General features: G+C 40.2%; 3 protein-coding genes across 3 annotated transcripts; all 3 read right to left on the minus strand.

Annotated features, from left to right (window-relative positions):
• Nucleotides 1-11,772: 11,772 nt before the first annotated feature.
• On the minus strand, nucleotides 11,773-14,183 carry LOC121641460 (urokinase plasminogen activator surface receptor-like). The gene is made up of 5 exons (XM_041987597.1): nucleotides 14,094-14,183; nucleotides 13,676-13,792; nucleotides 13,455-13,601; nucleotides 12,814-12,924; nucleotides 11,773-12,693 (listed from the first exon to the last, which is right to left on the minus strand). Exons 1-5 carry the CDS (start codon nucleotides 14,137-14,139, stop codon nucleotides 12,491-12,493), a joined length of 624 nt encoding a protein of 207 aa, XP_041843531.1. The 5' UTR covers nucleotides 14,140-14,183; the 3' UTR covers nucleotides 11,773-12,490.
• Nucleotides 14,184-29,889: 15,706 nt separating this feature from the next.
• On the minus strand, nucleotides 29,890-34,705 carry LOC121641447. The gene is made up of 2 exons (XM_041987567.1): nucleotides 30,406-34,705; nucleotides 29,890-30,085 (listed from the first exon to the last, which is right to left on the minus strand). Exon 1 carries the CDS (start codon nucleotides 34,591-34,593, stop codon nucleotides 30,622-30,624), a length of 3,972 nt encoding a protein of 1,323 aa, XP_041843501.1. The 5' UTR covers nucleotides 34,594-34,705; the 3' UTR covers nucleotides 29,890-30,085; nucleotides 30,406-30,621.
• An 8,656-nt stretch (nucleotides 34,706-43,361) lies between these two features.
• On the minus strand, nucleotides 43,362-45,993 carry LOC121641459 (urokinase plasminogen activator surface receptor-like). Its single transcript, XM_041987596.1, has 5 exons — nucleotides 45,941-45,993; nucleotides 45,481-45,600; nucleotides 45,260-45,406; nucleotides 44,622-44,732; nucleotides 43,362-44,501 (listed from the first exon to the last, which is right to left on the minus strand). Exons 1-5 carry the CDS (start codon nucleotides 45,984-45,986, stop codon nucleotides 44,299-44,301), a joined length of 627 nt encoding a protein of 208 aa, XP_041843530.1. The 5' UTR covers nucleotides 45,987-45,993; the 3' UTR covers nucleotides 43,362-44,298.
• Nucleotides 45,994-72,089: the final 26,096 nt, after the last annotated feature.

Genomic DNA, 72,089 nt, shown 5'->3' on the forward strand with positions numbered 1-72,089 from the left:
AAATAAAAAAAACACCACTGCTGTGGGTTCCCTGCCCCACGGGAGTCAGGCCGTGGTGGTCGTGGCCCTCAGGCGCTGTGGTTGGCGTCGCTTATTTTCACTTCTGAAAGTTATCAACCCTAGCCAGCAGAAACCTAGACTTATCCCAAACACACATGTGAACATTACACTTCTTTACTGCAATAATTTATCAATCATTGTTACTTACCAGTACAATATATCATGACTTAGGGTATCACATCTACGCAAAAACTTTGTTCATGGCATGAAGGGGTAAGACCCCCAAAACTTATTTTGCTTAGGGCCCACTGAAGGCTAGAGCCGGCTCTGGAAAGAGGAGAGGAGGAGGAGGTGCTGCTAGGGAGGAGACAGACGTTACACCGAGTCCTTTGGTGCTGCAGGCAGGTACTATCAGGTACTATCAGGTACTATCAGAGGGATAAAATGTAGAGCTGGTGGATCCTCTGTGTAGCAGTATCACTGGTTTTTGGGGCAGTGATTCTGCCTGTTGCTACATTTAAGTTTGTGTTGATGTTTAAACAACAGGAATCCCTGCAATATTAAAACTGAGACTTCCTGTTTAGTTTAGATGTGCAGTAATAAATATCTGCCAGTCCGACATTGCTGACAGCTGAGATTATTCTGGATCTATCTGTTGAGCCTGAAAACGATTTTCGTGATCAATAAGTTATGCCTACAGAGACTGAGGGCAGGGGTGTTGCTAGACATAGGGCTCTACAGAAGCCTGGGTCCCCCATTACTTATATATATGAGCGTTATAGAATTAACAGTGTTATGTTACATCTGCTTCCCTTTGCTAATCTGACTGTTACTGTTGCTCCCAAACCCCTGCTACTGAAACAACAACAACAACAACTGTTGAAATAGACTTTCTGAAAAGTCTAAGTTAGAAAATACTTCCAAGTGAATATCAGATTTTTGTGATAAATGTAGTCAGCTGACATTATTTTGTACTCCAACATATATGTTTAAACATTTATGTTGAAATTTATTCTCCAATAAATGTCACTGAGTCATGTTTTTTATTGAACCTGCTGTCTGACTGAAAACTGTCTGACTGGGAACTGTCTGACTGAAAACTGTCTGACTGGGAACTGCCTGGCTGGAAACTGTCTGACTGGGAACTGCCTGACTGGGAACTGCCTGATTGGGAAAGGAATAAAATATCAACACAAAGCTGAACTGTTTTTTAACGCGACATCTCAGTCTCAAATGATTAGCGGTAACAGCTTTGATGAATTTCTGATCGTAATTAATCAGTGTTGTCCCTAAATGCAGTGGCGTTGGACTCGGGGATTAATCTATACCATTTACCCAGGGCCCACTGCAGGGTGGAGACCCTTGAAAATCTGGATTAAAAAGGTATTTTATGTTCCATTTTAAAACATTTAATTGTGATTTTAAAAGTCAGTTTGCCTGAATTAAGGCGCAGACAGACTGAATTTTGCATTATAATAATGATGGGGGCTCTTATAGGCCCTATCACACCTCTAAAAGTAAGACAGAAGGTACAATAAAAAACATGACATAACGCGTTAATCGCGCGTTAACGCAGCGCTTAATTAACGCAGCGCTTAATTAACGCAACGCTTAATTAATGCCGTTAATTTTTTTAATCGCGAGTTATTTTTTTATTTTTTTCTGGCCACTGGTTTTGATGACAGAAACATGGTGTCCATGTCTCCCTTCCCTGCTGCAGCGGTGCGTCTGATGTAATCAGGAGAGAGCGGGTTTATTAAAATGAAGAGACGTTTTCTGTCTGGAACTTAAGAAAGAAGAAGAAGAACCGACTTTTCTCTTTGTCAAAATACATGCAGATGGACAGAACATTGTGATTTTTGGACGGGAAACTTTTTTATGTATTATTATTTTTTTTAATAAATGCGGTTTTAATTTATGCAAGACAGCAAAGGTTAGACATGCTTTCTGACTTTTCCAAGCATGCAGCATAAATCACGTCTTCTCCTGCCTCTGGTTCGGTGAATCTTGGTCATAGCGAGATGAAACTTCATCTGTGGAATCTGTGAGATGTGAGCTTTTAGTAGAGAAGTCGTTTGTTCGTGTTCATGCCGTGGGGTGGACACGGGGAGACATATTTTGTGTTTACATATTTTTGGGACTTTGTGCAGCTGCTATTTAAATTGTTTGTTGTCCTAACTGTGTTTGTTGGTGATAGAAATGGTTTTACTGAGCTGGTAGCTGAGATTCTGGACTTTCTGTGGATACCACACATGTTTATAGTTACATCTACAGACCTGACGCTACACCTGGAGCGAGATGTTAACCCCTTAACTCCTGGTAGCGGAGGCTGCAGGTGCAGTCAAACAAAAAATGAAAGTTTAGAGAATTTATATGCCAGAAATCTGGATAATGAAGCACTGAAGGTGCATGGATGGAAGTTATTGTGCATATTGTGAATATTTCTCTCACCATCTAGAAGCTGTGAGATTCTAATCCTGCTTTCTGTCTGTTCACCTGATGCTGATATTCATCACATATTGTTCCTTCTGTGTTTAGAAGGAAGCAGCTTCACAGCTTTGGTTTTATAAATATATATGAAGAAATATTTTAACTGTTGCTGTTTAAAGAGAAAATTGCTGCTAAACCTGTTTATGTGTTTAGTTCAGAGGTCTGCAGCCTTTCCAATCCAAAGAGCCATTTTTCCCTCAGCCAGCTAAATAAAACTCCTTTAGAGACGCAAATGTTATGAGACTTTTCAAAAAGTCAGCTTAATATATATTTTTAATAAAGAGCCACCAAAGGATGTTTGTCATTTTTGAAGAACCACATTTTTAATTTCAATTTTTAAGGTTTTAAAATAAAGGAAACACAGAAAACCGTTATAAATAGAGGATAGACAGACTTTCTTCTAAGGGATGTAGATATTTGTGGAAAATGCTGTAAAAGAAAAAAAAGTCCCTGGTTTCCAACCTAATGACAAGAAAGATAGATTTAAAAAAAATATTTTAGCCACTATTTAGAGGCATTGTGGAAGGTCCAGAGTCGCAGGTTAAACACCCCTGATGTGTGTTAGTAAACCAAAATTTACTGCATTTTCTTTACATAGCTGTAGGCCTTCTTTTAAAGGAAAGAGACATTTTGTGCGTAACGATGCGATTAATCGCTATTAAAAATTTTAATCGTTGCCCAGCACTAATATATATATATATATATATATATAATATATATGTCAAGTAACCAAAGAGACAGCTCCAATTTACAGCCTTCAGTGCTAAAAACACTTCTATTAAGAATCAGCAGCCAACTGAAATTAAAGTACCTTTATATTAAATTAAATGCTCCTAAAGCAAAATAAATTAAAAATACTTTTCAATGACCATAACAAAAATAGACTTTAATGTTCTGCTGATGGTGACCTCTTAACCCAGTATGAATCTACCAGGACCCTCATGTCATCTACTGTAGATCCAGTTTCTTATCAGTTCCCAGAGTCAGAATCAGACATGGAGAAGCTGCATTTAGCTTCCATGCTCCACATGTCTGGAACAAACTCCCAGAAAGCCTCAGATCAGCTGAAACACGTAGTTTACTTAAATCCAAGTTAAAGACCTGTTCTTGGCTGCATTTCAATAGTTTTTATTTAGAAGTTGAATCTTTAAACTTGATCATGTTTAAATACTGTCTTTCCCCACACTGGAACTTTATTTCTTGCATTTTCTCTATTTTATTTTACCTTTTTATTTCTGTTTTTATTTCTTTTAATCTTTTTTTAAATGCACTTATATTGCTTTCTGCACCCTTCTGTAAAGTTTTATGTAAAGCACTTTGAATGGTCTTGTACATGAAATGTGCTATACAAATAAATTAGCTTTGCCTTGCCTTGCATATGAAGGGATGTGAACTTATCTGGTGTAGAGTTTCTAGTTTCCAACTTCTATTCTTTCGCAGTTGACGTTACCTGTAGGATTCTGAAGAGCAAAAGTGAAGCTCGTTGGGCGTTCCCACCATTTACCATCTTGGTAACCAAACTAACCCTGAGAAACTTTAGCTAACCAGCTAATGGAGGTAGGTGGGCTAATGCTAAGGCATGCTGTTAGCCAGCTAAAAACCGTGGTTGTGCTACAGTCTCCCTTCTTCCCACACATATTGGATACATGTCAATCAAAAGGACACACCCCTAATTATGCCGAATTTCAAGATTAAATAGAATCATAAAGGTAAACTTGACCTAATAATCCTAAAATGGATGTTTGTACCAGGCTTTAAATATGTTTATTTCTGCTGTGAAGTTAGTCTTTTTAACATGGGAGTCCAAAAGGACTGATTCTGTTTTGGAGCCAGTCCCTAGCGGATGAGGGGTGAACTGCAATTTTTTTGCACTTCCGCATAGGCATCACATTTTACAGGCGGAAGTTGCCGCTTGATCCGTACCCACCCACTCTCCGCTCGCTGATCACCGCTCACCTCCCACCCCAACCCTTGCAGTTTAGGGCATTTTTCCAATTTCGCAGTGGGTGGAGTTTCACAAAAATTGTGTAATTACACTTTAAGTGTGAACAGTACTTGGCCCTAAAGTGACACTCATTCATAGCGACAAATGCATTTTCTTTAGATAAATTCTGTGTATTGATGTGATTTGAAGCACTTGTACAGTTTCAGTTCTTCTCTTTTCTGCAGTTTACTTGGAATAGAGATGTGGATAAAGAGATGTGATGTTTCACAGAATAAAGGACATGATTGCAACGGTAAATGGTCTGTACTTATATAGCGCTTTTATCCAAAGTGCTTTACATGTACGTCACATTCACCCATTCACACACACATTGATGGCAGAACCACCAACCACGACACATCAGGTGTCTTGCTCAGGGACACCTTAACATGAGCTCAACCAGGCCGGGATCGAACTTAGAAAATGCTTTGGACAAAGTATGTGTGTAATTATGAGTCATGATGGCTTAGTTGGTATCATTTTCCTCATGAGTCCATTTGTGTGCCTGTGAGGTTGAGTGTGTGTGGTTTTTATCAGAACTAGTTCAATATATTTTTGTGTTTCTCTCTTTGTAGTCATGTGGATTTTTGTTCACTGTTCTATTGATGTGAATTAAATTTTTTGAGTAGAAGGTCCCCCATTTTATTACTTTATTTCAGGGGTGTCCAGCTCTGGTCCTCAAAACCCACAGACCTGCAAGTTTTAGTTTCCCTGTCCCAACATACATTATTAAAATTAAGTGGTTCTCCTCAACAGCTTGTTAAGTACTCCCCAAACATGTCAATATTTTAATCTGATTCAGTTGTGCTGCAGCAGAAACATCCAAAGGCTGCAGGACGCTCCCTTTTGGGCACTGATTTTGGCCACCCCTGCTTTACTTGATCTGAACCTAAATTAAAAGATAGAATATACATACATTGCAGTGTAACTATATTTATTGCTAGTGGGTTTTATAATTACCATCTTAGATTGTAATGCTGATCTTGTTTGTACCTTGGATTTTTTTATGGTGTAAAACTAACTGAAGTGAGAGCAGCCACACAGTTGGTTTTAAGTACATTGCAGGTGTTTAAATAACCTGTCTATTTGTAGAGACAGTTAATCAACTCAGGTGTCTTTCTAGTGTAGGATGTGTGTGATGAAAATTAACATGCATGAAGCTGAACTCAAAATCAAGGTTTTGAAGGTGGATGTGGTCCTCTACTTGGAACATCTGTGTGTTGAAAGACATCATGATTAATGTGACACAAACACACACACGATGTGAAAATGATACCATGTCAGCAATCGTGGCTCATAATTGAAAAGTGAATAATTTCCAAACTAGTTAAATATATTTATATAGCACTTTTTATATATGAAGTAGCACAGTGCTTTTGCATAAAAACAACTATTTATGCATATCAAAAACACAAGTCTTCTTTATTATTCTTTATTATTATTTTATCTTTTTCTTTTAACTTGTCCTGTCCACCATCATAGCAAATAGAATAGTGGTCTGGCTGCGTTGTGCCAAACAAATTTGCTTTACCAAGAAGAGCTTTATGGATATAAGGCCCCTCTTAATAATTAAGTATTACACTTTATTTTTAAATTAGTCTATTGCTGAATTTACACACCAATGCTGGATATGAAAAGAAGGGTGGGGGAAAAAGAAAGAATGGAGCAAACAGAAAAGAAAAGAGAGCAAAGAGAAGAAAAAGGAGACAAGGACACACCAGATAGAAAACAACAGCATCAGCTCTTCAGTCCAAGCTGGAAAAAAACAACCAGCCCATGCACCTGAGAGGAAACAGAAAACCACTGCAAGAAAAATAAAGCTGATATTCACTGGGAGCATGTATAATAAAGACAGAAAAGCCGGGGGAAAAGAAAACAAAAAAAAAAAAAAAAGAAAAAACATGAATCATCAGTAACACAAAAAACATTAACATGACTGAGAAATATGATCCTATGTTCTGTCTCTCACACTTACATACATACACACTGCCCATATCCTATTCTACAAACAACAAAATCTAGCCTCTAGTTTTTGTCTCCTAACTGAATATAAATGAACATCTTCATGGTGCTGCTGAACCAGGGGAGGAAACAAAATCTTGGGTATCTATTCACACCAGGAGATCACCCCACCATTGACCAGAGGCAGGGCCGGCTCTAGGCTGGCAGGTGCCCTATGCAAAACAAGAGTTTTGTCCCCCACCCCACAAGGTAGAATGCTTACCGACAATACTGCTTTGCAAATACAATTATAAAAAAGTGTTGTATCAAACCTTTACTTTATGTCATTTTGACATTATGACATGCATGCTTTTTATTGCATAATATAGGTGGTACCTTAATCATGTTGTTCAGACATTGTTACAGTACAATAACGCCTATCTTAGTGTTAGCCCACTGTCATTGTCAAAATGATAAGTTAACACACACTGCCTTAATGTTCAGTAACTCAGACGTACCTCTACTTTGGGCTCGTTTTCCCTCCTCCTCCTTCCTACATTTTCTGTAAGCAGTACCTGACGGCTTGGATTGTCTTTTCATTATAAACTTTTTTAATGATTTTTTTTGTTGGCAACACATAATAAGGTGATGTCGTCCATCAGTATTATCATTATGAACAAGGATGTGCCGCTCCCCTCCCTCCACTCTCTCACCTGCCAGCCCGCAACAGCAGGAACAGCAGGTCAGGCAAAGAGGTCGTCATCACAGAATATTGTAGCTTTTTTCATTTTTAGAATTTGATTGGTCTAGTTATTATTTATGAGGTAATGGATTGAAAATCAAATGAGCGTAAAACAAAACAAAATAAAAAAAAAAGTAATCATCTAATGTAAAAAAGTGAAGAAAAACTTCCCAATGATGTATTTTATCAGCAGGTGTTTACTTTGGATGATGCTGCGGTAGGACTTTTATCACTGCTGCACAAACACTCACACTTCAATGATAAAAGGAAAAAGCAGTTTTCATCCAGATCAGTTTTATCATTTATTTCTTCATCATTGTTGGCTGTTTAACTTCAGTCACTACATCTGCGGATTTTTTTTTTAATAATTTTTTTTTTTTAAATTCAGAATTATGATCTAGAACATGGTAGAGATGTTTTAGAACAGCATATAGAAGTACATTACATGATGTGTTTACTGACCATTGGAAGTCTGACGTTTACCCAAGAGAAAAACAGGCTAATTTCAGACATAGAATGGTGACTAATCATGATTAATTTATTTAAAAGCTGTGATTAATCAGATAAAAAAATGTTTGACAGCCCTAATATATATATATATATATATATATATATATATATATATATATATATACACACACACACACATACATATAAACACATGTACATGTACATACACATACATGCACATCTACATAAATATACACATACATACACATACATACTGCAGGTAACACAGATAAATAAGTACAATATTTACAGCTATATGTATATATAAATATGAATTGTTTCATGTATTATAGACCACATATTGCACAGCAGTGCATGAGGTAGTGTTAGAAGTGGGTGGTGTGATGGAGGCCACAGCTCTGGGAAAAAGCAGTTTCTCAGTCTGCTTGTCTATGTTTTTATTGTCCAATAGCGCCTTCCTGAGGCGAGGGGAACAAACAGGTAGTGTCAGGGGTGAGTGATCTGTCCATGCTGATGAGCTTAAAATTCCCAGCATCCAGGTCCGGGAGCGCTGCTCAGGGCTGGCTCCAGGCCGGCAGGTGCCCTGGGCAAAACAGGAGTTTTGCTCCCCACCCTTCGCAGCAAAATGTTTACCGAAACTGAAACTACATAAGTCAGTCGCACACATTTTGTAACTAATGTACAAATTCTTGTCTGTTTATTAACACGGTGCAATTAAAAAACACACATTAAACTATAAAAACTGCTACATTTATAAAAAAAAATCAAGCAATCAAATAAAATTTTTGAAGCATATTTCATATGTAAGTTGTAACACAAAGTGGTTTAGTTAGTAAGATAATTCCCTCATGCCCTTTCAGCCACTCAGAGACACTGTGTTCAGTCATCTTTATGACATTTCTGCATTGTGCATTCAGTGTTCTTCATTTTGATCTGCTTGCTACAGATCCAAATATTATTTAATAATTGTTAGATAAAAAAAAATGATAAAACGTAATAGTACTGCAGTCATTATTCTTTGCTGAATGAACTTATATTCTTCACTGAGAGCTTCTGGTGAAGACAATTAGGCTGAGGCCTCCTCTCTAGCAGAATCTACAGGTGCCTGTTGAGGCTGCAAAAATTTTCTCAGCTCATCTGGGCAAATACAAATTTAACACGTTACTTTAAATTTTATAGCAGTAACATTAAATAGCTGTAGCCTACCCTTACAATAAACAGACAAACAGTTTGAAAAATTTTATGTCGTATCAAACCTTTACTTGATGTCATTTTGACATTATGACATGCATGCTTTTTTATAATTTTTATTGGTGTTTAGAGACCAAGTGATATGAAGTTCCAGGAATTTGATGTTGTCTGTGATAAGTTGTAATTTGGCCTCTTACTGAGGAGGTGCGATATTGTTTATTTGTGTTGGGGAAAAATGTAAAAATGATTCATTCATTATGTAGAGTGAAAACTGAGCTAAAACAGTTAAGTAATTTGTTTATACAATCCCATTCAATCTAAGATTGTTTAAGCTGTGTTTCCCCAGCGATCCGTTACCCATGGATTGATTGTCTCGCTGCGCATGCTCACAAGGGGATTTAACGGAGGTTTCTCATTCGAGTAAACCTGTTCATGAGGAAACATCACTGAGTCTCCCTTGTGGTCATTTATATCTTTTTACTAGGTAATGTGTAAATAACACTAAACATAACTGTGATAATTGTTAGTTTGTTTTTCTTATGTTCTAAGTAAGTTGGAGTACCATTACTACAATGTGTGTCGGAAAATGAATGTTAGCTTGGTTAAATCAGTGTGTTAGCATAGGTCTCATGGATTAGCCTCATGAGTTAGCCACGCTAGTTTGAGTACACAATGGTTATATTATTAGTAAGCATTTGTGTTAATAGATGGTGTGTCTGACATTTCTTTATACATTAAGTGATTTATTTTATGTGTTTTACAATGTTTGTTATAATTTTGTGTGTTGTAATAGTTGATACTTATATTGGAACTATTACCAGAAGCCATATGTATGCTACAAGGGTATGTATTCTACTACTGCAAGCCTTGCATTTCATTAGGTTGTTCATTATCATTCGAGTAAACCTGTTCATGAGGAAACATCACTGAGTCTCCCTTGTGGTCATTTATATCTTTTTACCAGCCACCCCCCACAACCAGGGATGCAACATGTCCACCACATCCACCTCCTCATTGTTGATAGAAAGTTGGAATGGTGTTGTCCTCCTGACGTCCATGATGATCTCCTTAGCTTTGGTGGTGTTCAGAACCAAGCTGTGAGCACCATGATGTGATGAGTCCCACTACAGTAGTGTCGCAGATTAATTTCACTATGATGTTGGAGAGGTGGGTACAGGCTGAGAACACAGTTCATGAAGAGGTTGGGTGATGTGTGTTGGCCTATTCTGACATTTTGGGGTCTGCCGTTTAGAAAGTCCATGATCCAGGCACAGAGTGAAGTGGTCAGTCCAAGGCTGTGGACTATGTGAACCAGTTTGTGGGGATTGACCACAGTTGGAGCTGAAGTTGATGAAGAGCATCCGGGTGTACATGTCGGCAAACTGGTAGCTGTCCAGATCTGCTGAGATGAGGTCTCTGAGGTGGGAGAGAATTTTGAAGCACTTCATTAGAGACCAGGGTCAGAGCAGCCAGGCGGTAAAACTTGAGGCAACTTACAGATGACTTCTTGGGTACTGGTATGATGGTTGTGGATTTGAGGCAGGTGGGGACAACAGCTAGATGCAGGGAGAGGTTGGATTTTTGGTGAATACTCCTGTTAGCTGGTCAGCACATGACTATAATGTGCGGCCTGGCACCCCATCTGGTCATGCTGCAGTTTGGAGACTTTATTTTACTTAGAGCCAATCTCACTCGATGGTTCTAGGGAATGAGAGTTGGTTCTTCCTTGTGAGGGGAAATCTGGGGACCTCGTCTATTGCTCTGTGTTTCAAAGTGAGCAACCAACCAGTTCACTTTGCTGTCATGGCTGATCTGTGAGCTGACATGTTTGGTTACAGTGTTCAAAGTGCTCTTCAATCTGTTGTTTGTACCTCTGCTTGGCCTTTCTGATGCCCTTTTTTCTCCTGCCTTCACTGTGTTGACGGAAACAGTAGGCGGGTGCCTCCAAAATGGCAGAGAAAGCTGTGGTGATATCACATGTGAATTCTCTATATGCTGTTTCTGAGCCCCAGGATGCTGCTGGGCAGCAATGACTCCACAAATGCACATCATAGATGTTACTGTGGCATCAAACGAGTCTGGAACAAGGTGTTTTAAGGTTGGAAAGTTATTTAATGCCTCTTTAAAGCCAAGGCCAATTACGTAAAAAAGAAATTGCACAAGAAATAAATAACAAAACAAATTTTTGGTTTTTGGATTATGTCTTCTTCCAGACATAAAACATTGATTCATTACTGCTGTATTAAAGCCAGCAACTAAAAAAAATAGAAGATAAAAGAATTGTGTGAATTAATAATTATTTGTAGAGGACAAAATTTCTCCAATTTGTGAGATTCAATGTTGTTTTTAATTTAATTTTTTCTGGGCAAGAAGGAAGTTGCAAAACCATCTGATAAGTGGATGAAGTGTGAATACCTACAGCTGGTTCGTTCACTTGGCAGGGCATCCATGCTTACGCAAGACCCTTAACGTTACTGCCTTACCACTGTAAGTTGCTTTCAAGAAAAGTGTCTGCTAACTTACTGTAATGTAATGAATACACTTCTTGTTGCAGAAATTCTCCACTAGATGGAGGAATGGTTGCTTTTTGGTTACTCTGAAATTCTTTTCTCTCTCCACTGAAAGAGTTGAAGTGACTGTATGCAAATTTACACTGTCTTCAATCTCTAAAGCTGTTTTTGTGGATTTGTTTATTTGTTTTGGCATACACTTTTTCAATAAAAATAAGGAGATATTAAATGGGGAAGTAAGTTGTCAAAATAAATAAATAAAATGAAAAATCTGGCAGCTGTTGTTATTTTACTCATCTGATTGTGGCAGCTTTTAGCATGCATTACAGATTTCTGCACAGTGTCTGTTTTATTTATTTGTTTTCCTTCAAATGCATAAAGTATTCATATTTCATAGACTTACTAAAAAGAGTATATGCTGTCAAATTCAAATGCTTTGGCAGCACAATTAAATGTTTATTTATTCTGATATTCATTTGCACCTCTGAATCTTCACTGTGCACCTCAAAATCCATACAGATAAAGATTGTAAATCCAGTTTTGTAAATCAGAATACACTGCAAGAAAAAACATTTAAACAAGTTGAACTGGTAACCATGTTATGATTGGTGGAGCATAGTGTCCATTATTCATGCACATATACCGTAGTACACGCTTTGACACATACAAACCTCATGCTGCTTAGATTTAAGGATCAGACAGAACACTCTGTTTTCTGATTTTAAAAGTTTTATGACGGTAATATAGTTTATTATTTAATACAGTCACAGAAATTTCTAGACTCTCTCCTCCACTCTCTAACCTGTTGTTTATCTCTGGATTTTGCAATTTCCTGATTCAGTGTCAACTGACTGCAGCTCAACACTATTTCCCTGTAAGGCCATTATCTGACTCCTACTTGTTAAAACATTGAATAACATTGAAATATTTTTTATGTAAAAACAGACACATCTGGTTTCTAAAGTCACACAAACACACACACTAAAAAAAAGCAACCGAAAGAAGCAGAAAACATTTTGCCTTTCCTTTACATCGTATCTTACTAAAATGTTTTTACCAATGTCACACACGCATGTAATGAAAGAAGAACAGGGGTGTTAACTCTTTAATTAAACCAATATGATAAGAAAAACTGGACAATGATGCTGCTGTCTTCATCAGCTAAGAGAACAAGACCAAAGAAATAAGTGGCCCCACCAACAGCAGCAGGCCAGCGCTTGCACTGCTGGCACTGTTGCAGAAGTCACCCTGACAGCAGTTAATTTCTGCTCCAACAACTCCTGAAAGCTGCGGATTTGAAGCAGTTGTGCAAATCGTCTTGGAGGCACAGCCCTTTACTGTCATCTTATTTCCTCCTACAGCCACTGAGAGAATAAAAACAATGTTATAACTTTAGATTCACTGTTTAATATTAGAACTACTTAACATTGTTCAGAGCAGAGAAGAGATGTAGAGGAGGATAGAGGAAGCAGCAGGTCTCTTACCTGTTGTTTTGATGCAGTGATCCTCAGTCCCTTCGCAGTTTACAGTTTTAGTGCATGTTTCTCCTTCACAGGTGAAGCACTTTTTGCCATTTGGAAAGGATTGGCTGGCATCTGCAAAATAAAACATCAGTTATTAGAGAAATAAAAGGGTGATGAAGCAATAAAAAGTAATGTTTCCTTTTTAATGTGTGATTTAACTGTTTGAAAACCTAGAAGTTTAATTATTGTGTAAAAATTATCCTGTAAGTTTCTCTCAGTTACAAATACTAATTAAAAACTAGCAAATGAAAACTTTCATAACCTTAAATAGAAATTGTGGCATGAATCTTTTCTGAGGCAACGGATCATGATGAAGAATATTTATTACCATTATTATTGTTATTATTAGTAGTAGTAGTTGTTGTTGTAGTGACCGTAGTATTTGTGTTAAAACCACAAGATAACAAATGACATGTATAAACTAGTAAATGAAGCTATACTTCAGAGTCAGGCTCTGAAGTAGCAAACAAATTATCTTTTTTAGCACTTAACATGTTTTTTTGGCCTGATATTACTGCAATCTTTTTACACACAGTATAAATTCAACAAACTATAGTTAGAACAACATGGCACAACTTTAAATGAACAAGAATGGAAATTACCAGGAGCAGGTTGGCTGTTGCAACGGTCAGAGTTGCAGCACTTGCTGGTCAGCATGGTTTTGAGAACTCCATAGTTGACTGAACCAGTAATACATTCTTGAGCCAAAATACAAGTATTTCCTTGAATATCAGAAAGTTTTGAAACTCCTGCAACCAAACAATTGTAGACTGAGTCAGTGCGAAGAAGGGGATCAATGACCAGTGCATATCCCAAAACATACCTGCATATGTTAAAACTCTCATTGCTCCACACTGATGATCTGCTGTGGGACATTGTTTGATTGTCATGCAACTTCCAGAGAGTCCCGGTACACACTCATAACATGTCAGGGTGTCGACTGATAAAAAAAATAAGCATAAGGAGCATTTACTGTCAACAAAGTAGCAACAATACTGCGTTACCACATTAATCCTGAAGGAAATTATTCAGAACTATGAACAATGGTGCCACTTAATATTTTTTAAAAAGGGCAATATGGAAAATACCTAAAACACAGGCAAAAACTGAAAAAAAGAGGGACATAAAATCAAAAACATGATTACAGATAATTAACTAGATTACAGTTTTTTTTTTGTTTGTTTGTTTGTTTTAGAAGAGATAAGTAATATTACAACAATAATGAACAGAAGAAAGCTTACCTTTTGGAAGAAGCCAGATCCCAAGGACCAGAGTAAAGAGATGCATTGTGTTGTTGGGAAACAAGTGGGTTTCACTTTGCTCTGTTCTGGTTTTAAGTAGGTCCTAGGAAGGCTCCTCCCTCCAGTGTCTGTTAACTCACCCTCAATAAATATTGAATTCACATAAAACTTATTATCTTTTGTTTTGTTTTGTTTTTTTAAGGTGTGCAATTTTTAATTCAGTTTTCACCCTGAATTCATCAGAAATTCCACACTATTCTTTATATAAATCATTTCTCACATTAGTTTGGTGCTGATATTTTCATCAATGTTGGTAAAATTGTCCATCATATGGTTCTGCTCTTTTTCAGAGAGTTTAAAAATGAGAGAGGGACATGGTGCAACATGTCCAACTAGACTGAGTGTTTCCATGATAAATGGTTAAAATAGCAAAGGTCAATAACGAATTGATGAAAAAACTGAGCACTTTTGTATTCGTAGCTTATGTAATGCGTTGACTCTTCTAGGCCAATGTACAGGCCAAATAAGCATTAACTTTATTACCTATTTCATTTGAATATTTAAAAATTGCTCTTTAATTTGGCTCCATTTATCAGGTCTGCTTGGAAAAATAAACGTATTCACAAGTGTTATAATTTAACTGCAATTTTAAAGGGTTAAGAAACAGCTACAGCACATATAGTTAAATATGTATATATTTTAGAACTGACAAAATAAAAACATTTAATTAGATTAAGCACAGTTTACAAATTAATTAATCATGATTATTCACCATTCGCAACTATACCTGAAATATACCCATTTTTACTGTATGGTGTCAACAGAAAGAGCCAACAACTGCTTACATTTAGTGTTAGCTGACCCCTACTTGGGTTTTTCTTACTTTTTTACTATAGATGATCACATTATTGGTAATGATCAGTTCAATATTACATATAATCAAAACACTGAATAAACATTGAAAAGAAAAACAGTTCATTTGTGCCCCCCTTTTTCTGGTCAGTGCCCCTGCCTGGCCCCCCATCACAACTTTTCTAGACCCACCCCTGCAGAAATTTAAATACTTTCTACCACCTGACAATGACTTTGTTAGTGAATGGTTTTGCTCTTATTTGTATCTCAAAATCACGGTTCTGGGATGCACTTGCATCGTTACCTTGCATCAACGTGGCCTACGTGCCAAATGAATGCTAGGAACGCATGGAGGCCATGACACTTACGTGGAGCGGTGCTAACAGCAAGGTTTTTTTTTATATTAAAAAATTAATTAGATTAATTAATGCCAGTACAATTTTAATATTAGTATATTATTTATTAATTAATATACTTTATTTAAGACATAGGTCAATTATATGACAGGGTTCAAATAATAAAACTGAACATGGGGGCCCAAAACAATCAACATCACAAGATTAAATAGATGAGCATAAACACAAAATAAAATACCTGACAGGAATAAGAATTTTACAAAACAAAATTAAAAGATAAATAACATAAAAATATAAATATAGAAAAATTTCCAATGACATACATTATATTTCTCAAATAAGTTCAAAGTCCTTAAAGCTTTAGAATTTTTGGGATATTTAATAAACAAAAAAAAATTTTAATGAAAAATTAACATCAGAAAACATGGTTTACTATTCATACATCTACATTTTCTTTTCTTTCTTTCTTTTTTTTTTTGCCTCAAACAGGGTTTGCATCGGGTGCTAAGTGTTAGTAAATCTGGGCCTGAGTCTGCTAGAGATGTCTTGGAGCACCAAGCAGCCGTTTTTGGTTTTACATTTCAAAGCTCTTTATCAAGTTTACATTCTACAATTTATCATTTATACAGTTGACAGTTTTAAACTCTCTTTAAGCATCAACACAAACGTTTGAAAATCAAAAACATTATTACCTCCACCAAAGTAGCAATGTAGTTTTTAAAGTTACTGTTTATCTATTTTTACAGAGGAACTGACCAGTGATTCAAATCCAATAAATCTGTTACAGTGCCTTAATTCTATGATCTTTATTCACCAAAGGTGTTGCAACATTGTTTTTAACATTTTCAGGTTTCTTGTTTTTATATTCTTGTTAAATCCTGAATAAATGATTAAGTTCAAAAGCTAACAGACTTTTGCATATAAGAAACATTTCCAAGAAACTTCTTATTACATCCACTTTTAATTACTGATTATCTATTTTAAATCCAGTTCACCCTATTCTCTTGGTAACTTTGCATGTTTAAGCTGCCTGCTTATTGTGTCGTATGGAAACATTTGTGGTTTTTCAGAGCCGTTTTGCAGAAACCATTTGTTTCACTTCTCTATACCTCCTCTATATATACACATCTCAGTATGGTTGTAGCAACAAATGAAAAGTTAGTCTAAAAGAAAACTGTGCCATCATTTACAAGAAAACGAAAGCTACAGACAGTCGTTGCTGCTGCAGATTTATCATACTATTGCATGTTCTGTCATGCCAAGTAAGTCAACAGGTAAATTTCTCTTTATGTTATCCATTATTCAGATATAAAACCTTTTTTGTATAAGCAGTGGAGGCAGCTGTATTCAGAGAGCTGAAGACAAAGTGAAACCAGAAAAAACAGAGAAATGAGGACAGGAAATAAAGTAAAGTAAAGAGGGCGAGGCGCTCTGCAGGTTGTTGCTTTCTCATGGACAGTTGAAGAACTGAGTAACTGTTATTTGGAGTGAAATTTCATCACTTGTTAAAAATATCCTGCTCAACAAGAATTTAAAGATTGGAGAAAGGAATGGGTTTTGAGCAGTGTTTTAAAATTATGAACACAGATGTTTGTTGGTTGTCACCACTGTTTTCAATCCAACATGTAACCCAATGTGACAAATCTTTACATTCTTAATCATTCCAGAAAATGTGAGTATAAACCGGTGTTACGCCACTGCATCTTTGCTTGTACACTCTGGGACAGCACAGGTGCAAATGTGGATGATGACCCTGCTGAGTCCATCGTCATACATCAGTAATTTAACAACTTAATGCAAAGAAAAAAACATGAAGAGTTGCTAAGGAATCTAGTGCAGTAGATATACCATGACTTCCAGTTCTAGTTTCCATGTCATCCCAGACTGAACAAATTAAAAATCGCTTGAAAGCACATGTAACAAGGACACGTGCAAAAACAGAGACATTTATGTTCCCAGCTGTTGGTGGTCTTGCATTTGCAACAAGTTTCTCTTGGTGACGATACGTGTTTAAACTGCTTGGTTACTCTGTCTTTTGGTGTGGTTATTTTGTGTGTGTTTTTTTCCAGCCACAGCTAAGTTTCACTAGTTTGTGTTTGACATTCAGATCAGGCTGGTTAAAGGTACACTAAAAAAAAAGGCTGGGTCTATAAAATGTTAACAATTAAAAGAAATGAAAAATTAGTCTAAAACAAAACTGTACCATCATTTACAAGAAAATAAAAACTACAGATAATCTTTGCTGCTGCAGATTTATCATGTTATTGCATGTTCTGTCATGTCAACAAATTCAACAGTGGTGACTAAAGTTTTTCACTTCAAGTTCTTTCATTCCTGTGTAAATTACAAAAGCCTTGCTTTTAAAATGGAAATAACTAAAAAAGGTCCACTTTTATTTAAGAAAATATGTGCCTGTTCCACAAAACTTCAGCCACAGATGATCAGTAAGAGCTTGCAAAAGAAGATATATTTTACACAGGTCTGGTTTTTATACTTTTTTTTATCCTATTACTACATTTATCATCATGCAACTATGTCTACAGGTATTACATTTCCTCAGGTCAGGAATAAGCAACTTATTAAGCAATTTAAAATTGAAGACTTTTATCATTCTGTACTTTGTATTTGAGGTGAGAATGGGCCATTAGTTTATCCACCACCATGTGCATGTTCATCAGATTACTTGGACAGAAATCTTCCCGCCTGGCCTTATTCTGGAGGAACACTGCATGAGAGGGAGAAACTCACATTTTTAACATGATTTAAGTCTAGTTAGTATGTGGGCTTGTCTGCATTGACCAGCTACCTATGTGAGGGTAGTATTCTGCTCCATCATCACTGCCAGAGGAGCCAGTGCTGTCGTGGCTTGCAGACGGAGTGGAAGGTTTCAGCAACTCTGCAGTTTAAAGAAACCTGGCACGACAGTAATAAATATTGCTAACTGTAAAATAAACACCTGCAACCACAAACAACAGCTGCAAGTCATGGAAAAAAAAAACTTCTTCTAGAATTTGAGGGTTTTAGTAAAACAAATTTCTAATGCAAATAATATGAATGCCAGTTGACATAACTGCTTTAGGGATGTGGCTTTTTAAGATTATATACACCTGAATAATTAGCTGAGCATGAGTGTACATCTTCCACAGCATAACTGTAATATGCTCTAAAAATGTGGGATGTGTAGGAATGTTTAATAGTCTAGCTGGGACATGAAATATAATAATGTAATTTTAATTTTAAAGAATTTGTCAAATGTGCTTGTGCTTTGTAAAAGCTCTACTGCATGCAAATACTAAGCAAGTTTAACATGTTTCATGCTACGGTATTCAGGATATTCATTTATACGGCTAATATGTTTTTGAAATTATTTTTTTGAACATTCAAACTGTTCCTCCAGGCTGTAGCGGCTGCAGTGAACGTCCTTGCTGAAGTGAATTTAATGTGAGTGACGTAGGAGGAAATCCTTGTCCATTTTGTTCATTTGCATTTTAGCTCTACCAGTACTCTGTGTTTTACTTCATCTGCGTCCACAGAAAAACCAGTAATGTTTATGGTTCCAACTGCTAGTTCAGCTGTAACTGTCTCATGTTCTGTAAGTCACACATGTGCCCCACATCATGGAGTGTACCTAATATCACCAGGAGACAGTTAGAACCCGCCTCTTTTATTGGAAGCTGGAGAACAAAAAGACAAAAGTAAATCTTTTGATAATTCAGCAAAAATTTATTCTAGTTGTCACAGGTAAAGCGATGCAGCGCTGGGCTCAGAGGATTGGTCATCCTGCTGAGCCCCAAACAATGGATGTGATCACACTGTGTCTTCTTAGGCTGGGAGACTGCCTCGTACAATGGGATGGCTTGACACGCAACCGGCCAGTTATCATAGACGTAAGCAGGCTTAGGATGTGCTGTACAATGTGTGTGAATGTTGAATTTAGGCATGTATCTAATGCAACAGACCTGGCTGATAACTTAGTTACATCTGGTTCTTGCTTATGTCATTCTATGTATATCTAAATGATGGTTTGTAGTTGCATCACAGTCTTGCTTATCTGTCACCATGTGCTGGATGTTCTTAGCTGAAAGACACACTGAGTCAGATGAGTTCTATTAAAACACAATAAACATTTGTATCAGAGCTAAAATAGTTCAGAATGTAACCAACTATTAGAAGACAGAGCCCAGAGCCTCACCTCTACTGTCATCTTCTGGTGTGAGAAGCAACAAGCAGCACATCCACACTAACTTTGAGTGTTCAGTTCATCTGCCCTGTTTGTCATGCAAGTATTTTACATATTGAATTGGGGAGTTTCTCACTGTTTACAAAACCTTCTGCACCATCAAGAACAATGATGTACCAGTTTAGGAACTCTGCTCCAGTTGTCTTGCAAATGTGCAAAATCGTATGACTAATAAACTACCTTCTAAGAGTCAAGTTAATTTATGACTTAACTAAGTCATGTAATACATCTGTTCATAGTAAACAGTAAAAGTGATTAATATGTCAGAGCCACTATAAATGCAAATTATCTTGAGTTGCCTTTTTCCCTGGTGGTGTGTATATTCCAATACATTTCTTTCAAATGATCTCTTAGAGCTTTATCTAAACTCCACTTCAACCAAGAAAACTAATATTTTAAAGTTTTGATGGAGCAGCATGTTGGATAAAGGACATCTAGTGGTAAAGATACAAAATGGAAACAACTGAAAGGTGTTCTTGTTTACAAGGCACAAAACGTCTTTGGTCCAAAATATATATCAGATCTGCTGACGCCATCTGAGTAATCAATATGTTTAAGATCATCTGCGTCTAGTTTGCTTTCCAACCCAAGAGTTAACATTTTAGAGGACACTCACTGAAATACTTGGAAATTCACAGTTTCGTCCACAGCATAGAATATTTTAGATAATTTTTTATATTACTAGACTTAAAACTTGGTTTCTTTTTTCTAATGTAACAAATGTTTTAATGGTCAGCAGTAAAAGGTTTTTTGTCATTGTTGTTGTTAATCAAACTTAATGGAATCTCTGTGACATAGATTGTTCTTTAATAACTGGCTGGGAGCTTTTCTGATCATAAAGTAGGATTGGGGGGTATTTATATGAGAAATAGAGGTCTTTCCTGAATAAAAGATACAAAATTAACAAGTTGAATCTGCGTTTAGGTTTTATGCTCCCAATATCTCAAAATACTTCCAGAAAACCTGAAGTCTGCTCCAAACTTTCATTTGTTTGAAATAAGTCCAAATTTTTTTTATATTTTTGCCATAGCTTTTAATTATGATAGGAAGTTTTCTCTTTATCTTTTTTAATATATGCTCTTGCATATGTAAACTGACAGTGATCGTGGTGATGGTGGTGATAATGATGAAGATGATGTATTTCCTGTTTTTTGTTGTTGTTACATTGTAATTGAACTTTTTTGCAAAGCAAAGAAATACTAACAGGAAACACCTAGGAACAAATACCAACTGGCAAGTCTAGCAAATCAAACCGAACTACAACTGCTCACCCTTTTTGATGCACAGACTTTCAAATATTTAAAAAATGGATCCCAGGTACGATAGAATAAAAACGTTTATCCTTTAAGGTCATGGAGTAAGCCTGAAAAGGGATGATGTGTGTCAAGGGAAAGTTCACTTCAAAAAGTTAGCAGTAAAGTAACTATGGGTTAAATCTGTCATAAAAACTGATAAAGTTTATGTGATTTCAAGTGCTTGTCAAGGTTAGATGAACAGAACACAGTAATGCTGCTATCTACATCAGCTAAGAGAACAAGACAAAAGAAAAAAGCTGCACCACTGACAACAGCAGACCAGCTCCTGCACTGCTGTTACTGTTCCAGCAGGTGTCCTGACAGCAACTCATATCTGCTCTGACAGCTCCTGAAATGCTCCTGTGCACATTGACTTGAAGGAGCAGCACCCCTTCTCTTACATGTTGGGCGTAGTCCTCACAATGTTTCAGCTAAAACACATTTCACCATTTGGAGAGGACTGGCTAGCATCTGTAAGTTGAAATATCCACTATAAGAGAGAAATGAGTGACGTAGCACAAAATAAACTTTTTTTTAAACAGACATTTCAAAAAGTCCCCCAAACACTCTTCTTCGCAGCAAAAGCACATTTTGTCATTTGAAGAGGATAAGTTAGCTTCTCAGCTTCTGAAGATGTGTTAGTGTTGGCAGATCCGAACTGCACAACGGTTACATGTTGAGTCAGAAAAAAAGGTAAAAAAAAAAAAACTTGCGTAAAGCACAGTAACTACCTTTCCCAACCATTTTTATACGAAAAAAAAAAAAAAAAACACGCACGGGAGACAGAAACTGCTTCTTAGTCGCTCAGCTCACAAAATCCGAACAGCTGTGAGTGAACGGCTCTTTATTGAACACACCCACAATTAGTCTGGTCACACACACCTGGACCAGTAACTCTTCAAATTACGAGGTGAGAATACAATTTCACAAATCAACAGAAACAACAACATAAAACATGAATGATCGCATGTTTACAAAACAGAAACAATATTTGGGTGCATCTGTCAACCGTTCTGCAGGCTCTTCCTGCAGGACGTGGAGCAGATGCCGAACCACACGTTGATGCCGCTGGTCAGGATGCCCTCAATGGTGTCTTTGTAGAAGGTGCACATGATGGGGGCCGGGTCTCTAGCTTTCCTCAGTTTATGGAGGAAACAGAGGCGATGGTTGGCTTTCTTGGCCAGTGATGTGGTGTTGATGGTCCAGGAGAGGTCCTCTGTGACATGCACACCCAGGAACTTGGTGCTGTTACTCTCTCCACCGTAGCACCATTGATAGTGCTACGGTGGAGAGATAGTGGGTGAAGAGTGTGAACCTGACAGCATGCTGAGGGCATGCACCTCTGACCTCCTGAAGTCCACAACAATCTGCCTTGTGTTCTCCCATTCAGAGAGAAATTGTGACCACCTCGCTACTGTAGTCTGTCTCATCGTCGTTGCTGAACTTGAACCTGATGAGACCCATTACAGTTGTGTCATCTGCAAACTTTATGAGTAGGTTGGTGTGATGGGGGCCACGGCTCTGGGGATAAAGCTGTTTTTCAGTCTGTTTGCCCATTTTTTTATTGTCCGGAAGTGCTTCCCTGATGGGGAACAAACAGACAGTTTCAGGGGTGAGTTCTGTCTATGCTGATGAGCTTAAAATTCCCAGCATCCAGGTCTGGGAGCGCTGCTCCAGTGATTCTCCGGGACAAGTCCTTCTTGTTCTGTGCTGTGCAGCTGACGTACCACACAGTGACACATTGACCGAGGATCCTCTTTATAGTGTTCCTATAAAAATTCATGAGGAGCTTAGAGGAGAGATCAGCCCTCTTGAGCTTCCTGAGGAAGAATAGCCTTTGCTTGCCTTTTCCTCTGTAGCGTTTAGCGTCATTAAACATTAAAGATGTTTAATAAAATTATTAATTTTAATAATTTCTTGGAATTATTTATTAATTTCCTCGTAGGGGCACCACCACACAGATAGCTTTATCCTAACCTAATGGCTGTGTGGACACCATTAGAGAACTAAATTAATTAATTTAATAAATTAATTAATTCAAGCTAAAAATCAATCAGTTATCAATCAATCAGTCTTAGGACGCTAATAACGTGAATTCTTATGTCGAAGGGACCCATAACATGGTTCAAAGGAGAAGTTCACAATAACCAGACCAGTTTAGGAAAAATATGAAATATTTATTACTAAACTAATAATGCATAAATTTAAAGGAAATATTTACAAAGGACTTCGCATGGAAAAATGAATCAAACATTGGTAAATGCAGAATATGGAGTTCAAGCCAAAATCTTATTTCAATGTGTCAGAATGAATGAAATGTATGAATAAAATGAACAAAAGTTAATTAACCTGCGGTGTTAATTAAACTAAGATTAAGGACTGAAAAAGATCTCTAAATCCTAAAAGGAAAAAGGGAAAACTGAATCTCATCTGTTTAAACTGGAAGTTTAACTAAGATGTAGAACTACTAAGGTCACTGTCAGACAACCAACCATTCGGGGAGCAGATAAGCAGAGAATTGATCCGAGCAGGACTCGTCCGGTTCTGTTTGGATCGAGCCGACTTACGACCGTTGTGGTGACTCTGATGGCAAGTGAGGAAGTTGGCGCAGGTGGTTTGGATCCCGAGCGACTTCCAGAAGGCCAGAAGATGTGTCACGTGGTGGTTCGAAGGTTTGGATCAGGCAGCTCTGCGGATGCGGACTCTCCCGCGGCTTGGCTGGTGGTATCGATGATGGACAGTGAATGACTTGCGGTGATATGGCAAAGCTGAAAAGGTCCAGCTTTAGGTCAGTCCAAAAAAAGAAGAAACTCTGTAGGATCTATTTAGGATCTATATTAAAAGTCCAAAAGATAAAAACATAGCTAAAGAAAAGCGAAGTATTAGCTGGAAAAAGGAATGAACTAACGGAGTCCAGAAAGAGCCAAAAATTGTCAATCATGCATCTGGTATGCAGGCACAAACTTTAGTATCGGTAGTGATGTTCTTCACATCACTGCAAACTTAATTCTCTGGCAGCATCTCTCTCTCTTGCGTTCAGGCGAAGTCCTAACTCTGGAAGAGAGTCATGTCTGGAGAGGATGGGTTGAAGGGAACTTGAAGTCCACTTAAGGAAGAGATCAACGGAGGAAGAAAGAGAAGAAACAACTAAACTCTTTGTTCTGAGTTTAAAAGTGTTAGTTTGGAGACCCACCCCATTGAAAGGATGGGACCATTATCTTGACCAATAACAGTCTTGTGGGCTGGTTTTGGGTCAGATAGCAGATCCAGAGGGGCTGGTCTGATCATGTTGTAAAGACTTATCAAATTAAACATTTTGTGAATATATCTATATATCCAAGTTATTAAAGCCTTAAATGAAACATCATTAAAATCCATCAGTGAATCATCGAAAAGACAAGAAAATAGTAAAAAGGTTATATCTCACACAACCACAGTAATAAAGTTTCAGGTCACCAATTAATCAAGCTTGTTGATTAAACCTTGTACAAAATGATAATGATTATATGCATGTGCATGGTATCAAGATAAAACACACATATATATGTATCTATTTAAATGAACATTTTAGACTAGTAAAATATCATTTTTAAGACAAAGTCTTTGTCTTCTCTGTCCGGGGACACAGAGAAACATTAAGACACTTTATTACCCTCTGGAATGTTAAGATAAACGTTTCTTGGTGTGTCCAGGTGTCCTGTTTCCAGTTAAGACTGCCTGAAAAAGGGGGTTTTTCTTTATCAGTTGAAGCAAAACACAAGTTTAGGAAAGAGACAGTTTCAAAGTGGGCATTGGGATGAAGAGTTGCATCTGGGACCCTTTGGTTGTTAACTAAAAAGCAAATTTATGTTGCAGAAGATTAAAGTTCAGAAATTTCCCAGGTCTCGTAAATAACCTAATGAAGTCCTTTCCAGTCCATGTTGGGGAGAGTCGACCTTTGTTGACCTGTGGAGCTGGAAACCAAGTCATAAATTTGAGTCAGACCCCCACTTTGGGAGTGAGACCGTTAGTCTGTAAGGAGAGAAAATCCTCAAAAGATGTTTAATTCAGTCACGATTAAACAAAAGTTCCAATCTTTATTTTGAAGACGCTGGAAGGTGTTTAGAAACCAAGTAATATGAAGTTCCAGGAATTTGATGTTGTCCACCACATCCACCTTCTCACTGTTGATAGAAAGTGAGAATGGTGTGGTCTTCCTGAAGTCCACAATGATCTCCTTAGTTTTGGTGGTGTTCAGAACCATGCTGCTATCTGAACACAACTCAGCCAGATATAGGACCTCCTCTCTAGAGGTCTCCTCACTGTCTGTGATAAGTCCCACTACAATGGGTCAGTGAATAATGATGTGGTGGGTAGGGGCACAGTCCTGGGTGAAGAATGTGAACCTGACTGGGCTGAGCACACAGCCTTGTGACACACCAGTGTTCATGATGATGTGGCGTTCTGGTCGTGCAAGGGTCAGACAATGCCACCTCGGGACTTTCACCAAGGGAAATCCACCAAGGTGGTGAACTTACCACCAGGCACCCAGGTTCAATATGCACGAGGCAGAGACAGCAGTTCCAATAAACAGATGAATTTATTTAAACAAAAGATATGAATTAAAATAACCAATAAAAACAAGGGAGTAAATCAGGGCTGAGACCTACTTGGTTGGGGAGGGTCCAGACAAAATGAAAAGAAGGGGGTCCCAGGAACACCACAAGTGATGTTAAACAAATAAAACCAACTTAAATCCACATGACACACAGAGGGGGCACCACCAACACCACTAGAGACACAAATCCACCACCAAAGGCTCAGCAACTGATAAAAGAAAGAAAACAGAATTATAAAATACTCTCAATGAAACAAAGTCACTAAAAACTTGGTAAAAGATCCAAAGACCTGCCTCTACTCTAAAACAGGCACGCACACACGTGCACACTAGCACACTAAACCGGCTAATGGCCGTCAATGGTAGAAATCATTCAAAATGGTCAGGTGATGCATCAGTGTCCACAAAGTAGTCAACAGCTCCAGAAAAAGCAAGACTTAGCCCCAGCGCGTCCTCCTGATGAAGATCCTCCAAGATGACCGCGCCCAAGCAAAGCGAAGCAAAATGAAGCGCAGCAAAGCAAAGCAAAGCAGCGGTCCCCAACAGACGTGATCCGGCGCTGCACGACCACTCCACAGCTCAAATCAGGTGTTGCACAGCGTATCACATAGCATTCACCGACTGGCCCTCGTCCTCTGCAGCGTGGCATCAGACGCTGTGTATAACCCACAATCCAGGGCTGCGTGTGAGGCGAAGAAATCCACAACAAGTTATGCAGCATCAGCCTAAAGGATCCGTGAGCTCGATGATGAGTGCACAGCCTGCAGCAATACCCAATGAGTCTCTGAAACAATAACCAGAGTGAGCAGCACTAGATGGACAAACAGTTTGCAGCGACAGCTGCTAGCCTACCTGCACCATCCAGGAGGGGAAGTTCCTGATGGCAGGAAATGACGTAAGCCCACCCAACAGCAAGACAGAGGCAGCCTGTATGCCCTGCTTGCCTTTTATATATTCGTTCCCTCCAGTAATTGGCTGACCAAAACATATGGCAATCAATAACACACGTAACACACGTAACACATGTGTGTCCTGCTACAATGAGGTTGGGTGATGTGTGTTTGCCTATTCTGACATTCTGGGGTCCGCCATTTAGAAATTCCATGATCCAGGCACAGAGTGAAGTGATCAGTCCAAGGCTGTGGAGTTTGTGAACCAATTTGTGAGGACTGCCTAAAGGCGGAGCTGAAGTTGATGAAGAGCATCCGGGTGTACGTGTTTGGGTGCTCCAGGTGGACCAAAGCTGAATGAAGTGCTAAAGAAGCTCCGTCCTCCGTGGATCTGTTCCACCTGTCGGCAAACTGGTGGCTGTCCAGATCTGCTGAGATGAGGTCTCTGATGCAAGGTTATTATCGTTAACGAAAACTAACGAAAAAACGAAAACTAAAATTAAAAAAACATTCTTGTTAACTGAAATAAAAATAAAAATGGGAGTTTTAAAAAAAACGAAAACTAAGTGAAACTGTATTGTGTGTTTACAAAACAAACTAAAACTAACTAAAATGAAAGCAAAAATGTCCTTCGTTTTCTTTTTTGTAAATTTATTTCATACATAAACCCTCGAGGTTGATATGAAATCTATTTACTTCGCTCTGCCGGATTTACACCAGGTGTCTGCATCGCACAGCACCTGAAGGTCTGTGACGTCATGTGTCAACAGCGTGTCCGCCCGCGCTGGCTAGCGTGATGCTACGGAGAAAGTTAAGAGAAAGGGGGAAGAGGCCTATTTGGGATTTCTTTTATTATGACCATGCCAACGATAAAAGTGTCTTGTAGAAGAAGCAGGTGGTACAATATGTGGAAGGAAAAACCATAAATCTTAAAGTCCATTTGAAAAGCTGCACAACAAGAAGGCTAACCAGGAGCAGGTAGCCTCTCTGCCCTCCTACCTGGAAAGATAAGCTTCAGCCAGGCGGAGCAGCATGGGGAGGGAACGTGAGTCACAGACACGCTGTCACACACACACACACACACACACACACACACACACACACACACAGTTGCACTCAAAATCTTGAAAAGCTGAATTTGAGAGGCTTAAATCAGTTTTTGTTTACAATATTGGACAGCAGGTTATGTATGTTTAGCATAGAAGGCAAGGCAGTTTATTTGTACAACACATTTCATGTACAGGACAATTCAAAGTGCTTTACATAAAACAACAACATTACAGATATTAGGAAATAGTAAAAGGCAGCAACACACAACACAACACAAGAATCACAATAAAATCATAAATTACATTAAAATGGTTAAAAGCAAGATAAGTTAAAAAGTTAAAGTGCAGATTAAATGCATAGACACATGAGAAAATAAATGTTTTTAACCTGGATTTAAAAATGTCGACTTTTGGTAAAAGTTTAATCTCTACTGGCAGTTTGTTCCACGTGTTTGCAGCATAACAACTAAATGCTGCTTCTCCATGTTTAGTCTGGACTCTGGTCTGGACTCAGGTCTGGACTCAGGTCTGGACTAGTTGACCAGAGTCTTTGGATCTAAGAGCTCGGCTAGGTTTATATTCTCTGAACATATCACAGATGGATTCTGGGCCTAAACCGTTCTGGGACGTAAACGATCAGAAGGGTTTTAAAATCTGTTCTGTGACTGACCCCCAATTTTAACCCTCTTTTTTTAATTGCAAACAGCACATAATATATTCCATCACTAGTGGGGGAGGGAGGGGGGATGGGGTCTTCAAGCGCCCCTGTCTCCATGGATGGCCCGGGGGCGGGGCGGGCCGGGTGGCCTGTCGCGTTGGCCCGGGGCGTAGGCGGGCTGTCCCGGGGGGTTTTGGCTGCTGGCCCTGGGGGGAAGGTGCTGTTTTGGGGGTGGGGAGTGGGGGGGCGGGGTGGGGGGTTGGGGGCCTGGCTCGTGTCTCCTCGCCTCCTGGCTGGGGCTGTCCCCCCGTGGCGTGGGGTGGCGGGAGGATGGTGGTGGGGGGATGGTGTTTGTGTGTGTGTGTGTGTGTTGGGGGGGGGGTGTGGGTGGGAGAGTGGTGTGGGGGGATGGGTGGTGGAGGGATGGTGTGTGGGAGGGTGGGGTGTGTGGAGGTGGATGCGTGGTGTGTGGGAGGGGGGGTGGTGTGGGTGTGGGAGGATGAATGGTGGAGGGATGATGTATGTGTGGGAGGATGGGGTATGTGTGGGAGAATGTATGGTGCAGGGATGGGGGAGTGTGTGGGAGGATGGATGGTGGAAGGATGGTGTGTGTGCGGGAGGATGGATGGTGTATGGGAGGGAGGATGGTGTGTGTGTGGGGGAGTGGTGTATGTTTGGGAGAGTGGGTGATGGAGGGGTGGTGTGTGTGTGTGGGAGGATGGGGTACGTGAAGGTGGATGTTTGGTGTAGGAGAATGATGTATGTGTGGGAGGATGGGTAGTGGAAGGAAGGTGTGTGTGTGTGTATGGGAGGTGTGAAGGTGGATGAATGGTGTGTGAGAGGGAGGATGGTGTATGTGTGGGAGGATGAGTGGTGGAGGGATGATGTGTGTGTGGGAGGATGGGATAGGTGTGGGAGAGTGTATGGTGGAAGGATGGTGAGTGTGTGGGAGGAAGGATGGTGTGTGTGTGGAAGGATGGATGGTGGAAGGATGGTGTGTGTGTGTGGGAGGACAGAGTATGTGAGGGTTGAATGGTGTATGCGTGGGAGGATAAATGGAGGAGTGGAAGGAGAGTGTGTGTGTTTGTGTGTTGGTCTGGGGGGGGGCAGGACTGGTTCTCGGGGTGTGCGGCTGGGCGCTGGGGTGTGGGGCTGGCCTCTGGTGGTGGCCGTCTGGGCGGGCCGGGTCCCCCCGGGTGGCGTGCTGGCCCTCGGCCTGTGGGGGAGGGGGGTGTCCCTGCGCTCCTGGGCCCGGGCCCTCTGCCCCGTCTGTCCCGGGCGGCCGGTGCCCGGGGGGGTCGGGGACTGCTGGCCTCGGCCCGCCGGGGCCGGTGCCCTGGGTCCGCGGGGCGGCTCCTGCTGGGGTCTCCTGCTGCTGCCTTCCTGGGCGGGCGAGTGGTCGTCTCTGTGGACCGGTCGGGATCTGTTGCCTGCGGGGGGGCTGGTGGCCTGGGTCTCGGGACCGCTGGCCTGACTCTGGCCTCTGTTCAAGTGAGGTGGCATCTGCATGATCACTCTGCATGGTCACTCCTTCCTGAACGTCTCCACACAGTCTTTGCGTCGCCGTGTGGCCGAGTTCTCCAACACATCCACACAGGTTTCTCTGCGCGTGTTCTTGAATACAGCAGTTTCACTTATATCTATTATCATATTTTGTTTCTTTTTTAAATTATTTCTGTTCTTATTATTATTATTACTCTTACTCTTATTATTATTATTGGTACTATTATCAACTAGTTGTGTAATGACCTACTGGCTAGGATGATCGTAGCTATATATGTTGTAAGTAGTATGGATTACATGGTCTTCTGTATGATGTTTCAAGTCCCCACCCGCACTCCCCACACCCTTTCTGAAGCGGTGGCACTTTATTTATAGTGCCCGCTACTGTATTTCACTGGTTTGAGGCGGTACAGTATGGCTTAATTCCGGTTAGAGAATTAGGACTGGAGAAGGAGGCCTTTAAGATTCTTTATTGAACATGCTGGGGTTTATAGCTGAATATGTGTTGTGTGGGTTCATGTGGTCGTGTGTGTTCGTGTGATGTTTCCGTGGCTGTAATGACAAACAGAGTAAACAATAATGAATATGTGTACATAGTTGTTGTAAACAATTACAATAAACAGGTACGTATTTAGCAGTCATATGTAAACACACAGACATATGGTATATGCAACAATACTGCTGTTCGGCTACATAAAGCGTATCAAGAGCACAAAACAATAAAGAGCACAAATATAAATTGGCTCGGCAAGTATATGAGGTCTACTATGCGGCGACCGAAACACGTGCAAAAACGTAGCAATAAACACATTATAATTAGCAAATACAACAGCATAATATAAGTAGAGCACACTCGGGAACATATCACTCACTTTATCGTCCTTTACGCACGGAAAACATGTTCATTCGGCTTTAATGCTCCGCTCCGCTGAAGCACCGAGCTGTCATGCACGCACCGCGTGCTCACGTGGGGGAGAAAGGAAAAAGGAGCTGGCGGTATGGAGCAACAGAAAGCCGGTCGCTGGCGGGCGCCTTCTGCTTGGCTTTCTTACACAGCCGCCCCCGAATGTCAGATGTGACATTTGTAATCAGTTAGAAAGGCCAGCAGAAGAGTCCTGATCCTCTTCAGTGCACTTGGGGAGCGGGATCAGCCGGGCAACAGGACGGATGTAGGTCTTACCTTTGACCTTTATGGCCGCAGTGCGAACACGTCCGTCTGGTCCTTTAAAGGTCTCCATAACAGTGCCCACAGGCCAGAGGGCCCGTGGCAGCTGAGGGTCCACAATGAGCACGACTTGCTCTGTGTCGAGTTCCTTGCCATCAGTCCGCCACTTTTGGCGCTCCTGGAGACTGGGCAGGTACTGTCGGATAAAGGTGGTCCAAAAGTTGTCGGCTAAGATCTGACTATGTCTCCATCTCCTCCTTCCCAGCAGGTTATGCGAGTCGTAATACACCTGGGGTAGTGAAGAGTCCCTACGTCCCATAAGAAGGAGATTCGGTGTTATGGGGTCAGGGTCGGCGATGTCCGAAGAAACATAACCAAGTGGCTTAGCATTCAGTATCCCTTCAGTTTCCACAAGGAGGGTGTGAAGGACAGGTTCTGGCACAGACCGCTCTTTCAGAATTACTTTTAGGGCTGTCTTCACGGATTTCACCTCTCGCTCCCACGTTCCTCCGAAGTGAGGGGCGCTAGGTGGATTGAATCGGAAGTGGATCCTTTGGCTAGCCAACTGCTCCTGTAACTGCGGGCCCATGTCGGAAAAGGCTTCTTGCAACTCCCGATCGGCTCCGACAAAATTAGTGCCGTTGTCACAAAGCAGCTCGTATGGTTTGCCTCGTCTTGAGATGAAGCGTCGGACAGATAATAAGAAGGCATCCGAATCTAGGCTTTCCAGAAGATCTAAATGCACGCACCTGGTGGTCATACACTTGTACAATATCCCCCATCTTTTCTCCTGTCTGCGTCCAACCTTGACCAGGAATGGGCCGAAACAGTCTACGCCAGTAGAATAGAATGGAGGCTTGTAAAGGCGTAATCGGCTGGGCGGTAGGTCGGCCATCTTGGGAATATTGGGCTTGGCCCGCCAAAGTTGGCAGTCTCGGCAGTTGTGCTGGAGCTTCTTGATAGCCTCTCGTCCGCGAAGCACCCAGTACTGGCGTCGCATCTCGGCCAGAACACGTTCAGGACCTGGGTGGAGAAGCTGTTGGTCAAATTTCTGAATGAGTAGACGTGTAGCTGGATGACCCGGGTCCAGAACAATGGGGTAAATGGCCTCAGGCTCAAGATTTTCTGCTCGTCGTAGTCTGCCACCAACTCTTACCAGACCTGTGACCTCATCAAACTCTGGGGCAAGGGATGCTAAGCGACTGTCAGCAGGAATGCGCTTGCCTGCTTTGAGTGCTTTGGTCTCGGCTGGAAACGATTCTAGCTGTGACTGGGCTAGAACTGACTTCTCTGCAGCTATAACATCTGCTGCATCATAGGGACTGTCGGTACTTGCGTCGGCCGCCCCATTAAGGCCCCTGATAGTGGCGGTGACGAGGTCTTGCCAGGACTGGAATTGAGAGGCGTCTGGGAGCTGAGCGTTGGCATTGACTGTAGTAACTCCAATGAATGCTGATTTCTTCAGCTCACAGGTATCAGGCTCTCCTAATGGGACCACAGGTACTGGCCATTCATCAGGTTGCTGATATAGAAAGGTCGGACCAGAGCTCCATCGATGTGGTTGTGTCAGGGCTGCTAGGTTCAGACCCCGAGTAAGGTCGTCAGCTGGGTTTTGATTAGTGTCCACGTACCTCCAGTCGGTCACATTCGTCAGGCTCTGAATCTCTGCTACTCTAGTTCCGACAAAAACCTTGTAACGGCAAGATTCAGATAGTAGCCAGTGCAGTACAGTTGTGGAGTCTGACCACAGGAAGACCTTACTGAAGAGTATGGTTAACTCTGTTTGGATCGCTTTGGCCATCTGAGCGCCAGTGAGGGCTGCGCTTAATTCTAAGCGGGGTACTGACAGCTTCTTGCGTGGTGCCACCCGGGACCTGGCCCAAACAAAGGCAACGTAGATCTTTCCTGTCTCATCAATGGTGCGAATGTAGGCCACTGCCCCGTACGCCCTCTCCGATGCATCACTGAAGATGTGTAGTTCCCTAGTGGAAGATGGCGTATCGGCGCAGGCAGGGGAGTAGGGTCGTGGAAAGTACAGGTTTGGGAGATTAGACAGTTCCTCTTCCCACGACAGCCATTCCTCACGCAGATGTTCAGGTTCGATTGGATCATCCCAGCCAATGTCCTGTTTCCAAAGATCTTGAATGAGGACCTTAGCACGGGTTGTAAATGGGATCATGAAGCCCAGCGGGTCGTATTGGCTGGCTAACTTCCTGTACAGAGTGCGAAGCGTGGGGGGCATAGGTTCAGTGGAGCGGTGTTTGAATCCCAAAGTATCTGTGAGACAGTTCCACTGCATGCCGAGTGTCAGCTCTTGAAGGTCAGAACTGCTCTTTGACAACCAGAGCTCGCTGGCTGTTGACCTGGCTTCAGGAGGAAGATGCTCAATAACAGCTGGGAGATTGCATGCCCACTGCCTTAACTCAAATCCTCCTTCTGCAAGCATTCGGCAAAGGCTGTCCACTAAGGTTTTTGCCTCGTCTGGAGTAGAGGTGCTGTGGAGACAGTTGTCCACGTAGAAGGACTGTTCTATAGTCTCGGACACTGGGTGACCTTTGCTAATGCTCTCTTTGATTTGGCGCTGAAGCGCGTAGACAGCACAGCACGGACTGCATGTAGTTCCGAAGGGCAGGACCTGCCACTGAAAGATGGATGGTTCTTCCTCTCTGTGCATATCTCTCCACAAGAAACGTAGCAGTGGTTGGTCAGATGGCAAGAGGCGCACTTGGTGAAACATTCCTTTAATGTCCCCACTCACTGCTACAGTGTGCTGGCGAAATCTTAGCAGGACACCTAGGAGGGATGGCCCGAGTGTAGGCCCTGGCAGCAACTGATCATTTAGGGACTGTCCTTGGTGCTGAAATGAACAGTTAAAGACTATCCTGTCTTTACCGTTATGGTGTACCATATGGTGTGGAATAAACCACGATTCTTCAGACATGTCAGCTTGTTCTGCAGTGATTCGAGCCACATAGCCTGCCTTCTCAAGCTTGCGGATCTCGTTACAGTAGGACTCGGCTCTCTTGGGGTCTCTAATGAGTCTGCGCTCTGTGTTACGCAGGTTAGGCAGCACTGCCTCCTTTTGGGCATGAAGCTTAACTACGGGAGTGCGACGTAGTAATGGTGTAGCGTAGCGTTGTACCCCCTGTACCTTGACTCTTGTAGTAGCGGACTGCAACAGGTCGTAGGCTTGTTGGTCTTGCTTGGACCTGGTGTACACTTTCTCGCTCTGGGGCAGGCTGTCTAGTTGCCATAAGCGCTCTACATGACGAACGAGCTCATGGCGATCCTCCACAGTGGCGAGGTGCAAACACTGTTGTTCACGCTGAGGGCCTTGAAAAGGACTCATTGGGCCCTGCAGGGTCCATCCGAGCAATGTGCATACAGCGATTGGTCCACCGTTTGGTCCTTGACGTATTGGCTGAATAGGGGTTAATAAGTGAGGTGCATCTGATCCGATCAGAAGCAACGGCTGCACATGACTCAGCGGGTGTAGAGGGAGCCCTTTAAGGTGCTGATAACGCTGCTGCAGAGCTTGGACGGGGTATGTAACTTCGGAGAGGCTGAGCTCCTTAGCAGTGAAAGCGTTACTAATGCGGTACCTCTCTGATGGCTTCTCTGTGGTTGAGATGTCAAAGGAAACAGATGAGCCGGCGAGGTGCTTCACGCTTTGGTGCACTGTGCGTAGGGCTAAATTCTCTGAGCTACCTTTAATCTCCAGGTGTTGTACCACTGGGGGGAGGACGACCGTTCTTTCCGAACCATCGTCGAGAACAGCGTACGCTTCCATTGACTGGTCACCGTTGTGTATTAGGACACGGACCACTTTCAACATAATTCTCTGGGATCTGTTTGGGCGATCGAAATAGACCTGTGTTGAGGGGATGTTGACCATGAGAACAGCTCCGGATGTGGCCTGGACTGAGTCGTGAAGAACAGTGAGGTGTGTCTCCTTGCAGACCTTACATGTGCGCTTCAAGTTGCAGGTGGCTGCTGCATGATCACGTCCGCATCTCCAACATCTTTTTCCACTCTGTATCCAGGCTATTATCTGGTTTGTGCTGAGTTTCTTGAACTCATTGCAGGAGTTGAGATAATGGTCTGTGTTGTTACAGTGTGGGCAGTAGGGCTTGGGCTTAGCATTAGCCCTAGGTGGAGTGGTTGGTGGTGGCTTACCACTGAGTGTCAGCAGAACCGGTGTGGACTTGTCTTTAGGTTGTCCGGTCCTGTTTGTCTTCGTGGGCTTGCAGGATTCAGCATAGAATAGTGTGGCAGCGCGGCTGGAGATTCGCTTTGCCTGTGACTTAACTTGTAGCCACGACGCTAGGTCTGGAAGCGTATATGTCCTGTCTGTACCGGTCTGCAGTATGCCACGACTTAGACAATGTTCAACAAAGCTGTCACGTAGGTGTGACGGCATCTTGCTGAGGAGGCGGTCTACGTGTGAGCCGCACATTAGTTCGTAGCCGTTTTGACCCTCAAGTGTCCTCAGCATGCCCACTAGTGTCTGAACGGCGAGAGCAAAGGCATCGAATGCAGCGGCGTCTCCTGGCTTGAATGCTGGCATGCTTAAGATGGCGCCGAGTTCAGACTGGACTAGCTGTCTTGACTGACCGTACTTGTCTTGGAGTGCCCGAAGTGCAGCAGTGTAGGGCTGAGGATGATACATGTGTGCTTTGGCTAATTGCATAGCGCTAGGAAGCTTTAGCTGGCCGAGCAACACCTGGTACTTGTACTGCTCACTGAGATGACTGTGGCTACTCAGGAGGTTGTCGAGAGCCATCTTAAGTAAAGCAAAGTCACTCTCACGTCCACTTTCGAATAAAGGCAATGAGGGTCTGGGAATGCCGTATGCTGAGGCAATCAGTAGATCAGCTCCGGGTGGTGGTACTGGACCAGGCTGGGGAACTGTATGTACTGTGGCCGCTGGATACGACGAAGGGGGGTAAACCTGCGATGCATAATTAGTTTCGGGTGGAGCTTGGACTGGGTATGTCTGCAGTTCGGAGGTTGCTAGCGGCTGGACTGGCCAAGTGGTGCTGGAGACGCTTGCTGTCATTACCGGGGGTGGTATCACCCTTGGCTGTGTAGCTATGACTGCAGCTGGCGCTGGAGCAGGCTGATAGGTGTAATGAGGCTGTCCATATGGTACATAGGCCCCAGATACTGTGATAAAGGAGGGGGAGTCCTTTAACATCCGGGACACTTGGAGAAGACTCGGTGTTGCCAAGGCAGCAGATGAAGTTATTGGAGGGGTAGGAGGTTGAGCAGCAACATTGGCGGTGGACGTGTTAGGTACAGTGGCCCGCTGCATATTAATACTAGGTTGTTGAGTGGACGCTGGTGGGTTACTCACTCCTGGTTGAGGTGGTGGGATGTAGCTGTCAGGAGTCAACAGTGGCTCGGGTGCAGCTCTGTCCACATCAGTAGTAAGCAGTGAGGTCACCAGTTTAGCCATCTTTAGTTTTTTCTCTGCTTCCTTTAAACGCCGGCTCCTGTCCTGCTGTTTAGATAAAGCCTCTTTAGCCTGGAGTGCTTCCTCTTGTGCACGCTGAGCTTCCTTAACTTTAATCTGCAGACATTGATATTCCAAATCAGCTGTGGTGTCCTCGGCTAATTGCTGCTTGAGGTCGTCTAGCTCAATTTGCCTTATCCCTTCCTCCAGAAGAGCAGCCTGCACACTGTCGAGAGCTTCATCAGGATAGTGGCCGATAGAAGAAACTGTCGCCCTCTTGCTAGATTTAGATGTGGAGCTAGCTTTACTACTGACTGTTTTCCTAGCTTGGCTTCGACGATGGCTGCTGGAGCGGGATGAAGCGGCTGTAGGATGAGGCAGTAGTGGTCTATATCCAACATCATATTCTTCTAGGTATGAAGGCAGGCGGCGGTCTCTGCGTGGCCTTTCCTGGGGCTCGGATATGTCGTCTGCTGCTTCTGCCATGCTGTATACTGGGGAGCTCTCAATCCGGCTCGAAGGACCAAATGAAGCGGTGGCACTTTATTTATAGTGCCCGCTACTGTATTTCACTGGTTTGAGGCGGTACAGTATGGCTTAATTCCGGTTAGAGAATTAGGACTGGAGAAGGAGGCCTTTAAGATTCTTTATTGAACATGCTGGGGTTTATAGCTGAATATGTGTTGTGTGGGTTCATGTGGTCGTGTGTGTTCGTGTGATGTTTCCGTGGCTGTAATGACAAACAGAGTAAACAATAATGAATATGTGTACATAGTTGTTGTAAACAATTACAATAAACAGGTACGTATTTAGCAGTCATATGTAAACACACAGACATATGGTATATGCAACAATACTGCTGTTCGGCTACATAAAGCGTATCAAGAGCACAAAACAATAAAGAGCACAAATATAAATTGGCTCGGCAAGTATATGAGGTCTACTATGCGGCGACCGAAACACGTGCAAAAACGTAGCAATAAACACATTATAATTAGCAAATACAACAGCATAATATAAGTAGAGCACACTCGGGAACATATCACTCACTTTATCGTCCTTTACGCACGGAAAACATGTTCATTCGGCTTTAATGCTCCGCTCCGCTGAAGCACCGAGCTGTCATGCACGCACCGCGTGCTCACGTGGGGGAGAAAGGAAAAAGGAGCTGGCGGTATGGAGCAACAGAAAGCCGGTCGCTGGCGGGCGCCTTCTGCTTGGCTTTCTTACACTTTCTGTCCCTCTCTCTCCCCTCCCTCTTCTCTCTACTTTCTTTTCTCTCTCTCTCTCTCTGTCCCCTCCGGTCGAGTCCAGCATTAAGAGTCTGATTTAATAAAGTTTTTCATCAAGAGGGACTTTATACATGTAGTATAAATCCCTGCTTGATAGAGTAAAATTGCCCAGCACCAGACAGCAGCCAGACAATCATTCTGTTTGCAACGATGCTGGACAAGACAGGTTAAAAAATAAAAAATAAAAATAAAAAAAAAAAGAAACCAGTGTAAAGATTTCAAAACTGGTGTGATGTGTTCAGATCTTTTAGTCCTGGTTAAAACTCTAGCAGCAGCATTTTGGATGAGAAAGGCCAAGCACAGGTTTGTACTAAAGTTGCTGCAACTCTAGTGCAATTCTGTGTGTAGTTAAATATGAATTGTTTCATCTGAATGAATTAAACCTCTGGTCTAGAGTTTGTTGGGTTGTTGAGGTTGTTCGTGATTAGTCAGATTGAGCTCCTTTAGACTCCTGGCTGCCAAGGACTGTGAACTGTCTCTTGAATGGATTCATGTTATGTTGATGCGTGTCTTTAGTATGTTGGTTATGTTGATTTTTACCTAGCACACAATAGGCTCTTTCCGACTGTAGGAACCTTTTGCAGTTCCTATAACCTTTTCAGGAACCAGGCCGTTTTTTCGCGCATTTCGACATATAGGAACTAGGGACCAAAGCCCCCAGTTCCTATAACCATTTTAGCTCCTGCTCCGAGGCAGGGTCTGAACGGGGTTCTATAGGAACCCTCATGACGTAGGTGTTTCGTGACTGGTAGCTACGCCCCTTGCCAGATTTCCGCATTTTGTGTCCCCGCCACATTTAAAAAACACGGTTGCACATACGGACAAAAACAACAACAGAGCAATGGACCGACGAGGAGGTCGAAGCTCTTCTGACCGTCTACGCCACAGGGGATTTTCTGAGAGGTTTTGAAGGTTCGCAGCGAAATATAAAAATATTCCTGACGATCAGCTCTCAGTCAGAGAACGCGGGATAACGCGAAGCAGCGCACGTAGAAAACTCACACAAGACTACAAATAAATGGAGGACCACAACAACCGGAGTGGGACGAACCGAAAAACCAGTAAATTGGACAGCTTGTACCACCGACATGTTTACTCCGTCAACGCCGCAGCAAATGACTCCTGCGTGCGGCAGGAAAAGCCAGTGTGATATGCAGAGCATATACACACATGTAAATAGTTATTTTTGCTCTGCTGTATTCATTATAAAAAAATAAATGACTTTGTAAAGAGTCTGAAGTATTCAGTTTGTGTCTGTTAGATGGGCTTTGGCCACATCTATAAAATATTAGCTAATAAAAATATTGAGTAATTATTAACTTATCACAGCTATGAAATATTAAATAATCCATCTTTGGTCGCTACATTTTAAGTCTTATCCCTGGGTGTAAATTACGTTAGTTTATCAACTTTATAATATGCTCCATATCACAGAACGAAGTTTATCATGTTTAACCAAGATCTGACACAAATTACACACCTGTAAACATTTCACCACCTCTTTTTATATTTTTACCTTCATCTAAGCTAAATCTGTGTGACTATGTTCTCATAATTCTAGACCATAAGTCAGTCACAACCAACCTTCAGTGACAGATTTCTCCTTCACCTTTCTACTGATGATTCCATAAAACACACAAAGCTTAATAGCAGATGATGAGATCTTTATTTTGCACATAACAAAAAAAAAAAGAAAAAAAATTAAATGAAATGATGCTTTTTCTATGGAACATTTTCTCTTTAAATGTGTACATCATGTATACATGTATGTTCTGTCTGTGGAACTTCCAGAACATGATGCTTATTATGAAGAGGTGTGTAGTGATTAGCTGGTAGGCAGGAGGTGAAGCATCCAGGCTGCTCTCCATCTCCTTCAGTATCTGCAGCAGGTGGTTGTGTCCATCCTCTCCAGTGCAGCTTCAGGCGGCCACAGATGTATTGAAATGTCTCCCTGGACATACAGAAATGCTCTATCTACTGCTCATCGGTAAAATTGAGAACAACCTTTTCCCACTAGTTATCAGCTTTGCTCCGGACCAGGCGGACAGTGAGGAGGTTCAATGAGCTGCAGCAACGTCTGAAACGCAGAACACGAGTTACAATAAACCCGCCGTCTGAAATGTTTACTCATAAGACACGTATACAATCGGCGCATGTTTAATAAGTTAAACTTACACGTCGTCTCCTTTGTCTGCGGCGTATCTCCTGCCGCTGGATTCTTCATCTTCTGACTTTCAGGAGCCTTCCAGCCTCGACGTGAGACGCCTGATTTTATAGTCCATCAGTAACATCTCCATCAAGCAGAGCATGAACACTACGATGTCTTCCTTCTCCATATTAGCTTGCCATGTTGTTTTGTTTTTAGCGGGTTTTGTTTTGTTGTTATGTGGCGCTAAAGTCACACGCCACTGTCGCAGACGTATGCGTCACATCGGTCCCGCTACCGCCCCCAACTCATGTGCGAATGCGACATGAAACAGTTCCCCTGGAGAAGGGCCGTTCTTAGAACTAGGACAGTTATTAGAACTGCGTTCTTAGAACTTCTCTGTCGGAATGCGCCTTATCTCAGAAGCAGCAGTGCACACTTTTTTTTTTTACTTAAGGCTGCTATCTTTTGGGCTGTTGTATTTGATTTGTCATTCGGCTGTTCATGTTTCCTCCTAATACAGTTTTTAAAATTTGTATCTTGTTAAGTTTTTATTATACAATGCTTATTCTGAATTTTTTTTAAATTTGCGCCTGACAAATACTAGAGATCTGACGTTTAAACGAATCGATTCTTTTGAACGACTCTTTTAAATGAACGATGGGAACCGATTCACAGCTGTGAGCCGTTCATTTGTGAGCCATTCTTTTTATATACAAATTTTTGACACTGCCTTCATCAAATCAAATCAAATCAAACTTTATTTATAAAGTGCTTTTCATGCCATAGGCAACACAAAGTTTTTTACATGATTAAAAACATTCATGCATATCTCAGTTCATATCTCATTCTTTTCATACATCAAAGTAGAATTACATAAGAATAAAAACACTTAATGAAAATTTTCACAGTCACAAATACTGTGAGTTCTATCCAAAACATTTACTAGAATTTGCACTGACTGCTCAGGTTTATCCTTTTTTATCTATATTTTTCCTATAATTTTTTAATCTTGTATAGTAGATTTTATATAGGTACATATTTTGATCGTTTGTCATTCTTATATATTGTGAAATTTTGTAAGATATTGTGAGAATGAGCCATAATTTTGAATGACTCTTTGAAATGAACGGCTCCTCAAGATCTGGCTCCCTTTCAAAGAGCCATAAATACCCTAATTTAGAAAAAAACAAACAAAAAAAACTAAAACTAAGCATTTTTAAAAAACAAAAACTAATAAAAACTAGAAAATTTGCTCTAAAAACAAATTAAAACTAACTGAATTCGAAAATAAAAAGTCAAAATGAAATTAAAACTAAAACTAATAAAAAATCCAAAACTATTATAACCTTGCTCTTATGTGGGAGAGAATTTTGAAACACTTCATCAGAACCAGGGTCAGAGCAGCCAGGCGGTAAAACTTGAGGCAACTTACAGATGACGTCTTGGGTACTGGTATGATGGTTGTGGATTTGAGGCAGGTGGGGACAACAGCTAGTTGCAGGGAGAGGTTGGATTTTTAGTGAATACTCCTGTTAGCTGGTCAGCACATGACTATAATGTGCGGCCTGGCACCCCATCTGGTCATGCTGCAGTTTGGAGACTTTATTTTACTTAGAGCCAATCTCACTCGATGGTTCTAGAGAATGAGAGTTGGTTCTTTCTTGTGAGGGGAAATCTGGGGACCTCTTCTATTGCTCTGTGTTTCAAAGTGAGCAACCAACCAGTTCAGTTTGCTGTCATGGCTGATCTGTGAGCTGCCATGTTTGGTTACAGTGTTAAAAGTGCTCTTCAATCTGTTGTTTGTACCTCTGCTTGGCCTTTCTGATGCCCTTTTTTCTCCTGCCTTCACTGTGTCAATGGAAACAGTAGGCGGGTGCCTCCAAAATGGCAGAGAAAGCTGTGGTGATATCACATGTGAATTCTCTATATGCTGTTTCTGAGCCCCAGGATGCTGCTGGGCAGCAATGACTCCACAAATGCACATCATAGATGTTACTGTGGCATCAAACGAGTCTGGAACAAGGTGTTTTAAGGTTGGAAAGTTATTTAATGCCTCTTTAAAGCCAAGGCCAATTACGTAAAAAAGAAATTGCACAAGAAATAAATAACAAAACAAATCTTTGGTTTTTGGATTATGTCTTCTTCCAGACATAAAACATTGATTCATTGCTGCTGTATTAAAGCCAGCAACTAAAAAAATAGAAGATAAAAGAATTGTGTGAATTAATAATTATTTGTAGAGGACAAAATTTCTCCAATTTGTGAGATTCAATGTTGTTTTTAATTTAATTTTTTCTGGGCAAGAAGGAAGTTGCAAAACCATCTGATAAGTGGATGAAGTGTGAATACACCTCTTGTTGCAGAAATTCTCCACTAGATGGAGGAATGGTTGCTTCGTGGTTGTTCTGAAATTAGTTTCTCTTTTCACTAAAAGGGGTTAAGGGACTTTCTCTGTATGCAAATTTACAGTCTTCAGTCTCCAAAGCTGTTCTATGGATTTGTTTGGTTTTGCATGTAGCCTACCTTATCAGTAAAAAAAAAGAAGGAAATATTAAATGGGGAAATAAGCAGTCACAATAAATAAATAAATAAAATTAAAAATCTGGCTGCTGTTGTCATTTTACTCATCTGATTGTGGCAACTTTTCCCATGCATTACCAATCTCTGCTTTATTTATTCATTTATTTTACCTCAAATGCATAAAGTATTCATATTTCAGAGACTAAAAAGAGTATATGCTGTCAAATCCAAATGCTCTGGCAGCACAATTAAATGTTTATTTATTCTAGTATTCATTTGCACCTCAAAATCCATACAGATAAAGATTGTAAATCCAGTTTTGCAAATCCCAATACACTGCAAGAAAAACATTTAAACAAGTTGAACTGGTAACCATGTTATGATTGGTGGAGCATAGTGTCCATTATTCATGCACATATACCGTAGTACACGCTTTAACACATACAAACCTCACGCTGCTTAGATTTAAGGATCAGACAAAACGCTCTGTTCCCTCATTTTAAGAGTTTTATTACAAACAGTAATATAGTTTAATAGTTAATATAGTCACAGAAATTTCTAGACTCTGTCACAGCCCCTTCTTCTTTGTGGCCGTGTTCTTTAATTATGGTTGTTTGCAGGTGAAGCTGGAGTGTACCTGGCTGTGCGTGCGTGCGTCAAGGGCCCAACGCACTGCGAGTATAAAAGACCCGCCTACGGCCAGCCTCTGCCCCTCGCTTGTCCTCGCTCCGCTCCCTGGCCACACCTGCACCCGCTGCACCTGGCCTTTTGCTTTACATTTAGTTTAGCTTTACACCATACAACACTGCACTCATTACATTCTACACACAACCATGCACGCATCTACACCTCTGATACTGTGGACAGCCACACTCCATGGTTATCCTATTTTTCCTTAATTTTGGTTAATCTTTCGTTAATAAATAATCATAATTGGCCTTATCTGCTGTTTGGCGTTGTTTTGTTGTAGCCGTGAGCCGGGTTATGACAACTCTCTCCTCCACTCTTCAACCTGTTGTTTATCTCTGGATATTCCAATTTCCTGATTCAGTGTCAATTAACTGCAGTTTCCCTGTAAGGCCATTATCTGACTCCTACTTGTTAAAACTTAATACAGAAACATTTCCCATGTCCTGACATAACCACTACATTAGTCTGTATGCAATTCCCAAACAAACGAGCATCCACAGAGGACAAAATTGAATCATTAATGGAGACAAAACTTTTTTTTATCTGTTTATTTAATGTTTCATCAATAACATTGAAATATTTTTCACTACATCTGGTTTCTAAAGGCACAAACACTCAAAAAAAAAGAGGGAAAAAAGCAACCGTTAGAAGTAATTAACATTTTACCTTTCATTTACATCGTACCTTACTAATGTTTTTACCATTGTCAAACACACGCATGTACTGAAAGAAGAAAAGGGGTGTTAACTCTAACCAAACCAATTGTTTTGGATGAGTGAATTAGGACTGTACTCTTCTTATGGTTTATTATTGTGGCCACCAAGGGTGCATCGGTCAGAATGCATGAAGATAAGAGACTTGCTTGAACTTGAATTATTTATTGTAGTTGAGCAAGTTAAATAAGGAGATGACCATCTGGAGGCTTATTGGTAGAGCCTGTGGAGGTTTTCGAATGTGTGTGGTTTCTGAAGCAGAAACATAACATGACAGCAAATTAGCCATAAATATCCATTAGTTTGCTGTATAATTCACAACCAACACTATAATAATTACAATAACATATTCCACATGAAAACTCAGCCGAGGTTATGGAACAGCATGACAGAAAATAATATAATAAGCTACAATGTAAGCTAACATACGAAAATCGCTGTTCGAGTCTGCTGAGCCAGACTGGCATATTGCAGTAACAGCTTTATCCAATTAAATAAACATAATGTTAAACTGTAGCAGATCAAATATACTCACTGTTGCATGAACGCACACGGTCACGAATGAAAGCAAAGAAAACCCAACCGAAACAGTCACTCTTTTAAAACGAACTTTTGCCCCTACACTATGTACATCTACTTTTCCTTTTTTTTCTGGAGAGGGAGAGTGCAGTGAGGCTCCGCCCGTCTAGTTCACGAGCAATCTATTAATCTGTCAACAGACACTCTTCGTTACACCAATATGATAAGAAAAACTGGGCAATGATGCTGCTGTCTTCATCAGCTAAAAGAACAAGACCAAAGAAATAAGTGGCCCCACCAACAGCAGCAGGCCGGCGCTTGCACTGCTGGCACTGTTGCATAAGTTGCCCTGACAGCAGCTCACTTCTGCTCCAACATATGCTGCAAGCTGCGGATTTGAAGCAGCTGTGCAAATCGTCTTGGAGACACAGCCCTTCACTGTCAGCTTATTTCCTCCTACAGCCACTGAGAGAATAAAAACAATGTTATAACTTTAGATTCACTGTTTAATATTAGAACTACTTAACATTGTTCAGAGCAGAGAAGAGATGTAGAGGAGGACAGAGGAAGCAGCAGGTCTCTTACCTGTTGTTTTGATGCAGTGATCCTCAGTCCCTTCGCAGTTTACAGTTTTAGTGCATGTTTCTCCTTCACAGGTGAAGCACTTTTTGCCATTTGGAGTGGATTGGCTGGCATCTGCAAAATAAAACATCAGTTATTGAATAAACAAAAGATTGATGAAGCAATTAAAAGCAATGTTTCCTTTTTAATGTGTGATTTAACTGTTTGAAAACCTAGAAGTATAATTATTGTGTGAAAATTATCCTGTAAGTTTCTCTCAGTTACAAATACTAATTAAAAACTAGCAAATGAAAACTTTCATAACCTTAAATAGAAATTGTGGCATGAATCTTTTCTGAGGCAACGGATCATGATGAAGTATATTTATTACCATTATTATTGTTATTATTAGTAGTTGTTGTTGTTATAGTGACCATAGTATTTGTGTTAAAACCACAAGATAACAAATGACTTGTATAAACTAGTAAGTGAAGCTATACTTCAGAGTCAGGCTCTGAAGTAGCAAACAAATGATCTTTTTTAGCACTTAACATGTTTTTTTGGCCTGATATTACTGCAATCTTTTTACACACAGTATAAATTCAATAAACTATAGTTAGAACAACATGGCACAACTTTAAGTGAACAAGAATGGAAATTACCAGGAACAGGTTGGCTGTTGCAACGGTCAGAGTTGCAGCACTTGCTGGTCAGCATGGTTTTGACAACTCCATAGTTGACTGAACCAGTAATACATTCTTGAGCCAAAGTACACTTCTTTGCTTGATAATCAGAAATTTGTGAAATTCCTGCAACCAAACAATTGTAGACTGAGTCAGTGCCAAGAAGGGGATCAATTTCCAGTGCATATCCCAAAACATACCTGCATATGTTAAAACTCTGATTGCTCCACACTGATAATCTCCTGTGGGACATTGTTTGGTTGTCTCAGTGCAACTTCCAGAGAGTCCCGGTACACACTCATAACATGTCAGGGTGTCGACTGATAAAAAAAATAAGCATAAGGAGCATTTACTGTCAACAAAGTAGCAACAATACTGCGTTACCACATTAATCCTCGAGGAAACTATCCAGAACTATGAATAATGGTGGCACTTTATAATTAAATAAAAGGGCAATATAGAAAATACTTAAAACACAGGCAAAAAATGCAAAAAAAAAATTGAATTATCTGTACAGAAGATGTAGGTTAGACAGAATGTAGAGGGATGTAAAAACAAAAGTATAATTACAGATAATTAACTATATTATAGTTATTTTCTTTTTAATAAGAAGAGAAAAGTAAAACCACATAAAACAATAATGAACAGACGAAAGCTTGCCTTTTGGAAGAAGCCAGATCCCAAGGACCAGAGTAAAGAGATGCATTGTGTTCTTCGGAGACAAGCGGGTTTCACTTTACTCTGTTCTGGCATTAAGTAGGTCCTAGGAAGGCTCCTCCCTCCTTCACCAGCGACTGTTAACTCGCCCTCAATAAGCATTGAATTCACACAAAACTGAATATCTTTTTATTTTGTTAATTTGTGAAAATTTTAATTTTAGTTTTTATCCTCAATACTTTAGAAAGTCCACATTATTCTCTATATGAATCATTTTTCACATAAATTTGGTGCTGATATTTTTTCATAGTGTTGATCAAATTGTCCATCTTCTGGTTCTGCTCATTTTCAGAGTTTAAAAAATGCGAGATGAGCACAGAGCAAACATGTCTAACCAGACTCTGTGTTTCCTTGATAAATGGTTAAAATAGCAAAGGTCAATAATAGATTTAGGGGAAAACCGAGCACTTTAAGGGTCAAATTTCAGAGTGAGGAAACAGCTGTCTGTTACAAGTCATATACAAAATGTCATGATCATGGGCTGTGTCGGGGTCATGTTCGTCATTTTCTGGTTGTAGTTTTGGGTTGTGGTTCTGGTTTTTGTCATTAGTTTCTGTTTTGAGACCATGGTTTGGGTTTTTGGTTTTTGTTAGTTTTTCCTTGTGTGCTCTGTGGTTTCTGTTTCTGCCTCATTAGAACACCTGGTCTAATTACTCATCCATTTCACCTGTTCCCCATTACTCCCTCCATGTATATATGTCCTTGGTTTTCAGCCACTCCTTGTTAGATCCTCTTATGTGGTTATATGTGGTATACTCCCTGTCGTGTGTGGTTCCCTGTCTTGAATTTCGGGAAAATAAACCTTGTCATTTGCACCGATTCTGCCTCCTGCCCTGACTGCCTGCAATTGGGTCCTCACCTCCACCACAGACCGTTACACAAAAGCTGCAACACAAACGTCACAACACAACAAATTAGCCACGGCGGAAGTCCAGCATTATTTATTTATTTATTTGTATTTCTCCAATCCGGCATTGTATCAAGCAGAATAATGGTCTGGCTGCTGTGTTGTGCTGAACAAATTTGCTTTGCCAAGGGGAGCTTTATGGGTATAAGGCTCCTCTTCATAATCTGACTTTTTTAATCTTATTTATTTGGAATTATGGAATTTATGTAATCTTCCTGGACTTGACCGGAGGGGACAGAAAAAAAGAAGAGTGAAGAAATGTAAATAGGAGAGTAAAAAACGAAAGCGGATACAAAGGTGTGTTTCCATTACCCCTAGAGTTGCTCAAAACCTTAATATCACGGGGGCAGCCGACACCTCACCAGGGAGGTGTCCAGGAGGCAACCTGACCATATGCCCAAGCCACCTCATCTGGCTCCTCTCGATGTGGAGGAGCAGCGAGTCTACTCTGAGCCCCTCCCAGATCACCGAGCTTCTCACCCTATCTACAAGGGAGAGCCCGGCCACCCTGCGGAGAAAACTCATTTCGGCCACTTGTATTCTCGATCTTGTTCTTTCGGTCACTACTCACAGCTCGTGGCCATAGGTGAGTGTAGGAACGTAGATTGACCAGTAAATAGAGAGCTTTGCCTTTTGGCTCAGCTCCCTCTTCACCACAACAGACCGATGCAGAGTCCGCATCACTGCAGACGCGGCACCTATCCGCCTGTGGATCTCCCACTCCATCCTTCCCTCACTCATGAACAAGACCCCGAGATACGTGAACTCCTCCACTTGGGGCAGGACCCTATTGCAGACCCGGAGAGAGCACTCCACCCTTTTCCGGCTGAGGAGCATGGTCTTGGACTTGGAGGTGCTGATTCTCATCCCAGCCGCTTCACACTTGGCTGCGAATCGCTCCAGTAAGAGCTGAAGATCACAGCCTGATGAAGCCAACAGAACTACATCATCCGCAAAGAGCAGAGCCCCAATCCTGAGGTCACCAAACCGGATCCCCTCAACACCTCAGCTGCGCCTAGAAATTCTGTCCATAAAAGTTATGAACAGAATCAGTGACAAAGGGAAGCCTTGGCGGAGTCCAACCCGCACTGGAAACGATTCTGATTTATTGCCGGCAATGCAGACCAAGCTCTGACACTGGTTGTACAGGGACCAGTGTCAGAGCTAATGCTGAATTTTTTTTATCCAAGTTTGAGATTTATTTTGATCAGCTTTCAAATTATCTTTATTCAAATTCATATATATATACATATATATATATATATATATATATATATATATATATATATATATATATATATATATATATATATATATATATATATATATATATATATATATATATATATATTGGTAATCTTGAAAACCCTATTTACAGTTTCAGATTTTTATTTCACCTTCAGATAATTTTTTCAAACTTTCAGATTCCTGTTTTTCAGTTTCAAACTTTTGACCCTGATCTGGCCTGATGGGCGGGGCTAAAGAAAATAAGGGTGTGAAATCATGACTGATGTCTCTATCATGTTGCCTTCAGGAAACGTGGAAATTGACATAATCTATGAAACACCTACTGCAGACTATTATTATAAAATTGATAGAAAATACATCATGTGCCACCAGTAAAGCTCAGTTATTAACGCTGTTTCAGTTAGTACTATGTACAAATCACCCTGTAAGAGTGATACATTATTAGCAGTTTCCTCAAACACACGCTAGAAAATGACATTTCCAATGCCCCCCCAAAATGGCCTTCAGCTAACGATGTCAGCGCGAACAAGTGTTTAATTTTCAAATAATTACACCGCAAAATAGTTCTATTTGTTTTAATATTTGTGACACAAAGAGATAAGTAAAGGGAGAAGTCCAAAGTATGCATGCGTGTGCAGAGCCGTTTGCTGATTCCATTCTTTTCTTTCAGGCGATCTTTGAATGATAAAACTTATATCATCCTAGTTTCTTGTTAATGAGATGTTTGCTAATGGAATAGCCACAAAGGAAATGGAGAGATATGGTGATTGACCATCCCCACAAATATGCAAACCTTTGCAATGACTTGATTACAAACACTGAAATGTATTATTAACATAATTAGGGACTTTTTGAGGGTATGTCAAGAGCTCATTTAAAACTATCAGTATTAATGTAGGTTAAGCTGAATACAGCACAGGTCCTTCCCTGGTCTTAATACAACACAGGAAATGGTAGAACAGCAAAAGCTGTACCAACTATGTAGTTAAAAAAAAAAAAAAAAAGAATAAAAGAAAAAAGATTATAACACTTGAGTCCCTCTAGGATAATTTCCTTCTTATATTTCTCTACATTGCCTTTGCTGATATCTGTGTTTGTCAAAATGTCAACTAGAGCTGTGGCAGCAGCTGCACAGAACCTTATTACAGTGCTCACTCAGAACCTTTCTCAGGGACAGAACCAGCCAGCACAAGGAGGAAGGCAGGAACAGGGACCTTCCTCTGTAGATCGGGAGATGGCAAGGTTTTAGATTATATACATTTTTTAAAGCTGTTATAACAGCATTTTGACAAGTTTGTGTTATAATTTGCTATGCTACCATTTTTACTTATTTTTCCTCACTGCATTCAGATCTTTCCCAGGGATTTTTGGAAAGAAAAGTTATCTTGGAAAATGAAGATGCATAATCCAAAGATCCATGGGCCACTATCCTCAAAGACATGGAAGCCTTTCAGTTTCTATGTCTACCCGTTGAATTGTAATGCAGAAACAACACCATCCTCCTCTGAGGAATTTAAGTTGCCCAGGCAGGACTGGGTAAAAGACATCTCACAATGTCCAAGGACATGAGTCATAGAAGTATAGAAGTATATTGATATTTAGATCTATGTCTCTGAAGATCATTTAATATGCAGACAGCACAATATGGTTGTTGGTATGTTTTCGCAGTTCTTTGGACTTCTTCAAAATGAGTATCCTAAGATGTATGGTTGACTGGAGGATGGCTGCTCTACAAAGCCACAGGTAGGGGTAACAAATACACGTAAAATGATAGTGCAAATAACTTGACATTGTCTGCAAACCTTTATTTCCAGGTGGACAGGGTAAAATGAAACTGACACTGGTCCCTCCTGATTCTGAAGGACACACTGGGACACTTATACGTAGTGTGACTGGGGCTGGGAAAAACTTACTTATATAGTTCCTTTACAACAAGAATATGACCTTACACCATTACCTCCGGATGCAGTGGAATTCAAAACATGCCCAAAGCACAATGCCAAACATGCAAAGTGAATTTGCCTTTGCAAATTTTGGCTCTTCATGTGCAGGACTGAATAGAGTCAGAGTCTTCAGCTGAGGATACTTAGGTAGATAGAAATACCATAGAACAATATATGCATTTATAGGATATTATTGCACTACATTTTTAATCTTTATCATTATCCGTTGCAATATGTCTAATGTTTTTTTTAGGCTTGTCAAAGCAAGGTCCAAATAGTTTCTGTGACACCTCCTCCAAAAAAACCGACACAGAGGAATCAGATGAAGAGGTAGATATCTTAATGGTAATGAGTATAGTACATTAATGTCACTATATTTGAACTCTTATTAATATTTGAAGTTTTATGTCAATTTTAGAAGCTTCCATGTCCAATCTGTAACTTGAAATTTGCACCACACTTCCTAGAAATCCATACAAGCACATGTGGAGAAGGGTAATTGATAAGTATGGCTATTCAAATTACATTACAGAATATAAAATACTGTACTTTTTAAAGAAAATATTTCTACACTGAATCCACCTGTTGTACATTCATTAGAAGCAAAGATGATCTCACAATGGATGAGATTAAAGGGAACAAAGGAGAAGAGGAGCATATAAAGGTCAAATACATCAACGCAGAAAACTACACACTCTCTGAACTGAACAAAAGTAGTTTATTCTGTTTTTATGCTTTTTCATCAGTATTGATGATGTATTGAATACCATTTGGGAAAAAGTTGATGTGGAGACACAGTTCAACATCCATATTTCAAGAACAAACATTCTGAAGAGAGGCCTTCTGCAGTGGCAGCGTCAAAAGTCAAATACACCAACTGCTACGTTGAAGGTGTCCTTCTTTGGGGAAGCAGGAGTCGACACTGGTGCACTTCGAAAAGAATTTCTCACAGGTGAATCCAAAGAACATAAATTTATGTTATATATGTCATATTTATGTAAAAGGAATGACTAATTTAAATTCAATTTTATGCTTCTATGTTATGTTTTATCTACCATGTGAGCTGAGTTACAGTTGTGGTGTCATAATACTAAATATGACTTGGTTTTTCTTTTATTATTAATTCATTTTAATTTTAATTATTTTATTTTTTTATTATTTTTATTAGTTTTGACAACCTCTGCTGAACTTGTCAAAACTGTCTTATTTTAGCAAAGTATGGTCTAACAATTCAAAGAAATTTCATAAATGTTCAAATAAATTTGTGATGCTACTAATTATGGAGCCACAGCAACACAATAAAAAGTCATAAGTATAGAAGACTGTTTTACAACACAATTAATTCCTAACATACTTCTGTCGATAGAAATGGTGGCCAAAATTGAGACTTGTTTCTTTGAGGGACCACCACACCAGAAAAGTCCACGCTACTCACTGACTGACCTTGACAGTGGACTCTTCTGGCATTTCTACATAAAGGCAAACGGTTGTTTCATGTAAAATTTTACAATATAAGCAATACACTCATGCTCCATTCTTATAAGCAGGACTGTTGGAGAGATTTTAGCAGTTATTTTGGCACAAGGAGGTTCTGCCCCTGCGTTTTTAAGTCCGTGGGTTTACAGTTACTTCTGTAACAGGCAGATCAACCCAATGCTTCTCGACAAGAATACAGTGGCTGATTCACAACTGCGTTCACTGATTGACCAGGTGCTGTATGGCCAGTATACATATTGTCTTAATACACAAAGCATCTTTTATTTCATAATAATTTCATCTGTTTATAATATTTTCAGGTGGAATCCTCAACTGAACAGTCAGTTGAGAGTCTGACTGATGAGATTTTAAACTATGGATTCTCAGTTCAAAACAAGGAGCAGATTGTCCGGTATGCCAGGATACGGTTTTGTTTGTGTATATTAATTAGTGCTGGGCACGTTAACGCTAACGTGTTAATCGCGCGTTAACGCAACGCTTAATTTCTTTAATCACGCTTTTTTTTTGTTGGCTTTGATGACAGAAACATGGCGTCCATGTCTCCCTTCCCTGCTGCAGTGGTGCGTCTGACGTGATCGGGAGAGAGCGGGTTTATTAAAATAAAGAGATGTTTTCTGTCTGGAACAGGAAGAAGAAAAAAAGAACCAACGTTTGTCTTTGTCAAAATACATGCAGATGGACAGAACATCGTAATTTTTGGACGGGAAACTTTTTTATTATTATTATTTAAAATAAATGCGGTTTTAATTTACGCAAGACAGCAAAGGTAAGACATGCTTTCTGTCTTTTACAAACGTGCAGCATAAATCGGGTCTTCTTCTACCTCTGGTTCGGTGAATCTTGATCATAGCGAGATGAAACTTCCAGCTGTGGAATCTGTGAGATGTGAGCTTTCAGTAGAGAAGCCATTTCTTCATGTTCATGCCATGGGGTGGACACAGGGAGACATAATTTGTGTTAACATATTTATTGGACCTTGTGTAGCTGCTCTTTAAATTATGTGTTGGCTTAACTGTGTTTGTTGGTGATAGAAATAGTTTTACTGAGCTGGTAGCTGAGATTCTGGGCTTTCTGTGGATACCACACGTTTTTAGTTACATCTACAGACCTGACGCGACACCTGGAGCGAGATGTTAACCCCTTAACTCCCGGTAGCGGAGGCTGAAAATTACAGTTTAGAGAAATTATAGGCCAGAAACCTGGATAATGAAACACTGAAGGTGCATGGATGGAAGTTATTGTGCATATTGTGAATATTTCTCTCACCATCTAGAAGCTGTGAGATTTTAATCCTGCTTTCTGTCTGTTCACCTGATGCTGATATTCATCACATATTGTTCCTTCTGTGTTTAGAAGGAAGCAGCTTCACAGCTTTAAATTCATCCTGCTGACTTTTTACCTTTCAGTTAGTAAATCCTGAACATTTCATCCTTCTTTCTCATAAATATTTGATTTTATATGAAGAAATATTTTAACTGTTGCTGTTTAAAGAGAAAACTGCTGCTAAACCTGTTTATGTGTTTAGTGCAGGGGTCTGCAGCCTTTCCAATCCAAAGAGCCATTTTTCCCTCAGCCAGCTAAATAAAACTACTTTAGAGACGCAAATGTTACGAGACTTTTAAAAAAGGCAAGTTAATATATATTTTTAATGAAGAGCCACCATGGGATATTTGTTATTTTTGAAGAACCACAGTTTTATTTCCATTTTTAAGGTTTTAAAATAAAGAAAAACATAAAACCTTTATAAAGGAGAGACAGACTTTCTGTTAAGGAATGTAGATATTTGTGGAAAATGATGTAAAAGAAAAAAAAAAGGCCATGGTTTCTAACCTAAAGACAAGAAAGATAGATTTAAAAAAAAATTTTAGCCACATATTTAGAGGCATTGTGGAAAGTCCAGAGAGACACTTGCAGCTCCAGAGTCGCAGGTTGAAAACCCCTGATGTAGTTTTTGTAAACCAAAACTTACTGCATTTTCTTTTTATAGCTGTAGACCTTTTTTTAAAGGAAAGATTTTTGCGGCTAACGATGCGATTGATCACGATTAATCGCAGCATGTCATGCGATTAATCGCGATTTAAAATTTTAATCGTTGCCCAGCACTAATATTAATATAATAAAAGTGAGGCTTTGAAATGTTTTTTTTTATTTTTTTGTCAGAGCCATTATACTCCATGCTGTGCTTAGATTGCAGCCAATCTGGGGAACTTAGGGAAGGTTTGCAGCTGTATGACCTTCTTGAGCTGATTAAGCAGCACCCAGATTGCTGCCAGTGTGATGGGTTAATATAACATAGGCATACCCCCCTCATAACCACATTTTGTACTTTCTTAAGATGGGGTAATTCATAAAGTGATTTGATTTTAAAAGAGGTGAAAAAGTTAAAAACAGTAACAAGGTTTTCAATAAATAGTAAAACATAATAATTCATGTAAGAATTAAATAGTAGTTAAAAATCTGTTACTCATATTGCGTTTATAAGGATTTTGTCATTTTGTTCAATGTAATCTATTATGCACGGGTGAGCAGCTAAAAGGCCTTAAATTCTGTTGCTCTGGGATCAGTTGGTTCACCTACCACTAGGGGGAATTGCAGCGCTGTTTCCTCACTGCAATAAACCCACCGCATGAGGGAAACAGTATTAATCACTCGTGATTCTTTCTACCCTAATTCAGGTAATGGTGAATAATATGAATGTCTTCACGGTAATTACATTTTTAAACTTATTATAGCTCGTTTCACGTTAGTTTGATGAAGTGAAATTAAGGTTTTATAATGTTTTGAGAAATAATTGCTTTACCTCGACACGTGCCTTTGCCTTGAGAGATATAACAGTAGCCTACTTTTTTTGTAGTAGTAGTAATGTAGTAATTTGTAGTTTTTATACAGCATATCTTGTTTTTGCAATATTCTTATCCATTGATTGTCATGGCAAAATAACAGCAATGTATATTTGTTAAAAATGGTTTACTTGTACAGCGATTGCAATAAACCCACCGCGTGAGGGAAGCAGTATTAATCACTTTCGTGATTCTTTCTACCCTAATTCAGGGGTATAACACCAGCCTCTCTTTGTCCAAGGGGAATATATGAAAGTGAGTACAAACTCAGTTTCTCCATAAAATGGAAAATAAAAGATTAAATAATTTTTTGCTTTGTAATCTAATCATAGGTTAATGCAGAGTTTGTCATGGCATCCATTCACCCTCAGCTGAGTGAAAAGGGAATCACCAGGCATCAAGTTGAGCTGGAGATGCTTAACTTCATCCAACACTTTCTTTATGAATCAGAAGGTAAATGGATATTTTCCGTTAAGTGTGTAATTTTGAAATTTCAGAGTTTTCACAAGTTATCCCTGGCTATGGCCACAATATTCAGTTATCATTCTGTTAGTCTTAATTTTAAATAGTGTATTTTACTTTTTTTTTCTTCTAATTTCTCTTTTTAAATCTGCTCTTATCCTACCAGAAAGTCCAGAGCATCTAGGTGATGAAGTTGGCCCAAGATCTGTTACACCTGCCAGGTTTCTGCAGTGGATCACTGGTCAGGGTCATATTCTGCTCCTTCCCTCAGAAAAATAGGACTTTGCTGTGGTGATCAAGTTTAACCATGACTGTGGAGCTGACTTTGGAAATCACAGCATCTGCTATCCTGTTGTATCTGCATGTGCTAAGACCATCCTGCTGCCTGTCAAACACATGAAGTCCTATGATCAATTTAAATGGTTCTAATGGAGGCTTTTCATCTTGGCCAGGAATTTAACAATGTTTAATTTGTTACTATTGTCTTCGTCTGGTTTTGAGGTTTAACTCAAGCCAAATGTTATGCAAACAGCTGTTTTTATCAATTTCATGTTCAAGTTAAAGAAACACTATATAAGTTGTAAATTAAGTGAGTGGGGTGAAGTACAGAAAGAATTTACAGTTTAAAAGTTAGTTTTACTTAAGAGGAAATAAAATGCTGCTTGGAGTGAGACAGCTGTTTTCACCAAAATTCAGAAGCTTTCATTCTCCATGTTTCATCAAATAAACATATTAAAACAAACCTTCTCTGTGTTGAAAAGTCAAAAGTATATTGAATCCATCTAGGAAACATGATTCATTACGAAGTTCAATACATCCAAATAAATCTCTTTGCCCTGTGACTGACATGGTCTTGTAACATCAATAGTGTCCCTTAGTCTTGCCATGTCCTGCTCTGAGAGAGGACATTCAACAGATTGAAGAATTATTCCAGGACTGGTCTCATCCAGTTCACCAGTAGATTTGACATCAAGATCTGCATCCTCCATCTCCTGTGATGATAAAAGTCAAATATTAAAAAATGAAAATTCAGAGACATGGAGCTGAGAATTTTAATACTGTAGAAAGGACACACAGGACTGACCATGTAAATGTGAAAATGTGTACTTAGAGAAGTTCAACACAAAATACAAACTCAATGTACTTTGTATGTGATGTGTACACCATGTATGTAATGATTTAACCATTAGGTAGATATTTAACATGTTACCATTGTTATTTTACCAACAGATAATGCCACAAGTCACATTGCTTTAAATTTAAATGACCAATAGTGCAAGAGTGCTATTTTCTGTTGTATTTGTATTTTGTCCCTCATGTGCAAATTTTAAGCACACTTTAAAGACAGTTTGCATGATTTTTATTTCTTTCACTTTGTACCTCTGTCTGGAGAATCAACTGGATTATGGAGGACTCCTACTGTCCACAGCTGTTGTGGAGACAGATCATGCTCTGTCCTTAAAGGGTGGTTATCCCAGCCCAGACTAAAGACATCCAGATCCCTTTGCAGGCGTGGAAGAAATGTATGCTGTGCACAAAACCTGTGGATACCATCACATGGACCCAGAAGGCCTTCGTCTTCAAGGTTATGAAGGGTCTCATAGTGTACACTTGAAACAGCCATCCACACATCTCGCCACAAGTGCTCTATTCTGTTCAATGACATCAAAGTATAAATAACTTCAATTAATTTTATCTAAAAATCTACTAACTTGAAAAATAAACGAAAGGGTGCTTAATTAATACCAGGAGAAAATTATGAAAATATTAAATTTACCTTTGATTGTGAACACTTGCCTGACAAGAAACTTCCTCTTCCACAGCCCCTAATGGTGAACATGCATCTTGCTATCCCAACGTTTTCCACCCCCTGATCACCTCGCACTTTAAAAACAAAAATACCCATTAACAGTTCAAGTTTAGTAAATTTGGCTATACTTTTCTAAACTTAAACACTTAAAAACACCACGGATGAATGAAATACCACCAAACTCTGTTTAAAGCATACTTTTATGAGATAGATAGATGAATAAATGATTAATCCTGGGGGAAATTTGGGATGGTTATTCAAGGTACATTTTGTAAATGTTTGAACTATTTAAACATGACTATGAGAGTTAATCAACAACTGAATATGTATATTTCACACCTCTGATTTTAAAGGCTGAATAATTAGGATTTTTTCCTTAAAAATAATGTAAAATGTTCTCCCTTGCCTCGAGGGATAAAAGGAAGCTTCCCTATAAACAATCTGTCTCCTACATCAACAATGTCTTTGTCAAGATTTTCTCCTTCAAAATAAGAGTTTCGTGCCGGAATAACTTGGGTGCACTGTGTAGCTCTTTCCAACTTCCTGGTTCCTTTTCCAATCATATGCGACTCCCCACGGTTGCCTAACAACAACAAGGCACCGTTTGGTATTTTATGTTGGCAAAAGAGCAGCAGCGTGCAGGTATGGAAGCTAGTGAAAAAAATAAACCAGAAATAGTTTCAGAAAAACCTAAAAGCCTCGGCATCGTGCAAAAAAAGCAAACGACCAAAAACGGAATAAAACAAGGATCAATATTGGAGAATCTTTTGCAAGGTGGAGAAGTCTGAGCTGGCAAAGTTACTCCTCGACAGGTAAGCACCGGAATTTTGCTTAAATTAATCAAAAAGTTTATCTTGATTTACAAAGATTGTGTAAATCAAGTTTGAGGTTTGTAAAGATTTCTTTCTGTGTTTTTCTCTTTCAACTGCTTTTCTGATTTGAAACGCTAGGTGTCAACGCTTCTTATTTTGACTTTAAAATAATTACAATTTAAATCATGTAAAGAATAATAAAACAATAGATTTAAAAAATATGGGTAATAATCACTATTAAAAGAAATAAATTTCTTACTTTAAATGGAAAGCCATACTTTTGTACTTCCTCCGAGAAGAAATCAAGTGCAGTTGAAGCAATTAGCAGCAGCACCCAGGTACATGATCTATAGATAAAAATATCAATAAGTGCAAATGTAATCAAAACTTTTACTGTAACTATAGATAGTGTTGCAAATATTTTTAAACATTATTATTCATTTACTCATCTACATTTTATCCGTAGACTTTAGTAACTACTCATTTACATTTTATACTTACAGTTTAGTAACATTGATTAGGCTCTGCTTTTAATTAATAGAGCTACATTATTATAGTGTGGTTATTATTCCTTCACAGCTTACAGATAATGCATTCACATAAACTCATACAGGGTTACTGAGTCCGGCATTCACAATGCTGGGAAAGTGGCAAGGGACCTAGAAAATTGTTCTGGTGCCCAGCAAGAGAAAGCTACTGAGAAGATAACAAATAAGCAGAAATAGGGAGGATAAAACTTGTTCTGCAGATCTCACCCAACTGAGTGTGGGAAAGAAGAAAACAGCCTGGGAAGAAAAGTGACGGAAGAAGGAGGGACCACCTTGCAAAATACACATTCACATGAATGCGCACTACATGCACGCACATAGCCACAATGCATTGTATCACTATAAATGAGGAGGATAACTTAGATAAGAGGGTCTTTTGGCTGAACTGAAGGGTCCCGACACTTCATGTATTAGTGGACCAGAAGCTAAGCTAACAGGCCTCCTCTGACAGAGATATGTGTTGCATCTTATTACTGGCTCAACAAAGAATTGTCAATTCTACTCAATCTCTGGTGTTTTTGCCTTCTTTTAAAAATGTGGATTTTTGAACACTCTTCCTTCTGATGATTTATTTACAGGTGGTGAACAAATAATATTTTAAAACTTCAATAGGAAAACATGTTAATAACTTCAGGTATTGTTTGGTAAAAATAAACTTAACACCTAATAAGATGAAAATCAAAACAAAACATGCTTCATGGGGTAGATGTAATCTGTCCTCCACTTAAATACAACAGACACAAAGAGACTTTGAGGGATTAAAACAATTAGCTAGTTAGCAAAGCCTTTATAGTTACCACATCTTCACAAACTAAACAGTTCGTCAGACAGGAAGATCTGTATACCATACAGCAAGTTTAATGGTGAACACACACACACCCACACACACACCCACACACACACACACACACACACACAGACAGACAGACAGACAGACAGACAGACAGACAGACAGACAGACAGAAAGAAAGAAAGAAAGAAAGAAAGAAAGAAAGAAAGAAAGAAAGAAAGAAAGAAAGAAAGAAAGAAAGAAAGAAAGAGTCACTTTTTTTGAGTAGCCAGCAATCCCTCCAAATATTATATATTATATTAATCAAATTATCCAGTATTTAGCATTTACAGATCAGGTCAACATCATCCTACCTTATTAGCAATGGCGCCACCAGGGGTTGGCCAGGGGGGGCCGTGGCCAGACAGCAGCTGACGAGGGACAGGCAGCACCATTGGTCACAGAAGTGCAGGACTCAGCAAAAGCAGGTGTTCAGCCTGTTCCTGGACCAACAGGTGATGTTGACCACGTGGCCCTAATAAATTGATGACTAACTTAGTAACATTTTCCAAAATGTATGTTTTGTTTAGTATGTTTACATTGAATTACAAATCATGGCATGATCAATTAAAGCTTTGATTTATGTTAATATATAGTGGGGGTTTATTAATCTGAATAGAAATACCTACTAGCCAATATTACATGCAGAGGGGATTATTATTATTATTATTATTGTTGTTGTTGTTGTTGTTATGTCAGAGTAACTTATTTTCCTCTTGTTTCATTATAGATATCTCCCAGTCAAGAGCAGAGCAACCCAAGCAGCCACAACTAAAAATTTTCCCTCGTACCTATCAAGGGGACAGAAGACGATGCTTCTCCAAAGACTGGTACAACACACATAAATGGCTGGAATACTCTCAGAGTAAAGACTCTGCCTACTGTTATGCTTGCCGACACTTCAGTCTCCCCGGCTCAGGTGATTCTGTATTTACATCTGAAGAGGGATTCAAAAATTGGAAAAAGGCAACCTTTAAAGATGGGGGATTTTTAGTTCATGCCAAATCTGAAGCGCACACCAGTGCAATGTTAGCATGGGCAGAATATCATAAATCCACTGCAAGCACATCTTCTCTCTCAGCCTCCTTAAACGCAGAATACAATAAATTAATGAAGGAAAATAGAGAGTACATTAAAGTTGTTGGAGAAACCCTTCTCCTCACAGCAATGCAGAACATTGCTCAGAGAGCACATAAAGAATCAGAAGGTGAGAATAAAGGAAATTTTCTCTCTATTATGGAACTGCTGGCCAAACACAATCCTACAGTCAAAAAAAAATGACAAGTCAAAGAAATGCAACATATCTTGGGCATGAAACACAAAATGAAATAATTGATTGTCTAGCTGAAATGGTCCGCACTTCAATAACTAAAGAAGCTGCCCAGAGTGAGGCTTTCAGTATTTTGGTCGATGAAACTAAAGACCTAAGCAAAAAAGAACAAATGTCATTTGTAATAAGATACTATTACAATGGGTCAGTATGCGAAAGCTTCCTTGCTTTTGAGTCAGCACAGCGCCTCGATGCTGCAGCACTTTCTCAGAAAATAATTCAAATTTTGCAGAAGCATGGTCTTGACTACAAAAACCACCTTGTAGGGCAAGCATATGATGGCGCCTCAGTCATGAGTGGAAAAAATACAGGTGTGCAAGCTCGCATGAAATCAGAGGCCCCATTAGCTTTTTATGTGCACTGCAATGCACATTGTTTAAACTTAGTATTAGTTGATAGTGTGAAATGCATCCTTGAAGCCAGCTGCTTCTTTTCACTTTTGCAAAAACTATATGTCTTTTTGTCAGGGTCATATGTACACCAAAGATGGCTTGAGGTACAGACGGAGATGTTTCAGGGGCCCCCAAGAGAGTTACAAAGACTGATAGCGACACGGTGGGCATGTAGGTTTAATGCTTATAAGATGGTGAGAGACAGACTGCCAGCCATCATACGACTACTAAAAGAAATATCAGAAGAGAAAAATGGTGACAGAGCTGTAGAGGCAAGAGGTTTATTAGCCCAAATAGATCTGAAGTTTGTTAGCCTCCTTATGACATTCACCAGTGTTCTTGGTGAGATAAAATATCTGTCAGATATTTTACAGTCACCACAGCTTGATTTGGGCACAGCTGTCACACTTGTTGACTTTCTTGTTGACACTTTGGAGAGTTACAGAGAGGGCTCTCTCTTTAATGACATCTGGGACAAAACTTTAACGCTTACTGAGCAATGCAACATCAGTGCCACACCTTCAGGCCGTCAGGTCAGACCAAGCTCTTTGCTTGAAGGGCATTACTTGTTCACGCCAATAGTTCAAAGACAAGTGAACACAGAGAAGGAGTCCTTCCATACAGGTTCATTCATTCCTATTATTGATGTGCTTCTCTCTGAGGTGAAGAGAAGATTTTCAAAAGAAAACTGTGTCATAATGAAAGGGATACAGGCCTTGAATCCATGCAGCGCCACATTTTGTGAGAAAGATGTAGTGTTCCCATTTGCCTCACAATACAGCTGCAGTACTGACGATCTACAATATGAGATCCCCCAACTTAAGCGCATTCTTGAGAGGAAACAAAGTAGTGGTCATGAAACACCAAAGGCATTAATAGACAAAATTGCCGTTTGGTGCATAAGCACAAACAACAGTCAGAACCCATCCCCCCACCTGAAGGCAGAGGGAGGCTACCCTTTTGTCCACCGGGGTAAACCCCAATGTACAGGCGCCAAGTCGGGGGGCAATGAGCATGCCCACACCTGCTCGGCGACCCTCACCGGGAGCAACTCCAGAGTGGAAGAGGGTCCAGCCCCTCCCAAGGACAGTGGTTCCAGAGCCCAAGCCGTGCGTCGAGGTGAGTCCAACTATATCTAGCCGGAACCGCTCAACCCCATGTACCAACTCAGGCTCCTTCCCCACCAGAGAGGTGACATTTCACGTCCCTAGAGCTTCTGCAGCCGAGGATCAGACTGCCAGGGTCCCCGCCTCTGGCAGCTGCCCAGCTCACACTACACCTTACTCCTATGGCCCATCCTGCAGGCGGTGAGTCCACGGGAGGGGGGGGCCATGTCACCCTTTTGGACTGAGCCCAACCGAGACTTTCTGAGACTTCCTGTCTTGAAATTCTTCACAGGCTGCAAATCCGATTCGACTCAGCTCATCTGTTGGAGTAAAAGTCAGCAGAGACCACAAAAAAAAAAAAAAAAAATCTCCTATGAACTGAGATTGATACCCACCCTGACCTGCTACACCTGAGACTCAATATGTTTCAAGAGAAGAAACAAAGACTTTGTTCTCCAGCAATTACCACCAGAATTCCTCTCCTTTGAGTTTCAAAGAGACTGAAGCCAGATGTTTGATGAACGTGTAAACTTTGCTTTGGATGGTAGGACACCATCCTCCACAACGCCCCTTATCATGTGTTTTGTTCAGAGGACAAGAAGATCAAAGCGGGACAAGAAACTGACTGTGAGCTCTGTAGTCCAGTTTCGTGGAGGCGTGGCCACTGGATTTTGCAGAGGTGAACAGAGAGGTGGGCTGGGGACCTGAGGTCATGAGATTTTCCAATTTTACTGACTAGAGACAGAATATACATGCGGAGAAATGGTTACTGGCCGTAATAAAAGAAAGCAGTTTGCCATCTGGCTGATCCACGACAAAGCTGACTCGGAGATGGAAGCAGTCATGTGACCAGCCGACACAATGATGGTGAGACTGTTCTGTTTTCATACTATAAATAATTAATGACTTGATGCAAAACTTTGTTACTATATTGAAGTTAAACAGATCTTACATATTTTATGGTAAGAAAGTGCTAAAGAGTAAACAGAAGAAAGCTTCATTTCTAGACATTTCACACACATTAGACTAGTTCAAAACTGTAAAAAGAGACACACATATACACACACGCACACACACACACGTTCACTGCAACAAAGTTGCAGCTTGCTACTGATCCACATGACGTGCTACTAACCCTGTTATTTTCACAATTTACAAAGAAGAAAATATGTTTGGTGAGCTGGAGGCAACAACCTTTCCCCTGAGAATCATGATATTTTCTTAGAATTTTCCCTAAAAGTGAAGAGTAGATCCTAGTAAAGATAAAAGCCATTCCTAAAGAATCTTAACTCTAAGAAAGCTCCTAAGGTGAGATTTGTTAAGAGCAGGGTAGAGGATTTTTAAGATGTTCGGTAGTTCCCTAGCTAAGCTCCCTGAAAATAGACCAAATTACATGCGTAACCGACGCAGGACACGGAAACTGTTCGTTCATCTGCGTACCTGTCTTCTGTGTCGAGCATAAATGGGCCTTTATAGATGACGGCTCACTGGCATCAGGAATTTTTCCCAAGTCACTAAAGAAAGCTGCCATCATGGCACTGCAAAAGAAAATGACTCTATACGCCTCTATAACGAACAACTATACACCTGTCTCTAACCTCTCTTTTATATCCAAGATTATTTAGAAAGTTGTGTTTCACCAGCTAAAAAACATTTTAATTGAAAGTGAAAATGGTAATAAATTTCTATCCAGCTTTCAACGTCATCACAGCACTGAAACAGCTCTGGTCAAAGTTTTAAATGAAATTAGTTTAAATACTGATTCTGGTCAAGTATCAGTCCTGGTTCTGCTGGATCTCAGTGTTGAGTCTGATACTGTAGATCACAGAATCCTGTTGCACAGGCTGGAAAACTGGGTTGGACTTTCTGGAGCGATTCTTAACTGGATCAGGTCCTATTTAGAAGGCATTATTTTGTTACAATCGGTAGCTATGAATCTGACCGTGTGGCTATCACTTGTGGAGTCCCCCAGTGGTCAGTCCTTGGACTTCTTCTGTATATACATGCTCCCGTTGGGTTAAATATTACAGAATTTTAACATTAATTATCACAGTTATGCAGATGATACACAACTATGCAGATGATACACAACTTTGTCACCAGAGGACTGCAGCCCAATAAAATTATTGTGTCAGTGTCTGGAGCAAATAAACACTTGGATGAGGGAGAGAATTAAATGATTAGTCTCCCAGAAAGACCAAGAGAAACTCCATTTTTCATCTATAGTTGGCTGGATTACTCCAATGGTATTTTAATAGGACTTCCTAAAATGAGCAATAAACATCTGCTGCTCATCCAAAGTGCTGCTGGTACAGTTTTAACCAGGACTAAGAGATCTGAACACATCACACCAATTTTAGAATCTTTATACTGGCTTCCACTCAAGTCACAGAATAGATTTTAAAACCCTTTTGATCGTTTAAAAATCCCAGAACAGTTTAGGCCTAGAATATATCTGTGATATGTTCAGACAATATAAAACTAGCAGAGCTCTTAGATCCAAAGACTCTGGTAAACTAGTCCAGACCAGACTCCAGACTAAACATGGAGAAGCAGCATTTAGCTGTTATGCTGCAAACAAATGGAACAAACTGCCAGTGAAGATTAAACTTTCACCAAATGTAGACATTTTTAAATCTAGATAAATTTTTTTTCATGCATGAAATGCATGAAATTTGCACAGTAACTTTTTTAATTTATCTTGCTTTTAATCATTTTAATATAATTTATGATTTTATTGTGATTCTTGCTATTTGTGCTGCCTTTTACTACTTCTGAATGCTTTCTTTGCACCATCTGTAATGCTTTGAATGTTTTATGTAAAACACTTGTTGAATTGTTTTTTACATGAAATTTGCTATACAAATTAATTTGCCTTGCCTTGCCTCTAAGAATGTCTGTAGCCATCCCAGGCTGGGTGTTCAGCTGGTGGGTACGTTTGCTTCTTACCAGACCGATAAGTCTTTGAATCACGATGTCTTTGGTAAGGTGGGGGTTATTCAGATCTGTAAGAGACAGCATTAGAAGTTAGATGGTTAAGCTCATTAGGCGACAGATCATCACACAGTGTCAGGTGCACAGTGTTTAGTCTGAAGATGTTTATTAAAACCTAAATGAGCCCATTCCTGATGTCCCTTGTTGGTTATTATGGCCACCAATAAGTCGGACTGAGAGTAGTCCCCTGAAAATTCCATCTCCAATGCTTGACAGAGGAGAGAGTAATCATTTTGGACATCATCTGTTTGACGTTTGACGATAAACTTATTGACATTCTTTATGTGTCCAATCTTTCCCTTTGATGAAGGGCTGGAATACGCTACACCAACAAAGTCCAAGAGAAAAAAACAAAAGTCCATCCAAAGCCAGGCGGTCGGAGAGGGACTGGAGGAGGGAGCAGGCCAAAACAAAACTGTCCCGGTGGCAAGACTTACACACACGAGATTTAGCTCAGGACAGGGGACAGGGATCAGAAGGGTGGCTGAGAGGCTGCGATGATGGGAGACAGATCTCTAAAGGGTGGCCAGGAGGCTGCAACAATTGGAGATGGATCTCTGGAGGGCAGGCAGGAGGCTGTAATGACAAGAGATAGAGCTCTAGACGGCAGCCGGGAGGCCGCGGTGACAGGAGATGGCGCTCTGGAGTGTGGACAGGAGGCCATAACGGTAGAAGCTTGATCTCTGGAGGGTGGCCTGAAAGCCCAAATGGCAGGAGACTGGGATCAGAAACAGCAGGGGACAGATGAGGAGCACCCTCCTCGGTTGCCTGAACCACAGGAGGCAGAGGAAAAGCATCTCAACCCGGGGCTGGGAAGCAGGCGGCGTGGACCAGGGCTGGGATGCTGGTGGCATGGACCAGGGCTGGGAAGCAGGCGGCGTGAACCCCGGTGGTCAGATCATTCTCTCATGATTTGGGGAGGGAATGGACCTAAATGCAGGATGAAAAGGCAGGAGGCAGATGGAATGCAGGAATAACGGCAGAGCCGGCCTGAGGCATAAGTGAACTGAGCGCTTACTTAGGGTCCCCTGTCACCACTAGGGGGCCACCAAGAGCAGATTTTGTAAAAAAAAAAAAAAAAAAAAATTCATTTGTTTATTTTTTCATCAATAACAGTTTATACATGCATGAGTGATGATTTACAAATGTATTTGACTATATATTATAAAATGTATATTATTAAATAAAAATACAGCATTATGTAAATAGATAACTGCTGGTATAGTGATTCTACTGTTTCTCCGGTCTAACGCTTCACACTCTACAGCTAATGTGTGCAACCATGAATATGCAGATTTGTGGAAATTTTTTATGATATGATAATTGATTTCTTTTTATTTCATTTATAGAACAAACAAATGAGATAATGTTTATTAAATTGAATTTAAGTGCAGTTCTACTCGTTTGTAGGTCTTTATTGTTGCACATTGATGCTAGTTTATTTAAAAGGGTTAGTAGGGTTAGTTTAAAAGTAATAATGCTGTTGACGTGTTTACAGTGAACACATTTTATATTGGTCTTTTTAGTGACTTTTACTGGGTCTGTGACATTCAGTACCCCAGTTAGTATACTATCACTTTGAACATAATATGTAAATTATTATTAGGCCATTTCAGGTATAAAAACAAAACAAAACAAAACAAAACAAAACAAAAAAAAACAGAAGGACAAAAAAATACCCGACTGCTAAAAGGATGCTGTGAATAATCTCTTACAACTGTGTAGATGTTTTTAGATATATTGCATTTTGTGTGGTCAGCAAGGAGAGTTGCTAAATATTAATTGTAAAGTTTTAAGTTTGGAAATCTGTTGTCTTCTTCCATAACCTTCATCACTGTCAATTATAATGGAACAACAAAAAGTTCTCACTTTATAAGTAAAAACATAATGACAGATTATTAAATTAAATAAATTTTTGGTAGATGTGTAAATAAATATTAATTATTACAAACAGTAACAGAGGGCCCCAAAACCTAAATTTTGCTCAGGGCCCCATGGAGGCTTGGGCCGACCGTGGATAAATGTTTTATTTAAGACTCACAGACTTGCAGGGACGAAACACAGGAGACATGACAGGAAAACATGATGTGTAACATGTAATTCAATTTAATTTGATATAGTGAGAATAGGTATCAATTTTTGGAAAGTAATACTCTGCCTCCTTATTTATTTAACCCTAGAACACTAACGTTGCGTGAGTAGCCATTCAAAACCAATGCAGCATGGGTGACTTTCACCCAGCCTTAGTGTTCAAGGGTGTCTGGTGGGACAAACAAATCGTTGGACAAGAGTAGAATGATGGCAAGGCTCAATTTGGAGTCCTATCTTGACGCTACAGAGGGGCCGCCCTATTTGAGGGGGTTCAACCCCTCTCCTACCAGCGGGACTCGGGGACCTATTGAAGGTCCTTGGAACATCCAAGTAAAAGTCCATAAATGTTATTTGTGTTGTTATTGTTGTGTTATATCAATAAATTTATTGGGATACTTATCAAGGAATTACTTAAGTGTGCTACTGTAGCATTAAGGCCCAAGACTCTGTTCCCCTCACCTATCTTATCTACAACTTTATGACCCAAGGAAGAACTCCCTTTTCTTCAACAGAAGGTGAAATTGCACCTAAGATGAATTCTCAGGTCACACACACTCTTTCATTGGAGAGGATCTGATCTGTGAAGCAATTAAAAAAAAAAAAAAAAAAAATGGAGAACACTCAGGCTTCATTAACTTCAAAGAAGGAAACCTTGAGCAACATTCTTAAAGTGATTAAGTCCAGAACTAAGTGTCAGACAGTACCGGGACGCCTAACAACCTTGTTGATGAATGACACTTAGTCATCTTCCCCTTTTCAAAGATATTTTTTCTCCAGTCTCGCACATGTAAATCATGTCTCCTCCCATCTAGGACTCAGATAACATTCCTCTCCACAACCGGAATATGTTAAGACATCTGTCAGGAATAACCATTTTCTCTTGCAGGACTTTTTTAAACTAAATTCTTAAAACTGCCTTAAATGTTGATTTCTGTGATAATGAATGGTTTAAAATAATTCCATACAGTAAGAAGTACAAAGTGTAACTTGAACGCAGAAGAGTTACAATTAAATAGATTTTTACCATGGAGCAACAACTCCTCCTAGTGGTTTTTTACTGTGGTCCACAAACCAAACTGTAAAGGTTTACAGAAACTTTTCCATAAATACCCATGACTAAACTGATAATGTGCTGAATAAAATGTATAGTCTCTTTCTAACGGGTAGTTCTCCCTCCAAACATTTATAATTCCTAATTCTTTCATAGATGTTATTTAAGTAGCAAGTTAATCTGATTTTGTTGCCCTTTGTTTTACTGGTGGAATCCAGAGAGTGATTCAGAACAATATTTAGGTCACCTCCACCAACTAGTATTCCATCTGATTCCTGGGTAATTATATCAAACAGTGTTTCATAGAAAGTTTTGTCTGATTCTGGAGAGCCATATATATTTATTAATGTGATTAATTCCTCTTCCAATTTTCCTTTAATCATGACCTTCCTTATTATTTATTTCTTTTATGCATTCAAATTTGATTTCGTTCAAGATTAGGATTGATATTTATTGAGAACCTTTTTTTCTTTTTATTGGGTTATTTAACCCATTCACATTAAGAGAATTTATTTTCACCTCCTCAAGTTGCATCTTTAACCTTGTAATTAATCTTGTTTATCACCTTGTCAACTAAAACCTTAACTATGAAAACAGTAACTGTTGGAGAAAACCTTAAAAATGCACAAGTAATAAAGAACAGGTACTTCAGGTGAGATGCAGTCACAGTGACCCCCATCTGCTTGTGTCCTAAAAAACAGGAACAAGAAGACACATACACAGACAAGCAGGAAATTTTCTCTGGACTCCGGTTAACTTAGACATTTCCTTAAGTGTAACATTTCACATGTTGTTTTACCAGCAGACACAATTGTTGCTTTTTACCGGTAAAATCGTAAGTTTTTCACAAGAAGCGGCTGAGTGGACTATTTCGACACAGAACCTGCAGCTCAGTTGCCACAGTTAACGTTATCTGACAAAAACATTTCAGAGGGCGGGTGCAGCGCTTACAGCTTGTGTGTGTCCAGAGGAAGATGAGACATGTTGTTTCAAACATTCAAAGACCACAGATAGTTTCCTAAATCTGTTTTATTGAAAGAAATATTATCCAACACTCTGATCATTAAAAAGTGTATCCACCAAGACAGGGATAAACCAAGACGATCTGGCAACTAAGAGATGGAACTGGCAGGTATATAAAGCTCTCAGCGCAGGTGGAGCGCATCAGCAATCAAGCCAGAGTGCTGGAAAGATGCCTTCAGGGTAGCTGGGAAAACCGGGCTCTGTACCACAGAGCATGACATATCATATGAAAATGAAAACTAAAATATAAGTTACAAAAAAAAGGAAAAAAAAAAAAAAACCAAACCAATAAAAACAAAACAGGTGAACTAAGAAAAAGCAGGTTAAGCAAATGAGCAAATCAAATCAGGTGTACTAATGAACAGGAAAAAAAAACAGAATGCAACAAAACCAGGGGAGGAACTACAAAGTAACACAGGAAACCAGGCAAAACAATAAACCTACAGAACAGTGAAAATAAACCAAAAATATACAGACCATGACACTGGAATCCCAGCAAATACCAGGTTCTCTTTAATGCTCCGCACCTGCAGATCACCATTTCTTTAACTTCTTATTTTCCTCAGAGAGTTGGGTCAACTCCTCGATGAGGGATTTTACTGACTTTCTGAGGCCAGGGTTCACCGCAGCAATGGTTTCTACCGACTTCTGGCTGAATTCTAGCTACTCACATAACACCTGGTACGCTTTGTGTAGAATCTCTACCAGGCCCAAACGCACATCCAACCTACTAAGTTTCTTTTCTATGGAGATAAGAATGTCCTTTGGGTTGTTCCCCGGTGGTGAAATAGCTACAGGTGAATTCTCGTTTTGCCATCTCTTGGCCTTGGATGAGACGGACGGGGTAGATGTATTGTTTGGCTTTCCCATGACGATTCTGTCATAGCAACAATCTATGAAATCTATCAGACTGGCCAAATCCTCCCCGCTGTGCTCCAGAGTGTACTTTAAAAGACATTATTTTCCTAGTTTCAAGAATATTTTGATTAGACTGGCAAAAACACAATTAAATGAATGAAAAAATGTTTGAGTGCGCCTGGTTTGAATCTGCCGTCTCACCAGAACTACATCAACTACAACATCAGCGTCACTTACCCCTCCCGCAGTGTCCTGCACAACATTTTGAATCTACTTTACAGTGCTCTCACCTCTACCGGACATGTCAATCCACGTGTTTTCATGAGAGACATTTATAGCCTGCTTCATAAACAAATGGGTAGTTTAGAATAAGAAAACATATTTTGGATTTTTAGGGTGTGCAAAGTGGTTGGCAGTGGGTGCGACTGGTTGTGCCAGGAGACCCTGATTGCTGATTCACCATAAGTGTCATCCGTGTCGCTTGTGGGCAGCAAAGGTTTCCTGTGACAAACGCTTAATTTTGTCTGCAGTGTGGCAGTTTGCTGGCCGTGGGTGGGGCAGCCTGTGTTGGTCCTGCGTTTGCCAGGTGGACTGTCTCTTTCCCTCTCACTCGGATGCTGCAGTTGCTTGGCGTCGGGCCAGGGTGCCTTCTCCATCGTCTGGGAGTTTGGTGTCTGGCTGGAGTTCCCTTCCTCCTTCAGGCAGGGGAGGCTTCATTCACTGGTAGGACATCCCCAAATTTCCCTGAGGACTTCCCAAATTTCCCTGAGGACTCTCCAAAGGGATTAATAAAGTATTTCTATTCTATTCTATTCCATCTAGCCCAGAATAATATATATTTTTAATATGAAAGTCATCTAATTTCCTGTTTGTAGACATAGGTTGGCTGGGCGCTGTAAGCTGGTGTTGTGCCAAGGCAGTTATCCCTGACAGAAATTGTATAACCTGATGCACCCCTTCAATAGCGTTTAAACATCTTTACTATTATGGATTTAAGCTCATAAAAAAAAGAAAAGAAAAACAGCATTCAGATTTGTTTAATCATTGTTTGATGATTGTTGTGTCAGCAAGGTTTTACTAAATTTCTCATAGCTTTTAGCTATGGGATTAGATTTGTACCAATAAGATTGAGAAAAAAAACATTTAGAGGATCAAACAAAACTTAAAAATATCAGAGAAAAAAACATTATTGAAAAAATAAAAATGATATTTCAAAAGTAAAACTTACTGTCTGTAATCAAATTCTTAAAGCAATAGTGTAAAAAGTTTACCTTTCATTTGTTTGATAGTACATATTTTGTTTTCAGTTTCTTCTGTTTTGTTCTCGCTGATTGGAGTTTAGCTCTTGCTACCATCTTTGCAGTTACGCTTCCTCTCTCTCTCCTTTGCGCTCCTGACTTTTTGCTTCCACTTTTTTTTTCTTTTTTTTTAACCAGTCCTGTCCAGCATCATAGCAAGCAGAATGATAGTCTGGTTGCTGTATTTTGCCATATTTGCTTGGCAAAAACTTCTAATTTTTACATAATTTTAGCCTCATAATCTGATGTCTGGCTGTTGACTGCTTTTCTACATGAGATACAAAGACGGACCAAAAATAGTAGAAATGGTAATTGATATGGAATACTTCTACCTACTGTTTTGCTACTTTCACTTATTGAAATGTGTGCATTATTGTATCCTTGTAAATATTTAGTTTGGTCTGCTACTTGTGAGCAAAGCAGTTAATAATGTAAATACTGAAAAATGCTGTATATACTAGGAGAAGCACACTGAACATGGTGCTCCCAATCAAGGAAGAAGAAAGCAAAAAAAGAATAGATGATCTGTAATTATGACCTCCCTATTAGGTCAAAAAAACTCATGTAGTATATTATGAGTGTGTGGTGGTAGTGGGGCTCCTCCCTGAGCTGCCACCTTACTGTGGTAAAGGAGTTTGCATGTCCAGATGATCCTAGTGGCTATGATGTCGGGGGCTTTATGCCCCTGGTAAGGTCACCCATGGCAAACAGGTGTCTAGGGGAGGGACCAGACGAAGCGCGGCTCAAAAGCACCCCTATAATGATGACAAATCATGGACCCAGGTTTCCCTTGCCCCCCCTCCTGTGGGCTCAAAACCAGCAGGAGGGGCCATAGGGGTCAAATGCGAGGAAGGAGCCTGAGGTGACGTTCCACGTCCCTAGCGCTAGCCTCTGCAGCAGAGGATCAGACCGCCGGGGTTCCCGCCTCGGCAGCTGCCCAGCTCACACTGCACCCGATCCCTATGGCCCCTCCTGCAGGTGGTGAGCCCGCGGGAGCGGGGGCCCATGTCACCCTTTCGGGCTGAGCATGACCGGGCCCCATTGGCAAAGGCC

Source organism: Melanotaenia boesemani, chromosome 6, assembly GCF_017639745.1.
Source record: "Melanotaenia boesemani isolate fMelBoe1 chromosome 6, fMelBoe1.pri, whole genome shotgun sequence".
Lineage (NCBI taxonomy): Eukaryota > Metazoa > Chordata > Actinopteri > Atheriniformes > Melanotaeniidae > Melanotaenia > Melanotaenia boesemani.

Excerpts from the sequence above, each read along its gene's own strand:
- LOC121641447 (XM_041987567.1), bottom strand. The coding sequence starts at position 34,593 with ATGGTCAACATCCCCTCAACACAGGTCTATTTCGATCGCCCAAACAGA.
- LOC121641460 (XM_041987597.1), bottom strand. The coding sequence starts at position 14,139 with ATGCATCTCTTTACTCTGGTCCTTGGGATCTGGCTTCTTCCAAAAG. Across the intron at positions 13,793-14,093 it reads GATCTGGCTTCTTCCAAAAG|TCGACACCCTGACATGTTAT; the intron begins GTAAGCTTTCTT and ends TTTTTTTATCAG. Across the intron at positions 13,602-13,675 it reads GAGAGTTTTAACATATGCAG|GAGTTTCAAAACTTTCTGAT; the intron begins GTATGTTTTGGG and ends GTTTGGTTGCAG.
- LOC121641459 (XM_041987596.1), bottom strand. The coding sequence starts at position 45,986 with ATGCATCTCTTTACTCTGGTCCTTGGGATCTGGCTTCTTCCAAAAG. Across the intron at positions 44,733-45,259 it reads CAACAGCCAACCTGTTCCTG|ATGCCAGCCAATCCACTCCA; the intron begins GTAATTTCCATT and ends TTTATTTTGCAG. Across the intron at positions 44,502-44,621 it reads TCACTGCATCAAAACAACAG|TGGCTGTAGGAGGAAATAAG; the intron begins GTAAGAGACCTG and ends TTATTCTCTCAG.